The 67,919-nt window shown below is 41.5% G+C and overlaps 7 protein-coding genes, 1 long non-coding RNA gene and 1 other non-coding gene across 10 annotated transcripts in view; 4 read left to right on the forward strand and 5 right to left on the reverse strand.

Annotated features, from left to right (window-relative positions):
• Positions 1-3,247, reverse strand: part of LOC4333928 (uncharacterized) — a 7,222-nt gene extending 3,975 nt beyond the window's left edge. The window contains exons 1-2 of the mRNA XM_015774856.3: positions 1,570-3,247; positions 1-298 (exon numbers count right to left, since the gene is read on the reverse strand). The exon at positions 1-298 is cut by the window's left edge and continues 1,008 nt beyond it. Coding sequence (XP_015630342.1) covers positions 1-298; positions 1,570-2,611 — 1,340 coding nt within the window. The 5' untranslated portion in view covers positions 2,612-3,247. The remainder of the gene's footprint in view (positions 299-1,569) is intronic.
• A 2,033-nt stretch (positions 3,248-5,280) lies between these two features.
• Positions 5,281-6,564, forward strand: LOC4333929 (uncharacterized). Its single transcript, XR_003241211.2, has 2 exons — positions 5,281-5,407; positions 5,510-6,564. It is a non-coding gene; the product is annotated as an uncharacterized lncRNA (long non-coding RNA).
• On the reverse strand, positions 6,216-14,175 carry LOC4333930 (phytochrome A-like). 2 transcript variants are annotated; one of them, NM_001418596.1, is made up of 6 exons: positions 13,935-14,175; positions 9,229-11,347; positions 8,195-9,011; positions 7,617-7,913; positions 7,297-7,514; positions 6,216-6,573 (listed from the first exon to the last, which is right to left on the reverse strand). In NM_001418596.1, exons 2-5 carry the CDS (start codon positions 11,291-11,293, stop codon positions 7,307-7,309), a joined length of 3,387 nt encoding a protein of 1,128 aa, NP_001405525.1. In that variant the 5' UTR covers positions 11,294-11,347; positions 13,935-14,175; the 3' UTR covers positions 6,216-6,573; positions 7,297-7,306. The 2 variants fall into 2 exon arrangements, with proteins under 2 accessions (NP_001405525.1, NP_001405526.1); NM_001418597.1 differs by having other exon boundaries at positions 9,229-11,350.
• A 4,703-nt stretch (positions 14,176-18,878) lies between these two features.
• Positions 18,879-21,319, reverse strand: LOC112936004 (probable protein kinase At2g41970). Its single transcript, XM_026023732.2, has 7 exons — positions 21,115-21,319; positions 20,794-21,061; positions 20,513-20,639; positions 19,863-20,136; positions 19,395-19,527; positions 19,213-19,299; positions 18,879-19,080 (listed from the first exon to the last, which is right to left on the reverse strand). The coding sequence occupies exons 1-7, from the start codon at positions 21,204-21,206 to the stop codon at positions 18,967-18,969; spliced, it is 1,095 nt and encodes a 364-aa protein (XP_025879517.1). The 5' UTR covers positions 21,207-21,319; the 3' UTR covers positions 18,879-18,966.
• Positions 21,320-23,151: 1,832 nt separating this feature from the next.
• LOC9267831 (protein NRT1/ PTR FAMILY 8.3) lies at positions 23,152-26,877 on the reverse strand. The gene is made up of 5 exons (XM_026023730.2): positions 26,623-26,877; positions 25,779-25,884; positions 25,468-25,685; positions 24,516-25,072; positions 23,152-24,184 (listed from the first exon to the last, which is right to left on the reverse strand). Exons 1-5 carry the CDS (start codon positions 26,698-26,700, stop codon positions 23,362-23,364), a joined length of 1,782 nt encoding a protein of 593 aa, XP_025879515.1. The 5' UTR covers positions 26,701-26,877; the 3' UTR covers positions 23,152-23,361.
• Positions 26,878-29,058: 2,181 nt separating this feature from the next.
• LOC107276045 (pollen receptor-like kinase 3) lies at positions 29,059-29,981 on the reverse strand. The gene is made up of 2 exons (XM_015774152.3): positions 29,482-29,981; positions 29,059-29,387 (listed from the first exon to the last, which is right to left on the reverse strand). Exons 1-2 carry the CDS (start codon positions 29,723-29,725, stop codon positions 29,194-29,196), a joined length of 438 nt encoding a protein of 145 aa, XP_015629638.1. The 5' UTR covers positions 29,726-29,981; the 3' UTR covers positions 29,059-29,193.
• Positions 29,982-38,410: 8,429 nt separating this feature from the next.
• On the forward strand, positions 38,411-46,690 carry LOC4333932 (glutamate decarboxylase 1). Its single transcript, XM_015776237.3, has 7 exons — positions 38,411-38,660; positions 38,756-38,960; positions 44,501-44,701; positions 44,775-44,989; positions 45,139-45,392; positions 45,524-45,576; positions 45,946-46,690. Exons 1-7 carry the CDS (start codon positions 38,575-38,577, stop codon positions 46,408-46,410), a joined length of 1,479 nt encoding a protein of 492 aa, XP_015631723.1. The 5' UTR covers positions 38,411-38,574; the 3' UTR covers positions 46,411-46,690.
• Positions 46,691-47,994: 1,304 nt separating this feature from the next.
• On the forward strand, positions 47,995-50,132 carry LOC136351047 (putative F-box protein At5g55150). The gene is made up of 2 exons (XM_066308842.1): positions 47,995-48,290; positions 48,429-50,132. The coding sequence occupies exon 2, from the start codon at positions 48,593-48,595 to the stop codon at positions 49,997-49,999; it is 1,407 nt and encodes a 468-aa protein (XP_066164939.1). The 5' UTR covers positions 47,995-48,290; positions 48,429-48,592; the 3' UTR covers positions 50,000-50,132.
• Positions 50,133-51,764: 1,632 nt separating this feature from the next.
• Positions 51,765-54,339, forward strand: LOC107280460 (uncharacterized). Its single transcript, XR_010740217.1, has 5 exons — positions 51,765-52,500; positions 52,599-52,736; positions 52,817-52,914; positions 53,213-53,306; positions 53,832-54,339. It is a non-coding gene; the product is annotated as an uncharacterized protein (transcript).
• The last annotated feature ends 13,580 nt before the right edge of the window (positions 54,340-67,919 follow it).

A 67,919-nucleotide genomic window follows, 5' to 3' on the forward strand; every position in this document is an offset into this window, starting at 1 on the left:
TCATCATCATCCTTTGTGGGACGATCATGCCGATCAGGCCCACTTGTGTGACCAGTTGCCTTCTCATTGTCACTAGGATAGTCAATTTCATGTGCTAAAAACCAGGTTTCATCCTCAATTGGTTGCCGGGTGTACCCAACATCGTCATCATCATCGTATTCATCAGAATCCCAGTATTCATTTGGATATTCAAGTGAATCATCACCAATTGTTGCAAAGCCCGATACCAAGTCAGAAGTATCCTCTGCAATACCTTGACTGACAGAGAACCAGTTATTACTAATTGTGCGTCTTCCACCTGAATTTGTAAACATATAGTTCAAGGTCAAAAACTTATGTAGCATCAAACATCAGAGAGGCTAAGAATCATGGAAAACAATCTGATATAATTTCACTATTTAAAAGTTTGCATGTCTGTATTATAAAAAGACAAAATTATCAACTGAGAGTTAGAAAAAATCCCATAAAACATTAAAAAGCACATCAATTAGAAAAGGCATAAGCCAACGTCAAATATTCCTTTAGGAAAGCAAGGTCAAAAACACAAACAAAACACTGTGACATTATGCTAAATGTTTCACAGTACACAAGGAAGAACACATCCTGGAATCTACTCAGTGTCCGTGAAACTTCAGTAATGAAAAATCCCATATTTTGCTCACATGAAAATGGCCTCGCAATGCCTACTTCAGTGCCCGATAGAAGTCATCTAATTATGTATCATTCAAATGAAAAGTAATACATGCGCTTCTGCAACTACAGCTACTTGAGTAGAAATAACAAACTCATGATACCAATGCACCCATGATTTTGAAAGGTGAGAAAATATGCTCGCTTTTTTTCTTGATGCAAAACCTGCAACAGAAGGAATCCATAATGCGGACTGCTCGACTGTTGTCGCTATCACCTAATACATATGATGCAGATTACATGTAGATTTAGCCCATTTCAAGTTTTGTCCTACAGAACATATGTCAAAATTCTGGTCTAGAAAACAACCAGGTGACCAGGTCTAGGAGAGTTACCAACATGAAATACAGCTTATAGAAAATCGAATTACTAAAATACAATGGTGTTAGAACAATTATTTACCTAGGCAACAGAACATACAACATTTACAAGTATATTGAAATTCCAAAGAGATACTCAAGTCATGAGACATTTCCAATTCGTAGATTTTTTTTGGAATTTACGCAGAGAAAAAGAACAATTCAACTAGGTCTAAAGCCATTGTATTGTTCCATTTTACACAACAGAAGGAGAAAAAAAAATCATATTCAACACACTATAGCTGTATAGCAGGAGTCAGTACCGCTACTGTTTTTTCTTGCTTCATTCATGCATCCATAGTTCAATTCACTAATAATATGTCAGTTTCATGGGGCGGGTGCACAAGTATGCGGTAGGTTTTACAGATAATTTGATGTAAGATGAGCATGTAAATTCAAAGCAGACTACTGTGGAGCAATGTACCATGTTGCTTAAGGGGAAGGTAGAATATATTTCATCCACCTTGTGTTCTAAGTAAAATATTGTGTTTCCATGTGACCACTAAAAATGTTATCATACCTGATGGTGTTATTTCTTGTCCGATGGGAACATCAAGATAAGACCCAATCATAAAAGCATGGTCAGCACTGGGGTGCTTGGCTCCTGACCCGTTATGGTTGACCTTTTCCTCCCAATTCATATTAACTAGCTTGTCCTCAGACTTGAGCCTCACAGGAGGTAACTTTGGAAGCTCCTCACGTTGATTGTCTCCAATAAGCTGCAGATCGAAGCAACGGTCAGCAACCTGATCTGCGTTCTCCTGGGACTTCCCTGAGTAATACTGCCTGTTCCCCTCATCAAGCTGCCCCTTAGTTGCTTTTCCAACACAGTCCGCATCAATGCTTTTCTTAGCGTCTTTCCTCTCATTTCCATCATGGTGTGCTGTATGGTAACTGGATGATGGATTTTCTGCAGGGAATGGAAGCACTGTCTTAACTGTACATCCATTCAAGAGCTCCTCTTTTTCTGGAACAAGATTTTTATCCCTGGAATGGCCTGGTTCATTTATTTCATTTCTCCCTGTCCCTGCAACATCCACTTTCCCCTTTCCTCTTCCAAAAGAAACCTTTTGCTCAAGCACAGGACCAGGTTGCTCGGTCCCAACACCACGATCTCTCTTCTCAGCTACAACGGCGCCGCGCCGATGTCTTGGCACCTCCTCCGACACCAATAGCTCTGCCAGTTGCTCCATAGTGCTGTTTGCAATGCTAAAATTCCAAGGATACAGATCCCCTGTATTGTTCTCCTGAGCCAGGCCAATCCCCAACCCTTTCCTCCCATCAGACCCATTCGGCAGGCCTCCAACATCAATCTCCTTCACGATAAACTCCCTCGACGAGTCCGCGCTCCTCACCGATGCAGCACCTCTAGGCCCTGCATTGGAACCTGCCTCGGAGCCATCTTGCTCATCGTCCTCCTTGGGCTCCGCTACACGCCTCTGCACCGTCGGCCCGTTGCTCGCATCCCCTCGGCCATTTAGCTCCCCTCGGAGCGCGGCCTCGGCCTTGGCGAAGCGGTTCTTCTGCAGGAACTCCAGCACCAGATCGATGTTCTCCGCCATGGTTCCCTCCAATACCAGCTAACCCAGAGGCCGAACCCCACCGAAATGCTTACCCAAAACCGCCAGACGAGCTAAAAGGTGGCAAACCCCAGCCACGGGGTCAACCGAATCGAAGCTTCAGCAACCTCCCCCCAACTCAGGAGGCCCTCCCAATGCCGCGCCGCAGCCAGCCACAGATCGGCGGCGCGCGCGCGCGCGTATCCCCGCGAATCGAGCCCCGCAGCTCCTCCGAAGCACCACAGGAAGAACCAACCCAACCCCCTTAGCCGAGACGGCGGCGGCCCGGGGAGGCCGAGCAGGCACGGGCCCGACAACCCTCACCACCCGAATCGCGGAAACCCTAGCCGCGCGTCCCCCCAACCCCACGCCGGGGAACCCAGGGGGGGTGAGGGTGGGAAGGGAGGGAGGCCGCGGAGGGGATGAGGAACGGGGGCGCGCGTGGGGCGAGGTCAGCGGGAGGTGGGGCGGGGCAGATCGAGAGCGGGGCGCGGCCGAGCGGATCCGGCGGCGGCGGCGAGGGGGCGGCGGCGGAGGCGGAGGCGGAGGCGGGGAAGCATTTGGAGGCGCGGGGTGCGGGGGATCAGGGCGCGGCCGGCGTGGCTGGGGGCAGCATATTCGCGCAGCTGTGGTGGGGGCGTCGCGTCGCGGCGGTGGTGGTGGTGTGGTAAAACAAACGGAAAGGGTTGAGCCCCAAAAGAAAAAAAAAGTAAAGTAAATGGTTTTTTATTACAATCTGGGATTTTTCCTTTTCTTTCTTTTTTTTTTTCTCACACTATCGTTTGGGCTCGTTTGGTGTTTAGCGCTCGGGCGTCGTGGGGAGTGGGGGATGGATCGACAGTCAGATAAGCTAGGGTACGTTGCAATTGGTTGGGGCGTTCAAAATTTTTTTGGACCCGGTGGCCGTGGCTGAATTGGGTGCGGGGGAGCGACAACGGTCCATGAACCCCCATGCGGCGCGGCTGGCCAGGGGAGTGTGCTGGTGCTGGATGGATTGTTGTTTATCCGCTAATAAAAACATTGTTATAATCATATAGTATGGTTTTAGTTTTTGGTTCATGGATAAGGTTTTTTTTGGTTTTATACTGTTTTTTTTCTTTCACAACCTCAATTGGACTGATGGGTAGGGCATAGTTATCGTAACATGTCTATTCCTACAGCATTCTCTTATGTATACAAGTTTTTCTTTCGAATGTATTTTAGCTGTTAGTATACTTTAGTATATACCCCTCCGTCCCTAAAAAAGCCAACCTAGGACTTTGATGGGACATGATTTGGACAGGCAGTCAGTCCTAGGTTGGCTTTTTTTTTTTACGGAGGGAGTAAGTTATAGGCTCATATACATACAATAAGATAGTGCAAATATTACTTTCGGCTCTATAACAACTAAGATGTAAAAGCTAAGCCTCTACCGCAACTAAGATATAAAAGCCATGTTATAGGTTTGTATCAAACTTTATTGAAGTGGTAGTTTCATTGATACACGCCATCATGTCTTAAAAACCATTAGTTCTTTTTTTTGGAAAAAAAAGGAAATATGAGTTGCCCATGCCTTACCCATCCATTTCTATGGTGAATTCACATAAATGATTATGACATGTATAGTAGGATATAGTTCGCTAGAATGTGCATCTCCTGTCACCTAATTTATGTGGTATGGTGGGGGAATCAACATTCCATCGACCTTAGCAAGCTTATAAAAAATTCTTTACTATTTCATGTTAATAGAATAAGAGGTTTGTTTTAGCCGGGGTTTCAAATTTTGAAACTAGGGTTTCTGCCCGGGGGGAGGCGAAAGAACCGAAATTTCCGAATTTTTAGAAATTTTGGATTTTTTTCATACGTCATTTTTTGAAATTTTGACTGATTTTGAATGGATTTGAATAAAATTTTACCAAATTCGCAAAAAATTGTAAAAAACTGAAAGTTTCGGGGCGAGATATGAGCATTTCGGGAGGGCGGCGAAATTTCATGCCCTGGTTTCAGCACGTAGTGCTAACATCAGTGATAGGCATTTCAATTTAGAGAAAATACAACAAATACTACTGATAATGGCTCTATTCCAAAAAATATCATCGCACCAACAAACTTATCTTAGAAATGCCATCATCATCAGGGTTCCATCCATTTCACCATGTGTTTCCATGTAAGAATGTGATAGGGTTAACGTAGAAAAATAGATGGAAACCCGACAACAATGGTATTTCTTGGACAAACTAGCTCGTACGATGGCATTACAAAGTGAATGAGGCCTAAGATGCACTCACGGGCACCTTGCTTATTAGAGTTGTGTTTGAGAGGAGATGAATCATCAACACATGGTTAATTGAGTATGAATTATTTTTAATTTTAATAATGGATTAATATGTTTTTAAAACATTTTTTCTATAAATTTTTTAAAGACACCTTTTTTTTTCCTTCAAATGCACCCTAATAGTTTAAACACTCGATCATCCGTGAGTACTGCATAGCACCGGGCCGGGCCGCCTGGCACTCCTGCATGAACAGGCGCGGGCTAAGAAAAGCCCTGGCCCTCCTCGGGCCCAAAACGAGAGGGGCGTGGCGCGCTTGGCGCGAGGAGAGGGGTGTGGTGGTGCGGTTTGGCCAAGGAAGGAGCATCGGACGCGCCGCCTCTGCCTTTTCCTTTTCACATTTCCCCCTCCTTCCCTCCTGCCCTGCCTCCTCGGCCGGCGCGGCGCCCCATGTACGTGGCTCGACCGACGGCGATCGCCGGCCCTACCCCTACCGCCCGCGGCGCACGTCGCCTTCCGGCTCCGGGATTGTTAATTACCGTTTCGAGTGAGACACTTTTGCCCCGCGTCGCGTCGCGATTCTGCAGGGATTCATCTGTCCTGATCATCTATCCATTCATCTGTTCCCTTACCTAATTTCTCTGCACAGATCCAGCAGTTTGACAGCAAAGAGAAACAGAGGGATCATCGAGGAAAAAAAAAAGGGCTGGGCTACAAGCACATCCAGATCCAGGCTGGAGTAGGAGGCAGCTGAGCGAGTGTTGTTCCAGTGGTGCCTGCCAACGGAGGTGGCTGGCTCATGAACATTCACCCGTACAACCAGACAACCGTACAGCAAGTGCAGAAAAGAGGGACACCAAATTTCAATTTCAGGTACATCTGCTATTCTGCTTTGGGTCCTGTTTGTAAAGTTTAATATTCTGAGAAACAGCTGGAGAGAAGATAGGGAAGCTGAAAAACCCAGTTTCTAGCTTGTTTCTAGCTTTTAATTCATTTTTTGGATTCTGCAGCTACAGTTTCTCTCAAACTAAGTGAAAATTAGAACTGTTTTTTTTGGGAGGGGTGGGGGGAGAGCTTTTGGCAGTAGCTTCTTCTAGAAGAATCTTCAGCTGCCAGAAGCTCCCACAACCAGGCCCTTACTTCCTAGTTGCACTAGGCCTGTAAAGGTCCCATTTGAGTTACAGGCCCCATTTGAGTTCACTGAAGATTAGCGCATAATTAATAAAATTTTAATTATTTTAACTTAAAAGCAATCTCTATATAGATTTTTTTTTGTGCAAAAAACACGACGTTTAGCAGGTTTAGAAAACGTGCTAACGAAAACCAATGTGAAATCCGTACCTTAATCAAGAACAGGCCCTAAGTAAGAAAAGCTTTATTAGATTCTACTTTTCGAACTAGTGAGTAAAGTCAAACCATATTTTATTCATGTAGTAGTAACTTGAATGCTCTCAGCATCAAGATACAGCATATTACAGATTGGTGTTTTCACTTCCAATCTTAATGAGTTCAGGCGAGCAACAGCACGCATTTGCAACTTAGAAGATTACACATACTGACATTAGCATGGTGAAGAAGACGACAGTACATAACCAAATGTGCCATACGACCATTTATCTGTAAAGTCAACCATTTATCTGCAGCCAGTGAATCTTCAGTCTGCAAGTACGTCCAATCCTAAGCACAAGCCACCGTCGTGGCTATACGAACGAACTGCAGAAAACACAACTCTTTAGCAAAAGTATCACACTGGTACTTTGAAAAAGTGGAAGTTGTTCGCAAGAGAAATAAATATATGAAATCAATTGTTTGTAGTTTTATCTCTAAAATGGACAGCAATTTAGATAAATCATATTTGCTAGTCATCTGTACCAAGTGACAAAGTGTACAGATTAAGAGGATGTCATAAGCCAATGTATTTCAGAAATGGTAGAAAAATATGTTTGTAGCTAAAAAAAATCAGAATGGAAGAAGCGAAGCCTACAGGACATGGTGGTTCTATAGGCACTCTTGTAGCCGCTTAAATAGAGCACGAGTCAGGAAAAGACGCAGTTTCAGCAGTGGACTCGGGTTAACTTTAGTCCCTATATTTAGACACTAATTTAGAGTATTAAATATAGACTACTTACAAAACTAATTACATAAATGAAAGCTAATTCACGAGACAAATTTTTTAAGCCTAATTAATCCATAATTAGAGAATGTTTACTGTAGCATCACATAGGCTAATCATGGATTAATTAGGCTCAATAGATTCGTCTCGCGAATTAGTCCAAGATTATGGATGGGTTTTATTAATAGTCTACGTTTAATATTTATAATTAGTGTCCAAACATCCGATGTGATAGGGACTTGAAAGTTTTAGTCCCATCTAAACAGGGTCTCAAGCAAAACAAACTGAGCAGCCTAAACAGTCAATTAAGTAATTTCACATACCATTTCATGATTATTTTGCTGGAGCAGAAGCAAGTTCGACGCTGAGGATGAAGGTTGACATGCCAGCTTCCCTCATATGTCGGACATCGCCATTCATGAGCCTCAGCAGGTTTCTAGAAACCGCAAGACTCATGCCTTCATCCGACTGCTCCTTATTGTCATCCTCGTACATTTGTGACAGCAGATCTGCTGGGACTCCTTTGCCCTGGTGCTTGATCCTGAAAAACATTGATCCACAAGAGTTAATACACATCATTTTATACTTCAAGACTGTCTTAACAGAAAGAAGAGTAAGCGTGCAAATGTCATGACTAACATACCTAAGTTCTAGGTCTATGAGATGAAGGTTTTCCCCAATGCTGTTCTTGGTCAGGCTACAAGAGATCTCAACAGAACCCCCAACAGGAGAGAACTTCACTGAGACGAATAGGAAGTCAGAGAGAATCTGCTGTAGTCGAACACCATCCCCGTAGACTGTTTGCTTCATATATCTCTCCGGTAGGTTGCAAGAGACTCTAATCCCTTTTCCCTGGCAAGTTATGAGTACTTGACTTACAGCAGCCACAAACACATCTTGCAATACAAACTCAACCATCTCCAAATCCAAGCAACTAGACCTGTGAACACAGCAGCAGGAAATTAGTTTGAAGATAATAACTAATAATATATATATAAGGTTTGTACTGAGTAATGAGTAAAAAACCACTGGGACTTGGTGCAACAAATTCTTTCATTTTGAGAGAGCAAAATTGACCACTTGAAGATAATACAAACACATAAGACTATAAGAGCAACACCATCGACCTGTTAGGTCTGACAATTGATGAAGAACAAAGGTAGCTGAAAGTAAATACAAGAGCCTAAGAGAGTAACTTAGAATACTTGGTAAGAAAAGTACTTGTTCATGACGCTATCTTGATCCAAGTCAGAAAGTATTTTATTCAGCTGGCGGTGACAACTATCTGCAACATTGACCTCCTTCATCTGCTCTTCATTCAGACCTGTGTTCTTCAGTGCTTTCCTAGAGTAAAGCATACCTGAGAGAGGGTTGTTGATTGCATGTCTCATGTAGGAGTAAGCTTTCAACTTTGTTAGTGCATTCTGCTGTGAGGCTTGCTGCACATGTAGTGCATGTTGCAGCTCATGACTAGGAACTTGAATGAAACAAAATACTCCAGTGATGACACCATCTGCATTTACTTTTCTGTTAACAGAAAGAAGGCACTCGATATACTTCCCGTTCCGGTCGAAGAAGCTGAATGGAGCCTTTTCTGTTTCATCACCAGCTAATGCACTGTTGATAAGAATGCAGAGACTTACAAATGCATCTTTATTCTTCACAAGACAGGAGGCGTTGGTGCTATCAAACACCTCACCAAGAAGCATCTTATTGATCACCTCATCTCTATGCCACCCGGTCAATTTCGTCATGGCAGCATTCCACTCAGAGCACCATCCAAATTCGTCAGCACCAAATATGGGAGGAATAAGCGGGCTTGGATTGTGAATAATTGCTTTGTAGTCTCCCTCAACCCGAGTAAATTTGTCCATGACCAACTTATGAACAGTCATATCTTGTGCAACAAAGCACACACCAACAACATGGTCGTGAAGGTCCCGGCTGGCACAGGCATTCACAACCAAGATAACAGGGCCATCATCTCTCTTGGAGCCATGAGTTTTCACCTCAAATTTCACTTCCTTCTCTTCTTTGCCTGATCAATCAAAGAAATGTTTAGAAATCAATCAACCCACAACGCAGCTGAATGTCAAGTATTAATGTATGAGCATGACAATCAAATGTAGCATATCTAGGCATTGAACATTAGAAAGCAACCCCAAAGTTTTTTTGATAAATCGAATTGCCAAATAAGCAGAAACTTGAAAAATACTGGGGGAATAGACAAAAACCACTATAGCTAATTTACCCACCTTGCAAAGCTAAATACAGCATCCTCTGGACAACTGGTACAGAAGATTCCTCTACAACGGTAAGTATGTGTCTTCCAATAGCCTCATCTACTCTCAACCCTGTCAACTCAGCAACCTTCTGATTCCATCCATTGACCAATCCATTGCTATCTACAGCCAAGATTGGGACAGTTGCTGTTTCCATGAGACGAACCATTTCACTTGTAACTGCCTGCAATTCAGCAAGCCCATCAAGCTTGAGATCACCAACCTGATTATCTAAACTAGCGGCCCTTGTTGGCTTGATGTCATCATTCAGTGTCCCTCTAAGTATAAGTTGTAATGAGTGAATAGCATCCATCTCATAGTCATTCCAAGGCAAGCTCTTCATCTTGACAACCTCAAGGAATGCCTTGAAGGACAGCCTAGGGTGCATTCTTCTGCTGTCATCCTTGTCTGATGGATCATGTTTTGCACCTCCCCATCTGATTTCAGCAGCTGTATGTGACCTGAACCAGAACAGGATATCCTTGGAATTTATTTTAGCTACTGCCATTCCACAAATCATATCACCAAGAGCAGCAGCTCCTGGATATCCAGCATCATGTAGGCTATCAGTACTCAGGCCAGTGGAATCCCTGTGGACATCTGACAGCCAGAAGGCAATATCACGTATCTGAGACTCAGTTGGAGCATTCTGTAGCCGCCACACTTTTCCCCCATACAAAAGAGCAGCACCATCACATTTCACAAGGTCCATGATGTTGGGAGTCCCTGATACTATACTCAGAGGAGAGGATTCCCTGAGAAGCATGTCAGAGAGCATTGTTTGCATCCTCAATATGCTTTTCTCGCGTACTTGCCTCTCTAATTCAAACTCCTTGTTAACATGGACAGCAAACACTTGTGCTAAGAACTCACAGGCATACCGCAATGGGAAAGGAACATATCTGGGGCTCTCATGGTGGCAAACAAGGAGTCCCCATAGTTTCTTCCTCTTCTGCTGTTGTGCAGGTTGATCAGCCCCAACTTCATCATCATCCTCATTCTCATTAACCACAACAGCCATGACAAGGGATGCAATCGAGTTCATGTTCTCCATATACTGAAGATGACAACTGTGTGGTGCCCTCAGTGTTGAACCACATAAGCTAATATCCAAGTGGAGCGACTCATCTTCGATAATCTTGATAGATCTTGCACGGCAATCACAAATCATCCGGACTTTGTTCTTCATGAAAAGAAACCTGGCTGCCTGAGGGATATCAGTAGCTGGATAATGCAGGCCAAGATAAGGTTCAAGACCAGGCTTTGTGATCTCAGCAAAGACTTCACCATGGTCATCTTCATGGAACTTATAAGCCATAACTCTATCATATCCTGTGAGGTCAAAGAGTTCCTTGACCACCGTATTGCATAGCACCTCCATGCTTCCACCTGGCAGTGACTGGATCTTAGAGATTGCCTTGGCAGCAAGTTTGTAAGATTGCAAAGCCCCAGCGGCAGTTGCTGGAAATTCTGTAGGTTTCACAGGCTCAAAGTCTACCACCAAACAACCAGTTGCCCGATGAACAATGGCATAGAAAGGCTTGCCTGAGGTCTTGCATTGAACTAGGATAGGGTTCAGCAAGGAAACATCAGCAAATCCCAGTGCCTTCTGCAGTGCTGTGGCACCTGGGTCAGTGAAAAGAGACCATACATTGGTGCCAATGCGTAGCTTTGGGGGATCATCAACACTTGGCACTGCATGGCTGACAGTTGTAAGCATCTCTGGTGCATTCTCGCTGAGCGCTATAACATTGAAGGTCTTCTCATCAAGGGCCAACAAGCAACCAAATGGTTGGATTAGCTTTGCTCTCTGAATGTGATGCAAGTAAGCTATGACCTTCTCAGAACGAGCTTGCTGCTCAGGTCCAGTAGTTCTCTGTGCTTCAACCAATTTGGAGTAATCAAAGGAGTCGCCATATTCTTCATATTCAGCATTGAGTTCAGCATCAAGAGTTGTTTGTGCTAATATCCTTGCCCGGGAGCTTTGGCGGGTCCTGCTGGATGAACTGGAACATTGAGTAGGTCTTGAAGAAGACATCTTCTGCCTTGATTACCTGAATCACTCAAGAGTCTTATCTGCTGTATACCACTCCTGCTGAACAAGATAATATAAGTTGAAAACATCAATCAGTAAAACAAAAAAGTATAGCAATCCACTAATATCAATAGATGCCTCAATCTAGTGGATAAATGTGGACTATCAACTTTGATCAATGCCTAAAACCACATGATTAGACTTCCTTGTTGCCTGAGCAGTTCAGAAAAGAGAAATGTTTTTGTCTTTCAAGAGCTTGAGAAATATAAAAAGTTAGCCCTGCTAGAACTCGATGGATGAAGTAAGAACGGTTGACGAAGTAAAATAATACAATGTTAAAGATGCTATTGAAGAACGGTCAACAAATCTTAGAGCATTAGAGGACTAAAGTTTCTCCAAATACAACTGCAGGCACTTGTGTTAGCAAATAAGCATGACATCTCCTGTAAAGCCAAAACCTTTCTGAGGAATTTCCTTCACTAATCTGTGATAAGATATTCTCTACTTTGTATTTGTCATTCATCTGATTTTCATTGGCATTACATGGCCAGTCTTTAAGATTTTCAAAGGCATGAAATGCAGGAAATCTAGTTTACATTCTAAAAACAGTATAAAAGGAAAGCTTCCACATTCTATAAATTACTACGTTGATTGGAGGAACGCTAAAACATATCCATTATACTTATTGTGGTGGATCTAGATTATAGTGTGGGAGATTAATAGGATATATATTAGAGCTATTTCATAAGAAACACTGTTGCATATTAGTTTCGATACAAACATGTTATTAGTATCTAACTGCATAATTGCTTGGAAATTCTGCTAGTTTGATGTTTAGATTTACTCTTTTTCAGCCTAATATTCCCTCTGTTAACACATGTATGCCACTCTGACATGGGCATGGTAAATGGTAATCTAATACAACTTCGAGTCTTTCACCACTATACATAAAACTATTTAGATTGGCGCTGTAAAAACAGCAACAATAGATCTGTTAGGGAAAAAAAATTCTCCAAAGTAATATAATTTTTAAAGGGTTTCATTTAAAATAATAATTGAAATAAGCCGTCAAAGGTACCTTGGACTCACGGAGGCTGCACTTTCACTAGTCTCATGGACCAAAACCCCAACTAAATCTCATATGAAGGTACTATACTGGGCCACATACTGGGATCAGTTTTAGGACCAGTTGCAAAAGTGTGAGGACAAGGACAATATCCAGTTTGCATGGCGGACTTTTGAGACAATGATCATGCAAATCTTCGCCATGGATGGAGATTTAGAAATATGATTGATTCCTGATTCTTTTAATTAGTCCTTATGTCAATGTTTTCATATGGTTTTCTTGTCCTCTTGGTGTTTGTTACTTTCAGCCAGACGTGCTGCAAATTTTGTAATGGTGGGTTGTAATATCTGCTGATGCAAAGACCCGGATTTCCCATTATCTAAAAATCTCATGGAACTATATTTTTTACCAAAAAGAAACTACAAACCATATTCAGTTGTAGTTACTAATAAAAAGGTGAAATATCTTAGCTGAATGGAAGTTCACAGACATCACAGAAGACGGACTTGCTCTAAACAGCTGAACTTAGCATGTCCATGAAATTAGTATGATGGACTAATACGAATGATCAGCATCAAGTGCATTTTTATCATTTGGAAGGTTTTATAGAAAGCATAAAAGAGTCGCTTATCTAAAAAAAAACTGAAGCCGCTTATTATATTACTGAAACAGGTTTTATAAGTCTTTGCTGTGCATACAACAGTGGCTAAAAAAACAACTTGTGGCTTAACTTGTTTGCAAGTCCAAATTTGGAGCAAAACCCCTTAACAGGACGAGCAACATCGTTTGGAGTTTGGACTACTCGCTCCTCCAATAGTAGGCTCTTATGTAGCAACATTTTCAATTGAACTCATCATTTTGTTTTCTCTTTATCCCAACATATGGGGATTTTGAGTTATGGCTTTTCTGACAATAAAAAACAACAACTAAGCAAAGCCAGATTAAATCTTCTCAATATTTCTGCAACAGCACACTTCTCCAGGATCAGCAAGTTGTTCCTGCTGCTTTCCACTACCCCTCACCTTTGTTCCTATCCTCTTCCTGTACCAAGGCTTGGGGGTGAGTCAGTGGACACTGACGTGGCACATGGATAGAAGCACTGAAGCAGTACCCCCTCTACCAAGAACCACCCAGTGGCACCCAAAGTCCAAGAAATCCACCACTAAACAAATCCTAAAAAAACCCATCTCAACAGAGACAAGCACCGAATTTTATCCTCTTTGCTTGCCATCCATCACAAACCCCAGGAAAGGGGATTTCTGAATCATCAATCATCAGTTCATCACACTCGCATACAAGTTCAAGTTTTTTTGTTAATCTCAAAGATGCTAAGCCCTGATCACAAAAAATACGAACTAAACAAGAGCACCCTCCAGTCCCCAACTCCCAAACATCTCTCACCACATCTCTTGTCCCCCCCAAAATCATCAGAGAAAGAGAACACCACACTACAGGGCAGCACAGCCCGTTCCTCTCCAAGAAACGAACAAGCAGCAGATGATGCTAGCTAAGGCAGCATCCAACCATACAAGCGAAGAGCAGCAAAGATGGGGGAAGAGGAGGGATCGACCGGGGTACCTGCTCGGCTCAGCTCAGCTCTGCTCCAGTAGTGGCGGAGCTGTGGACTGTGCGGGAAGAAGAGGAGGAGGCAGACGAGACAAAGCCAAGGCAGCCGCACTCGGGTGGCAGTGGCGAGCTGAATAAATAAATAGCCTAGCCTGTGATGGTGTGGGGGCTCAGCTAGTCAGCTGTGCTGTGCTTAGGCCGGGGCTCGCGTCGCATCGCACGCACGCACCGGCCCCATCCTTCCCCCATCACCCCGATCACCGGCCGGCGCGGATGGGGTCGCCGTGGGGAGGTGAGGTGTCGCGGATTTACCTCGACGCCAACCTGGAGTTAATTACCGCCAATAATTAACCTAGGGAGATATATATATATATATATATATATATATATATATATATATATATATATATATATATATATATATATATATATATATTAAATTTGTTTGGTGCTCCATGGTGCCCGGGCACCATTGTTGAAATTGAGTATATACCTAATTCAAATGAGTATGAAACTTTTTCAATTACTTAGATATTAACATTAGCTACTTTACTAACTAGTTCAAAGCAAGTTTGAACTGAATTTGAACTTGTTTTTGTTAGATTTTGATTCTAGGTATATAGCATCCATACATATAATTAGTTAGGTATGTAATCATGGATTGTGAAATAAAGTTAAATTTGAGTTGTTTTGTTGATAGGTATAGGTATGAATCGAGTTATTATAATTAGGTATATACTCACAATTTGAAAATTTTGAAAAATTTGAGTGATTTTGTGTATTTGATATCATGGTGCCCGGGCACCATGGTGCCCCATATGAGTGTCCTATATATATATATATAAATAATACAAAGGGAAAATTTAGAAAACATGTAAAATAAACGTAGATCAACTGATTGAGTTTCTTGCAGTGGGATCTATTCACCTATGACTAAGGCAATGTTTGGCTAATGTGATAGGGAAATGATTTTCCACCCACCAAAAGACATATTTAAATCTTAATCATTCATTCTCCCTCTTTCATTTAATCCTAACCCTTCGTTCATTTACTAATCCCAATCCCACTCCCTATTTTTCATTATCCAAACACACCCTAATTACTTTTTTAAGTAGTAGATGACGTGTTCAATCTCAAAATATACTAATAAGTTTGTATTAGGAAAAATAAAATTCAGAAAATACCATTGCAAGATGGATACGTGAGGTGTAAAATACCATTTTACGTGATAATAAATGTATCAATAAGATGATTTTTTTTTACTTCGTGGATTTTTTAACAATAAGACCAAATAAATTGGCCGTTATATTTATGACCGTGTTTTTATTAAAGGACACCAAAATTTCTGTATATATTTACACTATGAATTATATGTAGTGTAATATAAATTTTAAATATTTATAGCCTGATTTTTAAATCTTACGAAACTTCAGTACTTGCTTATGTACTTAAAATCCTTGGAAAAATTGCTAGTGTAACTTCCACACATAAATAGAAAAGTTAATGAGAAAGAGATATGAAACATGGAGTACATACAAGAGAGAGTTAGGCTGAGTTCGGTAAACGGTATCTTTCTTCTTTTTTAATCACGTTTCCTGAACAATTAAATAGCGTATTTCATGTGATTTTTTAAAAAATAAATATATTTTTTCCAAGTTTATAATAATAATCGATTAATTATGCACTAATATGTTTTTTTCGCATGACGTCCAAAATCCTAGCTAACTCAACGGGTCTACCTTTCTCAGTCCTAGTAATAATCACTTAATAGTTCCTAAAAAAATGTAATCGCGTAATAAAAAAAGTGACTTAGCAAAACTGTTTAACCTGTCCTGCTTAACCCAATAGCCTGCGTAGTAAACTAGTACTCCTCCCTTCTTTAAGCACAATCCGTAAGCTGATTGGGACAGAAGAACGCATAGAAAAACTCCCAACAAACTTACAAATTTAGTAATAGTACGCAGCTGTACACCAGTGGCCATGATACTCTATTGGACGAACAGCTCGGGGTTAGTAGAGATTACTAGATTATAGATCGAGATTAGCGTTAGTGCCATCATTATCACCATCATCTAATTGGGGTTTAATTAAGTAGAGCGAGGGAGCAGTGGCCAAGAGTTGGAGTTGCACTTGCTCTTTGGGCTTTGGTTCTTTTTCGACTTCCTTTTTCGTTAACTGCAAAAGAATTTCTTACTACTTTTGGGTGACAGTGCACCCGTGGCCCTCCTAGGGGTTTGGTATTTGGGGCTTTCCACTTGCGGACATGGCCATGTGACCCGCACGTGAACGCCCATGCCCCCGCGTCTGGGGCTCTCGGATGCTTTCGGCTCGCAACGGGGTTTGGCTTTTCTTTTTTTTCTTTTCCGCTTTTGAAGACTGGGATCAGGCACAATTCATCGCGTGATCTGATCCTAGCTCCTGTGGGAATTCTGAGAGGAAGGTCATATGAATCTAGTAAAAAAAAATACAATGGAAACTAATCTTTTATTATGATATAATTTTTAAATAACTTTTGTAAAAAAAATCCCCAGATAGCATGAGTATCACAGAACACTAGGATTTATGGATGTTTCAATAAATAATGCATTTTTTAAGCAATTAGTAATCTAGTATCACAAAAACATAGTTCCATTAATTTTCGGTCACTTGACAGGTGAACTCCGTGTGTTAATCTCACGTGCCTTTTCTTCCCCTTTCTTAGTCTGGTGACTTGGTGAGAGCAAGTTTAATACTCCGTTTCGAAATGTTTGACGCCGTTGACTTTTTAGCACATGTTTGACCGTTCGTCTTATTCAAAAAATTTAGGTAATTATTAATTCTTTTCATATCATTTGATTCATTGTTAAATATATTTTCATGTAGGCATGCAATTTTACATATTTCACAAAAGTTTTTGAATAAGACGAACGGTCAAACATGTGCTAAAAAGTCAACGTTGTCAAACATTTCGAAACGGAGGGAGTAGTATAGCCAACTACTAGCTTCAAATCATCTATAGCTAATATAATAACACATTCATACAATAGTTAACTATAAAAATATACTCACTCTGTTCCACAATATAAGGGATTTTCAGTTTTTGCTTGCAACGTTTGACCACTCGTCTTATTCAAATTTTTTTGCAAATATAAAAAACGAAACGTTGTGCTTAAAGCACTGTAGATAATAAAGTAAGTCACAAATAAAATAAATAATAATTTCAAAATTTTTTGAATAAGACGAGTGGTCAAACGTTGCAAGCAAAAACTTAAAATCCCTTATAATATGGGACTGAGGGAGTACTACATTATTAATACCTGGTCCCACCTCTCATACACACATAACGTTTTGGAGTTCGTGTTGCAGCTGGCTACAAATCTACAGCCCGCCTTTTTCTCTCTCTTCTCTTTTCATCTCGATATGTGGTTATAGCTAGCTTATAGCTTGCCATTGTACATGCTTGAGGAGGAGTGGACCCTTAATGAGTAGGAACACGATGATGAAGTGAGCGCAGAAATGGAGATACATGCAGTCATGGATCAAGGTTCTAGAAGACAGTGGAGCAAGCAGGGGCTCACTCCTATTGGCAATGAAGGTATTAATACAATACCCTACGTATGTGCACATATCTTAGTTAGAAATATCGTATACCAAATTCTATTAAAAAACAAATTCTGGAATAGAGTCGTGAGAAGATAAGGAATGAGTGTTCTACTAGGTAAGAAAAGATAGGGCTTGTTTAGAAGAGATTTTGGCAGTTGCAGTTTCTATCAGAATTGAAAGCTCCTCAAACAGTCCAGTTTATGAGAAGTTGTAGTTATATAATCGAGAAAATAAACTAGAAGCTAAAAATTAGGGTTCCTAGCTTTTTTCAGATTTTTAGAAGCTGACTTACTACCAACTAATTATTTTTTCAGAATCTTTGAACTTTCCCAAATAGGACCATAGTCCGACTTGGAGCTATCTAGAACCGCCTGAGATAATATCCAAAATGAGCCCTCAAGTTCTTTGTGAACAAAGGATAGTTCTAAAGTATAAATTGACCTTCACAAAAGGGAGAGGGAATCCAGTATCGCCTATTTAATATTGAGTACACAAAGACACAGCAAGCTAATATCCTCGAGTCGTACAAGGAGTTTCTTGAAGGCAATCCGCCGACCGCATCACCAAGGCATTTCACCAAGATGGGAAAATGGTAGTGGATGACGTAAGATAAAGAGGTCATGGATACCACTACAATCACTCCCTCTGCTATACACTAAGATGCTATGCTAGGATGAGGTAGAGCTTAGTGCGAAAGATCCAATGGTAGGTGAGGGTAAATCCAACAACAAAGCTTGATGCAAATGATCCTGTGGTTGCTGGTAGAGTAAAAAGCTCAGAGTTGCATAGGCGGTACTCATTGATACTATGAGTGTTAGTAGCCGTGAAATTTGAAACTCGGCAAAGATGAACAATGTGACATACTGGATCGATGATTTGCTAGCTTATAGCTCAACTCCGAGTAACTTGGCCATTGTTGATAAAAGAAGGGAGATAAGAAGCAATGGCTAACAAACGTGGCCCACAAGTTAGTATGATAGAGTTAACAGAGCGGGGTTTATGTAACAAGTTACCTTAAAATCTTATGTTTATTGAAACAAACCCCAAAATCCAAGGTTTTGTGACAGGCATAACTCAAAACCTAATACTTTGTGAAATTTACTTAAAGTTTATTTGTCACACGTTGTTTCAAACAAAAATATAGTTAGAAAAGGAGCGAGCAGTGTTTGTACTTTTCTTTTTTGAAAGAGAATTATTCATGATTTTTACATTTGGCACTAGTCACTCGTATGTATGTTCTCTTACATAACATATATAGTGTAGGCCAAGTAGACCATAGACCACTCTAGTTACATACGAGTAGTTTCGATGAAAATGAGGGGAGACAAGGATGCATGACGAAGTACTGAACGGAGCTAATAATGCATCGAATAATGAATGATTAAATTATCATCACTAAATTAGCGACGAATTAAAACACTGAAAACAAAAAGAGAGAAGACATCAACATCTCTGAATCAAGCTAATGATCTCCTGGACGAGCACTGATGAGAGGCTGCAGAGCCTTGACGACGATCGTCATGTTGGGCCTGAAATCAGCCTCGTACTGGACGCACAGCGCCGCCACCGCCGCGAGCTGGGACACATGAACATTTTGATTCGTTCAGAAAATATACCAGATTATACACAGCAAGTTTGCTAAGCCGATCCTGACACAAACGACTTGCTGATCTGAAGAAAAAAAACAGTTCAGAATTCAGATAACTACCTTGGCCACTGCCTTTGGTGGGTACTCGTCGTTCAGCTTGGGATCCACGCACTGCTTAACCTTGTCCTCGCTTAACCTTGGAGTGGCCTAGAGATTTTTTTTTTGACACGGCTTATTAAGAGTCAGTTGAGTGAACAATGAGCACTGTATCTGATATCAAGGCTCGAAAATGGGAACCTTACCCAGGTAACCAAGCTCTGCTGCCCCTTGGGCATGGTGTGATCCACAGGCTTCCTCCCAGTCAAAAGCTCAAGAAGGACAACACCGAAGCTGTAAACATCGCTCTTCTGGGTCAATTGTCCCGTCATTGCATACCTGACATACATAGTGACATACATAGTGTAGTATATCGTTTAGTTAATTCGTTATGTTATAAGTTGTTCAAAACAGAAATGTATGAGGATCAAACCACAATATTGCAATTGATTACTATTTGTGGTTCTCCTCCTATATTCAATAAAATTGTCACACTCAAAATGCGGGTCCGTTAAAAGCAAAAGAGATTACTATTTGTGTTTGGTCTAGACCATCAAATATATTGAGAACAAATATGTTATACATCTCCAATTTTAATATCACAGTTAAACGATTTGCCACCGATTTCGATAGTCGAGTTCATATTGTCATCGTGGATTCGTGATCGAGCTTACTCTGGCGCGTGGTAGCCGAAGGTGCCGAGCACCTTGGTGGAGTGGAGGCGGGCGGCGGAGTCCGGCGACTGGTTGGTGAGGTTGAAGTCGCCGATCTTGGCGTCGTGGCCGTCGAAGACGAGCGCGTTGCTGGAGCGGATGTCGCGGTGGACGATCGGTGGCTGCGCGCGCTCGTGCAGGTACTCCAGTCCCCTCGCCGCGCCGTACGCGATCCGTGCTCGCTGGCTCCACGTCAACACCGGCCCGGGCTCCGCCCCCTTCACCCCCTTCTTCCCTGCAATAATAAAAATCATGAAAACCCCACAATGAGATGCAAAATACCATAAAATTCGGAAAATACTACAGCACGGTATCCGGTTCGAACAGAATAAAGTATTAACTGATACACCGTTTAAACGGAATGATACCTCTGAGGTATCACCTGATACTAGTAAGGTATCAGTTGATATCTAGGTATCAGACGATACCTCTGAGGTATCATCCTGTCCGAACAGGATATGGACCTGTAGTATTTCCCTAAAATTTATGCGTTTCAAACGGGGTTCCTTTAGAACAATTGGTGCAACGACACGTGAATGGTCGTCGTTGATGCACAGCATATGTTGTGATGAGTACTACTAGTAGTGAGTTTAATTTGGTTTTTTTTGTACCGTGGAGGATGTCGTAGAGGGAGCCTTTGGTGGCGAACTCGTAGAGCACGATGCGGTTGTTGAGCTCCAGGCAGTAGCCCAGCAGCTGGGTGAAGTGGTCGCACTTGAGCCTGGACACCACGGACAGCTGCGTGCAGTGCGTGCCGTGTCGTGACCGATAGAGGCAAGAACAAAACACGTACGCGAGTTAGTTTTTGGCGCTGATGAATACTCTTGGAGTAGCATTTGCACTTTTTTTTTTCTTGCTGAATTTGAACCGAATGTGCGGTTTTCTCGTTTACCTGCGCGCAGAAGTCGGCTTCTGACTGGCCGGAGCCGCCGTTGTTGTCGAACATCTTGACGGCGGCGGCCTCGCCGGTGCTCAGCGTGGCGCGGTACACGCGGCCATAGGATCCCTCCCCGACCAGCGACCTGTCGCCGAAGTTGCCGGTGAGACGGTTGAGCTCCGCCAGCGCCACGGCCGGGACGTCGATCGGCAGCACCTTCGCCGGCGCGCCGCCGGCTCTCGGCGCGTTCGGCCCTCTCGGCGGCCCTGCATTCCAAAGTGTCATCACGACGGCCGGCGGCGAACATTACGGACAAATTAATCAACTAGGACTGCGCAATTCGAACCTGGTGCTCGCGGTGGCGGCGCCGCCGGGTTGGCGGCCGGCGCGCCGTGGAGCTCCTCCTCGGCGCCGCTGCAACACCACATCGTGCGACGCAGATAGCTAGACAGACAGCTTAGCTAGCTAGCTGTGCAAGAACGATTAATTCAGCTAATAACTTAGCTTAATTAGCCGCTCCTCTCGCACGTTGAAGGATTCGGAGCTAGCTGGTTCAACGATACTACTACTATAGCATATATACATCGCGACGCGCCGAGTTTGCCGCGACAAACTCGCGCGAAATGCACGCACGCGGGAAGACAACGACAAGGCCGGTCTCGCGACGTGCGACCCTCGCATAGAATTTTTGATGCACCATTATATTTCGATTTTGCTATATATTTATCGATAAATTTTCTCTCAAAAATTTGACAGATGTAATTACAGTACAATCATAGTATAATTACACTGTAACTTGCATGTAATTACACTGTAACTATAGTGTAACTTGTATGTCACTTTCAAAAATCTCTACGTAATATGTTATTTCGGTAAAACAGAAGTTGTGGGAACAAATCCTTACACATATATGTGTGCTGTGATTTTATTTTTCTTCCTCACCAAAACAAATCTTGTAATAGATCTAAAGGTTTAAAATTACATGAAACTTATATACAAGTTACACTGTAGTTACGTGCAAGTTACAGTGTAATTACATATAAGAATTATACTACGATTGTACTATAATTATATCTGTCAAATTGTCGATAAATGTATAGGTGGTCCCTTATATTTTGCCCCCCTTTTTTTAGCCCAAATACGCACGAGAGTGGCGGATCCAGAAAATCGATTCGTTGATGCCATAACTTATTTATCATTGTCATAGTATACTAATTATATTTAAATCATGATGTTATAATATATGGATAAATAGTTTTGTTATATATTTTACTACAAGTCGTCGGTATCATCTGACACCGGTTCTTATACTGTTGGTCTGCTCCTGGTACAACCAAATAGCATACATGGTACTAGAGCAGATGCGGTTGGTGTCAAGCTCGTACGTGTATGTACATACCACGCATGTCGTGGACTACAACGAACCAATCATCGTGTGCTAAGCCCATGTGTGTACATAGTTTAGCTTCATGGAGCTAAAGATCGGTTAGTTTAATTATTATGCTGCTGTTAGTAATCGGTTGAGCAATGATTTATTTAGCTGGGTAGAGATTACTTAGTTTTAGTTCTCTAGATTTAATGCGAATACAATTCGGACTGCAGGCTGATCAACCACGTTTGCGCCGCGGTCCGCTCCGTTGATCGATCCGGCGTCGTGCTCCCATGCTGCCTTCACGTCGTCAGCAACAACGGCTTGGCCGGTTTAGAACAGAGCACCACATGTTTTCGAGTGAGCTAGTTGGTGATTTTCAGAATATCGACATGGACCCGGCGTGTGAAAGTTACACACACATTATATTATTGAAGTTATTACAATGTAATCATACTATATTTATATTTGATCGATAGATATATAGTAAATACGAAAACAATAATTATGGTATCGGATGATCAAATCACGGTGCTTTGCTGATATCACCTCTTCTACCGTCTGCTGCACCGTGAAACAAACGCCAGCTCAGAAGAAGCTCAACCTGCTTACCTGCAGTTCTTTGCCCCAGAGATCTCCGGTGTCTACCACCGGTCGTCGTGCTCGCCATGCGCAGCGAATTCAGGAGAGATGGGCGGTGCCATGGGATTTGTTTATGATTGATTGACTTTCTAGGCTTTTAAAGCCTTGCTGTTGCGCAACTTTGTTCAGGTTGAAGATGATACAGTTTTAAATTTTCATTGACCGGGTTTAAGATTAGTTGCGGATGCAGGCAAAATTGGTTCACCGGGAAATGTAAGGAGTGTTCCCATCCAGCTAGATGGACGCAAGGAATTGCTTGTTTCAGTTTCAAGCAATGCAAATAGTACTTTTGGTTTGGAGGGTACTGCACGTGTTAACAACAAAAAAGAAGTTAATCAGATATACCAGATTAAGTAGACGCATTGGAAGCAAAGCTACATTCCACAAGTAGCTTCAATAAATTAATATCTACAGAACAAAAAGTATAAAATGTATAGTAGCATCAAATACAGAGTACAGGATGGTTAAAGTTCTCTTGTTACGGTCGCTGCTTCAACATGTACTTTGTGCACATATATACAGAATTTTGAAGTGAAATTCCCATGACGACAGTCTTTTAACTCCTGATTAGCTCAAGCTGCTTTCTTGCTTTTGTATTTGTTTGCGCAGATGACATATATCACAAAGTTCAGAAAACTGAGCCCAGCAAGAAGCCAGAAGAAATAATCTAGGTGACCTTGATTCAAGTTATCAGGAATCCATCCAGGATTTCCTCCTCTTGTTGTGAAGTACGCAACCAATGTCAAAATGAATGCACTGAGATAATTCCCAAGAGCTGTTGTGACAAGCTGCAGTGCGCTGCAGAGGCTCCTCATGGCATCCGGTGATTGATCATAGAAGAACTCAAGTGACCCGACAAATGTGAAGACCTCTGAGGCACCAACCAAGAAATATTGAGGAATTTGCCAGCAGATGTTCAGTGGTACTGGAACATTTTGATCCACCAAATGTTCAGCCCTTGCAATGTCCAACCTTTTAATCTCAAGAACTGCAGCTGCCGCCATCGAAAAGATTGAGATTACCAAACCAATCCCCATCCTCTGTAACTCTGTAAAGCCCCTCGGGTTGCCAGTGAACCTCCTAGCTATTGGAACCAAGATACTATCATAGAGGGGGACCCATATAATGACACTTACCACATCAAAGGTAGATAGAGATGCTGGAGGAATCTTGAATGGACCTACTGATGTATCAAGCATCATCCCTTGCTCAACAAACATGGTGGACATCTGAGCATAGACAGCAGAAAACACAATAGTCGTTGCCCAGACAGGGAACATCCTTACCAATATCTTCAGTTCTTCCACCTGAGTCACAGTGCATATTCGCCATGGGTTTGTAAAGCTATCTGCTTTCACATCAAGATCAGTAATTGTAGCAGCTTTGTCCAGACATCTGAAATGAATATCATTGAGAGTATATATGTTAGGTCGTTAGTTTCTCGGCAAATATGGAAATAGAGGACGAGCAGATATCAAAAGTCAAACATAAATATTTAGCTATTTTTTCTAAAGCGCTAGGCCAAAAGGCCAGTATCTATAATATTTAAGTCGCAATTTATCAAAACTAAAATGTTAACCATCACAAAAAGAAGAAGAGAAACACTACACCTAATAACTTTCAGAAAATATATTTTCCTAGTTCTTCAAGGGCCAAGAGCTGCTAGGAATTGTGCACTGAGCTATGGTCTGCTGCTGCTGCAATTTTAGCTCAGAGAGGAACACACCTGAGTTCATCGGTGTGCTCCAATTGCCGACTCCCTTCAATTGCTGAAGCCCCATCAGGCAACTCATACAAGCGAGAGCTATCCTCTGGAACATGTACGTTCCACTTGCGAAAGGAGGCAACAACCACCTGGCATACTCGTGTAATAGGACTGCCGCCTGGCTTTTGGAATCTATAAAGTGATGTTCCAGAGAAGAAACTTATGATGGCCAGCCCCATGAAAATTGTTGGAATGCCAAAGCCTATTCCCCATCCTATATTGTCTTGCACCCAAACCAGAAAACTGCTTGATATGAGAGCACCAATGTTTATTGAGAAATAGAACCAGTTAAAGAAAGATCCCTTCTGGATTCGCTCAACTGGGTCTGTATCATCAAATTGATCTGCTCCAAAGGATGAGACACAGGGCTTAATACCACCAGTACCAAGAGCAATTAGGTAAAGTCCAAGAAAAAAGACAGTATACTGCAATGGATTTGCTGGTGGGCAAAAGGACCCTTCGCAAGGTGGAGGCATGAATGTAGGAACTGATGCTGAAAGAGTCAGTACAGCCATCCCCTACAATCAAAATATGATGTAAATATAACAATGTAACCCGGTCAAATTATAGAATCAGTTCGGTTCAGCAGTTCAAATACGGACAGCTATGAGCCTATGAAGAGAGCTTGTACACAAGAATTACAGGCCTATTCAGTAGACAGTAAAGAAACAGATCTACTCAGCTCTACCCTTCCTAGCAGTTCATTTAAGAATTGGGAAAGAGTACAGCAGGCCATCTTAAGTTTGAGAAGCTGCATCACATACTCACTAATCTGAGAGCGTATATATATATACCACATTCACAAACCATTTCTACATTCATAGCTAATAAATGTTTCTTCTTTCATTTTGAGGAGTCCATAAAAGAACTGATACATGGTACACCATAAAATATCAGGAGAAAGATGACTTACAATGAAGTATATCGTGGAGAATGTTGCAATAGTCCAATACCTTCCCCAGTATGCATCAGCCAGTATAGCTCCAATAAGGGGAGTTAAGTAGCAAGTTCCCTGCCATGCAGTCACATTGCTAGCAGCAGAAGCATTACCATCATGCAGTTTCTTTGTCAAGTATGTAACAAGGTTTGTGGAGATTCCATAATAGGCCAACCGCTCACAGCACTCATTACCTGTGGTCAGTGATGGTAGTTAATTATATATCATTGCAGATGCCGACATAATAATAGACCTTGATACCTTGTAGATTAGTGTTAGAAAATTACCTAAGATAAATGGGCATGCCCTCCATCTACCAGTTCTCTCCTTCACAACAGGATTCCCAGAAAAGTCGACAGATCCATCTCCAGTGTATGTAAGTTGGTTGGATTCCTGGAATAAAGATATTTACAGTGCCATCTCATCAAACAATTTTTGTTGGGCAATAACTGAACAGCTTATAATGACTATAGAGAACTTTTAACTCGGTAAGAAATCAATGTGCATTGACAGTCGTCACAGAGTAACTTAAGTTTAAATGTGCATTGCTGACTGAATAATGTATCAATTCAGTAAGACCACAAATCTAAACTGTATACTTGACTTCAACATTCAGAGTTCAGACGCAAAGGAAGCAGCTGTACTGCTGCAGCACTATGCTGGTTCCTAGGTAGTTGCGTTGGCATGCGGCAGCCAAAATTATCGTAAGTCCTTCCAGGACAAGGATGCCATTTTCCCATATTGCGCAGTACAGGAGTTGAATAATCCACAAGCCAGAATTTTTTTTTGCTTAAAAATTAAGAAAAATAGAACAAACAGATATTAGTTGTTTTTTTTTTAAAAAAAAAGCTATAAGTAGGGACGATTGTTCAGCAAAGTTAACTTCCACGAATCGATATCGAATACATAGAAGAGAAATATTTCCCTTCCAATTTTCCGCTCAGCCGAAGACTTAAGGTGGTGTACCTAAACAAACAACCCTAACATATTCCTCACTCCTCACTGAAATCGAAAACAGCGATTCACCTCCCAAAAAAAAGAACGAAAAAAAAATTCTCAACACGATTCACAAGCACGATCGCTGATTCACCGCCGGCGCGCCAAAGAAACAGAGGGCGGATTCAAACTCACCTCCGGGATGGCGAGGAGACCCTGCTCCAGGGTGGACTCCTCCTCGCGCTCCGCACGGACCACCGTCACCTCGGCCATGGCGGCGGGCGGGCGCCTCCCTCCTTCGGTGGATCAGTAACCTGCGGCAAGCAAGTCTGGGCCCTGGCCTTCGATGGTGGAATCGTATATAGGAAGCTAAAGGATCAGGAGGAAGGAGGAGGAGGAAGCTTGCAGATCTGGATATGTGGGGTCTCCGGGTCCAACAAGACAAACGGTGAAGCGCACGACAAGAACACCCACTGTCTTAAGGCGATTCGGGGTCGTCTTTTTCCCCTCCCCTCGCTACGATTGTTCTGTGATAGAAACGGGTTCTGACTGGTAGTTGGTGAGGGTATCAGAGTTTTTTTGTGGGAAAAATATGCAGTGTAAATCCTAAAGTGAGTATAACAAATTTGTGAGAAAAAAAATATGTAGTGTACATCTTAAAGCTGAGTATAACAAAGATGATGTAAATGACACATGAATGAGAGAAGAAATGAATAGATTCATAAGCTGTAATACGTACTCTAATAAACTACTATTATGTGAGAGGTGAGTAAGTTAGATATTAATGATGTAATATAGATCTATAATTGACTGTTGTGTGGGTGGGCTATTAGGTTGGTTATTATATATGATATTTTAATTTTTAAGCTAGTAGTAGAATTTAGAATAAATTTAGAATACCGTAAAATTAAAAATAAACTAATATAGATTTATCCATGTTATCATGAGTAAATTTGTTTCTCTCAATCAAAATTTTAGCTATGGTCGTATTTGGGAATAAATGCGTGACAAGTTATATCATAATAGTCTTTTGGAAAACACGTACTTCGTAAAAAAAACCGATTTTGGGTTTTGATTTATTTTTCTTTACGGAGGGAGTAGGTTAACCTATAGAAATAGATTTGTTTAGGCTGTGTTTAGTTCAGCGCAAAGTTTAGATTTTGGTTGAAATTGGAGATGATGTGACTGAAAAGTTATGTGTGTATGACAGGTTGATGTGATGGAAAAGGAGGATCCAAACTTTGGATCTAAACACAACCTTACTACAGTAGTAACCGAGCAGATCCCTACTTTCTGCAAGAGGCTTAATACGGAGTACTATAAAAGTAAAATGTTGGTCACTTTAGGTGGTGTTTGGTTGGAGGGACTAAAGTGGGGCTAAATTTTTTGTGAGAGGGACTAAAGTTTAGCTCCACTTTAGTCCCTCCAACCAAACACCACCTTATGCTTTTATGAGAGGGACTAAATTTAGTCCCTAGTTTCCAAACACCCTTTTACTGAGTACATATCAGTGTCATTTCATAACCATTTTTATATAGTACTAGTGGTGCAATATTTAAGAGGTATAGGAGTAGTATATGCAGTAGTAGAACGTTTGGTGATTGATTAGAACGCCAGCCAACACCAAAGTCTACGGTTCACAAAAAAATTATAATAGTCATTAGTAGAAACCAAAATATAGTAGTAGTAGGAGTAGTATTATCCAAGGAGGAAGCGTACCAGGAGTGGCAAACGGGCCGGGAAAGCAACGAACTCATCGGTCAGTCAAGTGCCCTGCCGCTGCACGTCACGTCAGATTCCTTCAGAAGAACACGAGCCGTTGTTGGTAGCGAAACCGTTTGTAGCACTCGAGGAATCGTGCACATAGAAGTGCCACGGATGCTTCGCACTCGAAGAATTGTCTGTCTCAGATGGGGAGATACATGCTTCGTCGTGTACAGAAGCTCCCTAATGTTAACAGTCCTGCACTCAAATTCTGAAGCCGTCTACTACCATCAACAATCGCGATTCGCGAAGGCAGATGCAAATGGAATTAATAGAGTGGTTTTCGGGCCAGACGAGTAACGCCAGAAACCAGGCCCATGAAACTGCTGCATACGTCAAGATGGGCTGCAAATGGGCTCTGTGTGAGGCATATGACGCCTCTAGGAATAAGTTCACTTATGGTCCCTCTATTTGTCGTCCAGTCCGATTTTCGTCCCTTAACCACAAAACCGGGTACAACCCGTCCCCCAACATACGAAAACCGGAAGTCCCTCGGGGGTTTTGATAGCGGTATTGGCTGACGTGGCGCCTAAGTGGCTAATTTGACCCGGTTTTCATCTGACATGGCACTGACGTGGTGCTTACGTGGCAATTCGATCCGAAAAAAAAATAAAGTCTATGGGACCCACATGTCACTTTCACATACAAAATAATAAAAAAATGGTGGGACCCACATGTCATACTCACCCCTCATCTTCTTCCTCCTCCCTCTCCATCTCCCCTCTCTCCATCTCTCTCCCCTCCTCTCTCTAGCCTCCAGGTGCCATGGCCCACGGAGTCACGGGGAGGTCCGGCGGTGGCGGCCAGCGACGCGACAGCCGCTCGCCCCGACGAGCTCCACCTACTCCCGCCCCCCCCCCCCCCCCTCGATCGGCATTGTTGTTGGGATGGAAGTTGCGCATGGCGGCCTTGTACGCCGAAGTCAGCCTTCCACTTGAGGAGCACGCCGTCCTCGATGCCGAGCTCGCCGGTGGGCAGCTCAATGTGGAGGCGGTGCAGACCTCAGACGGCGAGTAGTGTGAGATGTCCACGGCGGCAGGAGTGGATGGCGTCGAAGTCGGCGCCGTCCATGCTCACCAGCCTCATCGTCGGGATCCCCAGCTTCTCGTGGAGGTACGCCATGCCTCGCACCACGCCGACGGCGATCCTCATCCTCGCCGGCCAATCCAGCACCACCCTGTCCGGGCGCTGGTCACCTTAACCAACAAACAAACACATCGTAATTAGCAAACTATAATCGAGATTAGTAGTTGATTAAGAACTACTAGTATTTGCTGTCATTATTATTACCGTGGAGGACGTAGAGGAGGCTGCCACGTGGCATGAACTCGGAGACGATGAGCTTTTCTTCCCTGCGATAATGGTAGCCGACGGGGGAGAGGACGTTGGGGTGGCGGAGGTCACCGAGCATCTGGATGTGCTCCTCGAACTCGACGCGGTTCATGTCGCGCATCCGCTTCACGGCGACGGTGACGCCGTTGAGCATGGCGGCCTTGTACGCCGACCCGAGCTCCCCACCCTCGCGCCCTTCCATCCCAACAGCAACGCCGATTGCGGGGGAGGGGGGGGGTGTGGGGGCGAGTAGGTGGAGCTCGTCGGGGCGGGCAGCCGCCACCGCCAGACCTCCCTGTGAACCCGTGGGCTACGGCGCTTGGAGGCTGGAGAGAGGAGGGGAGACAGATGGAGAGGGAGGAAGAAGATGAGAGGGGAGGGGGGAGTAGGTGGAGCTCGTCGGGGCGGGCGGCCGCCACTGCCGGACCTCCCCGTAACCCCGTGGGCCACGGCGCTTGGAGGCTGGAGAGAGGAGGGGAGACAGATGGAGAGGGAGGAAGAAGATGAGGAGGTGAGTATGACATGTGGGGCCCACGTGGGTCCCACAATTTTTTATTATTTTGTCTGTGAAGATGACATGTGGGTCCCACGTGCTTTATTATTTTTCCAGATCGAATTGGCACGTAAGCGCCACGCCAGTGCCATGTCAGATGAAGACCGGGTCAAATTAGCCACGTAGGCGCCATGTCAGCCAAAACTGCTATTAAAACCGCCGAGAGATCTCGTTTGCCTGGTTTTCATAAGTTAGGGGACGGATCGTACCTGGTTTTGTGGTTAAGGGATGAAAATCGGACTGGGTGACAAATAGAGGGACTCAAAGTGAACTTATTCCGACGCCTCTACTAGATGAGTGAAACCAATTTAAAAGCGCTCCATCGGCCAAAGAGGAGCCGAGATGGTGGTCTTGGACGCTATCTAGACTGCACACAAGCTTATGAGCCCATCCTCCACAGCAAGCATGCTATGGCCATCGACCTTGAGGCCAACAACAGGGGAAGAAGCTGCCCGAGCAGAACGCTATTTTTGGGAGCGGCGGCTTGTGGCCAAATCATGCCATGTGGCCGTGAGCTAGCCAACGATGATGATGGCTAAGGGCGAGCCACTTCCATCTTGCCATAAACGAGACGACGACTCCCTCACCTCCTTCCTTTATGCCCCTCTCCCACCCATATGTCCTCCTCTCCTCTGTTGCTGTGGCCCCCTTCGTGCTAGCCACCCACCACGTTGTTAGCCTTCCCTTCCTATGGATGGGCTGGCGAGCTCAAGCTCATCAGGACAAATAGGCTCCCACTTGAGCGCCACCTTCGTGATCGCACAGTCTACGATTGATTCCAGTCTCGATACCCCTCAACCAAGATCCCTTCCGTTACTGTCGGTCACCGGCACACACTCCCTCATCGGCTCTATCCTGCCATGGAAGTTGAAAGGGAGAACAGGGTGAGAGTGAGGGAGAGAGTGGGGTAGAGAGGAAAAGAGTAAAGACAGAGAGAGAGAGCTGACTGATATATGGGCCTAATACTTTTTATTGTTTTTTCTAACTGGCATGTGGGACCTGTTAAGTTTTTTTGTTGTTTTATTTTTCTTCTAAAGCCATGTAGACATTACGTAGGATAAAACCACCATCTAAAATAGTCAAGGGACTCAAATTGCACTAAATTTAGAAGTTGAGGGTGCTATATATCTGATTACGGTTAAGGGCTGTGAAAAAACTCGATCTCTCTTGACGGGGTCTAAAGTGAACTTTTTTCCATTTTAATAACCTTTGCTTTGCCTCTCTGGGCTATGGCATCTGCTCCACTTCATCCAGGCCCACTTTAACTAAACGAGAAGAGGCCAAAGCTTAAAGCTGTACTTGCAGTATCACGAACAGTCATGAGCTATGATATCGTCCCGTATCATGGCGTCTGCCAAGTGCCAACCATGAACTGTCTGCCCTTTGGCACTACTGGGGGTTCAGCTTTCCATACGTGCCATCTGGCGGTGCCAAGTGTCCATCCACTGCCAAAGACCGTGACCCGGCGAAGTGGCGAACACCAAAAGCCACCGGATGATTACCCGCGCAGCTGTACGTCCACGCACGCGCACCGCGCACCATCCGCTAATTGCCGGTGATCAGCTCGCAGGCGGCGCGGCACGGCATGTGCGCGTGGTCGACTGCTCGGTTCACCGCAAAGCTAATCACGCACGCGTTAAGTTGCTGCGCCCAACTGAAGTCGCCGAGAGCGAGAGGTGACTGACGACGCGCGCGGGGCGCGAGAGATCGATCGAGGTGAAGCGTCGGGCGCGCGAGGTGCCGAGAGACAGTAGTCACCGGCCGATCGAGGTGAGGCGTCGGCGCGCGTCGGCAGCGCCTGCACGGGAAAACGAGCCGAAAACGGCACGGCGTACGTACGACGGTGCGCAGTCGTAGTACAGCGCAGCTGGCAGCCGACGGGAGGGGCGGTCATATGTCACGCGCTCGCGGCACTTGGTGAGTGGGACTGAAAAGCTCGCCGTTGTGTTATTCCGGAGGCCCATGCCTAATAGGTTGTTTTCTCCGGTGGAACGTAACTTTCTGCGTTGGACTTGTTCGTGGGTAGTTCTAATGGGCGATCGATCGCCCTACCGATCTGGTAGCGATCGGTAGCCCCCCTCCTCCCTTCACCTGGTTTTCTTTTTTGGCACTGCATTACTTTTCTATTTTAATAAATTTATACGCCTAAAGTTTATACGCCTCAAGTTTACACATTTAAAGTTTAGAGATCAACAATTTATAAGTCAAAAATTTATATATCTGATTCAAATTTGAATTTGAATTCAAATATTTTTTTATATATAGTATTTCTATACATCTAAAGTTTATACACCTAAAGTTTATAAGTCAAAAGTTTATATATCCGATTCAAATTTGAATTTGAATTCAAATTTTTTCATATATAGTATTTCTATACATCTAAAGTTTATACACCTAAAGTTTATAGACCTAAATTTTATATACCCGATTCAAATTTGAAGTCGGGTATATAAACTTTTGATTTATAAACTTTGGGTCTATAAACTTTAGGTGTATAAACTTTAGATGTATAGAAATACTATAAAAATATTTAAACTTGAATTTAAATTTGAATTGGATATATAAACTTTTGATTTATAAACTTTGGGTCTATAAACTTTAGACGTATAAACTTTAGGTGTATAAATTGACTAAAATAGGAAAGTAATGCGGTGCCAAAAAAGAAAACATGGAGGGAGGGAGGGGGGAGGGGTGGTGATCGCTACCCCCTCGCCCCTCGCGGTAGCGATTGATCGTGCATTAGTGTTTCCGCTTGTTCGTCCACAGCCTGAGGGGGAGAGGCAGCGACGGTCCGATGTGCACTCAATTGCATCTTTTCAAACCAATAAATATAAATGGATTATTCTGGCCGATTTTGCTCTTAGAGCAAGTTTAATAGTATAGCCCACTAATAGCTCCAATTCATCTATAGTCAATCTAATATCCAATTCATACAATAGTTGCTTACTATACTATTAGTATATGATCCTACCTGTCATACACACATTGTGTCTTGGAGTCCGTGCTGCAGCTGGCTACAGATCTGTAGCCCGCTGCTCTTCTCTCTCTTCCTTTATCTCTTTAAAATATGTTTATAGCTAGCTGGCTTATAGTCTGCTATTGTACCTGCTCTTAGATAACTTCACAATGTACACGGCTATGCGTTGGATTTTACACCCTCATTTCACATTATAAAATATTTTGATACCTTCATTTCTCATTAGATTTGCTAACATCGGTACAAATTTGATAAATATATGAAGGATATACATGGATACATGCATAAATCTATTGAAATCAAAACATCTTATATTATAAAATAGAGAAAATACTATAATGTTTACGGTAAAATATCTGTGCAATCACGATGTACAGCGACGTGATCCACTCATCGTAGAGTTATCAGGACGTGTACCGGTTGTGTGCTCAATTATCGTCTTTAAGGCTAATCATGTGCCATACTTCTGGAGTACAGTGCAATCCAGCATGCTCTGGTACCACCTCCACTAGGTCCCTTTGTATATCTTGGAATTTTTTGCATTCACAGCACGACTTAGGCCGAGTTTAGTTTTAAACTTTTTACTTTAAACTTTTAATTTTTTCATCACATCAAAACTTTCATACACATACAAACTTTCAACTTTTCCGCCACATCGTTCTAATTTTAACAAAACTTCTAATTTTAGCGTGAACTAAACACACCCCTAGTTGTGTTCCAATATATTGCATCACATTTGCTTGGTCATCGAACGGAAGCTTGCAGTGTACACTGCATTGCCATATGGCCACGCATGCTCACATGGATTAGAGGAAGAACTGGCGGTCAACTTGATTCCCACATGTTATTATTCATCACCGTTCTGAATCGACAACGATTAATTACCTGTTCACGTCGATCACAGACGGGAAACGAAGATATTTTTTTGGTATTCAAAGCTGCAATGATCACTCTAAATTAATGGAACCATGTGAAGAATTTGGATCAAGGATTTAAGGTGATGCTGAATATTTATGTACTATAGATATGAGACGAAAGACTCGAAATTTTCCAGATAAATAAAAAGACCTGGGTCGCTGTCCATTTTGGAATATCTCTCTGAATAAGACTCCTAGCTTAGATCCAGATCGAGAATGGTTTCATCCACACGTATGTGCCTTATCAAAGCTTTCAAACGTGCTTCAATACAAAGGGTATCCTTCACATCCACTACAGTAGCACGCACCTGTATGATTTATTGATTTGGATTTATTTGACCCACGGCCAACCAGATCAGATAACTTGGAAGCTCTTAGTCCATGGTGAATACACAGTATCCACTACAGATTCGATTTTCCCATGCGACCAAAATCGAATTTTGTAAGCGGGTGGGTGGCTAGCCCGCACCAAAGTGTCGTCTACGAAAATCAAATTTTTGTATGTGGATAGAGAAACCATATGTGAAAAATTTAATTTTCGCATGCGGGCGCTTAAGCCGTCCACGTGCGAAAAGGAAAAATCGCAAAAAAAAATTCCAAAAATCGAAAACCTACTTCGAAACCCTGACCCTAGAATCCTCTTATCGTCGTCGTCCTTGTCCTCTTGTCGCCGCCGTCGTTGTCCTCGTCCTCATCCTCCCGACCGTCACCGCCACCGTCGTCGCCATCCTCCTCGTCCTCCCATCACTGTCGCCGCCATTGTCATTGTCGTCCTTTTCCTCCTATCATCACCGTTGGCGGATCCGCACGGGCACGCCGGGAGGGGGGGGGGGAGGGGGAGCAGTGGCTGGATCCGCCCCTACCATCGTCGCCGCCGGTAGAATCCTTCTCGCCCTAGCCCGCTTATGTCGCCTTGCCCACCGCCGTTCTCACCCTCGCTCGAGCCCACCGCCACCACTGAAGCCCGAGAGCTCCGCTAAAGCCCAAGCCCGCCACTGTCGTGAGGGAGTGTGGATGGGAGAGAGTGGGGAGAGGAGTAAGAGAGTTGGAGAGGGAGGGTGAGGAGTGGTGAGAGAGAGGGAGTGTGAGGAGTGGACGAGAGAGGATTTAGTGGGAGAGGGAGAGGAGGGGAGGAAACAAGAGTGATGAGAAAAAAGAGGAGTATTTTCGCATACGGTCCTGTTAATATAAAATATGCTTATTTTCGCATGCGGTTCTTGAACTGTGCACGGAGATCGATTTTTGCTGACGGGATCAGTTTTATGATCCGCCTGCAATATAAAGGGGTTCTTATCCAGAAAAATCAATTATGTAGTAGTGATCCTCTGCATATAAAACTCAATTCTTAGGATCAACCACTGTAAACTACAAACACATGATCTGGAACCTTGGGCATCGAGAAAATGTAAGTTTTTCATCTAGTTGATAGTGTAAAACAGAGTATGGCCATCAGATCGCCTGGTAACGAGGGACTAGCTGCACAACCTACTATACCCGCTATGCCAACACTCGCAAGAAATTTCACATCACCTCATCATCGATTGCATATACACAAGAAGAATTTAGACTTTAGTAGCAGCAAGCGTCAGAGTTGTTCAACTGCGCCAGCATGGTCGAAACTAAAGAGCCATCATATACTTATCATCATTCTTTACTCGTACACCAGATAATTAACACCGGTGACTTTTTTAAAGAGAATATTTAACAGGGATGACTTTTCCTCAAAGCAACATTTGGAAAATGTTATACTCCAGTATAAATAAGAAGTCGCAAGTAAAACAATCAAAGTAATCATCATCATCATCATCATCTTGGAAACGCTCCAAGAAAACAAATCAAATAGATAAGCTTAAAAAACTACAAATATTCGGACACTCTTTTTTTATGTGCGGTCTGGGAATGGGCGTAGCGCCGTCCTTGAATTGCACAGCCCCAAATGGCCAGATCCACGCATGTTTTGTTCATCGATTAAACACGACCAAGTGGAAGGACACCGACGACCTGGGCTCACACGGCGTGTGGACGCATGATCTCTAATTCCCCATCTCCCAATCGTGATGCACGCCACTACAGTACCACACCTACGCTGACACAAATCGACATATCTTAATTAGCGATTAGTCTTCTACCACTAGCACTAATATAAGAGCAAGCTAACTACTAGCTCCAATGCATCTATAACCAATCTAATATCTCATTCATACAATAGTTACATACTACAGTATTAATATCTAGTCCCACCTATCATAAACACACTGCGTCTTGGAGTCCGTACTACAGCTAGCTATAAATCTGTAGCCCGCTGCTTTTCTCTCTCCTTATTTATCTCCTTAAAATATGTTTGCAGCTGACTTATAGCCTGCTATTGTACCTGCTCTAAGAGCTTCATCGTTTATTCATATTCTCTAATAAGAGCAAGTTTAATAGTATAGCTAACTACTAGCTCCAAATCATCTATAGCCAATGTAATAGCTAATTCATACAATAATTACTTATTATACTATTAATACATGGTCCTATCTGTCATACACACATTACGTCTTAGAGTCCGTGTTGCAGCTGGCTACAGATCTGTAGCCCGCTGCTCTTCTCTCTCTTTTTTTATCTCTTAAAAATATGTTTATAGCTGGCTTATAGCCTGCTATTGTACATGCTCTAAGTCCTTTTAACTCAGTAGGAAATAAAAATTAATTTATAAATAAAACTTTTATATATCGATTAGTTCGTAGCGACTTAAAAACTAAAGCTAAAAGGTTATGTTAAAAATATCTTAAAATTAACTTAAAAATTAAATTCTAAACTTTATATTTAATTTTTTGTTTTGGCTTATTAGACTAACCGATCGGGCTCTAAGGGTTTTTTTAAGTGTAATGCCATCTCAAAAGGGGAAGATGAAATACCCGATCGAGCAATCGCGCCTAGTTGTCCAATCGGCCTGCTTCTCCCGGCATCCTGGCAACCAAACCCTTAATTTAACAACTCGATAGCAAACCGGCGGAGTAACGACGTTGCCCCCGTGTACCAAACGCGTGTGTGGATTAGAACAGATTCTTTTTTAAGACCTATTATTAAGAGGATAGGTTAAGCACATCCCTGTCCCCGTGTACCAAACACGTGAGGGTACGTTCTCTTGTGCTGAATAGCTAAATGATTTACGATAGTTATGGGCGTACATACAAATTAACTAAATATTAAATATTGTAAAGTTGAAAGTTAGATTTAGAACAAAATTATATGTGCATTAATGTATAGAAAGTTTTTTTAAAAGAAAATCGTGCCGTTAAGTATTCTAATTCCATTCTATTCGGGAAAAAAGAACACATCATGGGACGATGTTGGTGATTGGTGAAGGCTTGAGCGGCATACACACATGAAGCTGTGATACTTTTTATGTTCACCCTTTCATAATCGTACTAACCTCTATAAAAAAACACTTTATTTCACGCTATTCACTTGGGCAAAAACTATTTATTTATTTATTTTTAAGACAGAGGTAGTATCATTTATTACAGGTGCATATGTAGTACTTAGCCAATTTTACCCTGGTGCATCGTATATCAACAAAAATTGCCTCTTGAACTCTACTATTTTTATATGTAGTTGACGTTGATCCATTGAGATAATGCGGTGATGTATGATCGTTAAGGGAGAATTCGGAAAAAAGAACATCAGGGCAATGCCTTATATGGGGAGGAAAGCATGGTGAAAATTTGCTAAATATTGTGAAAAGATGAATGAGAGGGTCTACACAACCGTTATTCTCAAATACCATCCTTTTTATATTATGTAGTTGGCATTGAAGTAATATTCATCTTATCATCATCTATCAACTTTGAGCGCTCACATCATTTTTTAATTATTTCTTTAAAAAATGTGATATCTTTCTAAAATGATACCATATTATCAAAGTGCGTTATATTCTAAATATAAGCATGAAACCTTCGTTTATATAAGCCTACGATTAAATGTAACGCATACATTGCTAGCTATGTTATTTATATATTTAATTCGATAAACTTAGAGGCTACTCCTTGATCTAATTAGCACGCACTACTATATCTCACCTATGCATGATTTGAGATCTAATCCTTGATCTGTCCTTCCTACGACCTTCTTCTTTGGAATAAAATATTTCTAGAAAAAAAATTTATCTGTCCTTCGACCTTCTTCTTTGGAATAAAATATTTCTAGAAAAAAAATTTATCTGTCCTTCTCCTATGGCCTTCTTATTTGGAATAAAATATTTCTAGAGAATTTCACAAAGGAAATTCAATAGAAGTTCTGCCAAATCCATATGGGTTTCAAAGGAGAGAGCCTTCCCGTCTCCTTTTTTTCCTTCCATCCAAAAAATTCCAAATGGAGTAGTAGTTCACATTTTTACACCGTCGTCTTCGCAAATTTAATACTACTATACGAAGGAGGAGGAAGCTCTCGCGCCGCGGTCGCTTTCCTTCCCCTAAATTAAATCCCGTGCGACGCGTAGAGACCTCCTCCTCCGCTTTCTCCTCCAAAGCCCAAGCTAATCCCCCTCCTCTTCCTCGTCGCCGGCGAGAGCTCTTCGTCTTCTCCAACTCGACCGGAAGCAAGCGCGCTTCCGATCCGCCATGGTGCTCTCCCACGGCGTGTCGGGCTCCGATGAGTCCGTCCACTCCACGTTCGCCTCCCGCTACGTCCGCACCTCCCTCCCCAGGCACGCACGCTCGCCTCTGTCTCGAGCGCCATTGGCGCCGATCGATTCGGTGATTGATTGGGAGTTTTAATTTTGGATCCGGGCGGGGCTTGCAGGTTCCGGATGCCGGAGCAGTCGATCCCCAAGGAGGCGGCGTACCAGATCATCAACGACGAGCTGATGCTGGACGGCAACCCGCGGCTGAACCTCGCGTCGTTCGTCACCACGTGGATGGAGCCCGAGTGCGACAAGCTCATCCAGGCCTCCGTCAACAAGAACTACGTCGACATGGACGAGTACCCCGTCACCACCGAACTCCAGGTACTCCTCCCCCCCACCTTGCTTTTCCGCCGCCGCGGCCGCCACCCCCCTCCCTCCTCATCCCGTTCGTCGTTTCGCGTTCGTTATTACGCCGCAAATTCAGGGATCACTGCGGTTATTAATCCCTCTCGTTTTACCGTGAGATTTATCCCAAAATTTTGATCCAAACTTATTTTTGGTTTGATTTGATTTGGGTTTGGGTGGCGGCGTAGGGTAGCTGCTGGGTTTTGATCAGCTCGTTCCAATGGGTGCAACCGGCCAACCCAGTTGGTGGCCGTCCGTTTCGACAAGTAGTCGCGGTGGATTTCTAATCCTCCCACTTGGCCGCTGATCTGGTCTAGAGATTAGAAAACTAGCTACTTAGAAAAATGGAGTACAAACAGCTCGATTGTCCGCGTGAGCCAAGGGCCATCAGCCCATCACATACTCACATGCGCCTTCGCCCATTGGCTCTCTCTTGACTACAATAATATGGATCCTTGTTTACCTTCTCTCAGACTGTACGTTTCTGCTTTTCCGTTTTTAAAACGAAAGTTGCCAAGAACTCGGGGAATCGTAACTCATATGCAGCCATTTTTCGCCAGTATTTAGGCTGTGTTCTTCCCATGAGTTTTCAACTCATGGAAACTCATCTCCCCGTTTGATACGGGTTTCAAAAAAGTTTATATAAGAAAATTGTTTTAAAAAATCATATTAATTAATTATTCAAGTTTTTTATTACTAATACTTAATTAATCACATGTTAATTTACCCCTCCAAAAGAACATGTACACAGCCTTAGCATGGATAGGTCGAGATGTTGAAGAATCCCTTTGTAATGCTTTTTTTTTACCAAGTTACACGAAAAATAAAATAACTTTAAATTTTAATAATCCTATAGAATTCCTGCATCCGGCACAACCAACATGTTCGTCATTAAGCAAACAGTTTCGTTTGCCTGTGTTTTATAAGGGTGAGCGATAAATTAAGCGATACACAGTAGACTTTTTGATTGCTTTGGAGTGTTTGTAACCGTAGTCGTAACGGCAAGAACAAGTAGGTCCCTTTGAAGCAACTATATATGACCCGATTGCCAGGGTCAAAAATGATGTGACAGAAATGAAAAACCCATTCCCAGCGTGTCTGTCACCTTGACGCGTACTCACTACTGACATAAAAACAACGATTAGTGTCTCTTTCAGTAGTTAATTAGGACAGAAATTGATTCACCGATTAAAGAAAAACAGTACTCGTACATGTTCGAGGATCCCTCGTTCCTAGGAGGAGAATCGAATTTGGTCGGTCCTGGACAAATGTCACGTGGTGACTCTTGGTTTCTGAGTGGATTGGAAACATAAAACATAAAACTCAGTTTCTAATTGGACTAATTAGATCTGACACTACCTTATATTTAGATTTGTAGTATTACTTGGTGTCTAATCATGTATTTGCTATATTTTGAGGTGAAATAAACACATTGCCAGTATTTTCATATGAGTTTTTGGTCATTTCAATCTGCTGACCTGTCAAGAAAAAAAATGTTTTTCTTCTAAATTTTATCCTTCAAAATGGAACATATTCTATGAATTTTCCGCCCTCCAAGTGAGAAGATAATAATTGTAGTAATTAAGCCAATGTCCGGTGATTACGTCTTATGTGTGGACAGATGCAAAATTTTCGCTGCCGACGTACTCTCTGTGTCCACCAATAATTCCTTGACAATATGTCCCCTGTCCTCTCATTTTCTTTGAGGCTAACGGGCGGGTGATCAACCCGCCCCTCCCTCTGTACTCCTCTCCCTTCTTTCCTATCATCGTAAAATAAAAAAAACCACAAAATTAGTAAAAAAATTAGAAAAAAAATCTAATACTCTTATACATGTGCATAAACTTTATACCGTAAACTTTGCACACATAAACTTACTTTATGTATAGAAATATTTTATATATACAAATATTTGAATCTGAATTTAAATTTAAATCGGGTATATAAACTTTTGACTTATAAACATTCGCTCTACAAACTTTAGGTGGATAAACTTTAGATGTGTAAACTTTAGGTGTATAAACTTTTGACTTATAAACATTCGCTTTACAAACTTTAGGTGGATAAACTATAGATATGTAAACTTTAGTTGTATAAACTTATTAGAAGAGAAAAAGAAAAAAAACGATGGCTGGCAGCGATTGATCGCTCATTAGGAAAACCGTGGGATATTGTCTATTGTCAAGGCCTAGTGGGATTTGCCTTTCTCTGTCCACTAAGCAGCCCCGTAGAAGAAGGGTAACGGAACGAGGCGGTCGTCGGTTTTCTGACGGAATTCATGTGCTAACGACCAACCAAATGTCAAGCCATAACAAGCTGTGGAATGGGGATGGAAACAATGAGTTCAAGTTGTATTCTGGGTCCATAATAATTGTCCTTTTGCGATATTGTGTCACGTAGCTGCTCTTAGCCATGTGAGGGGTTAGGTCGTGATGTATTCTGAAAATGTTTCTTTTCATGGTAAACCAGAAGAAAGTCGAGAACTAATTTCGTTACATGGTGGGGGTACATGATAAAGCTGTTATCTTGCGCTCCAATAATATACACACGCACGTAAGAGCCACGTAAACCATTCATGTCCTTTTCCCCTGTTTATTTTAGTCACAGATTTTCCGAGGATGAAAAAAGAAACTGTACTAGTTTCAGTTTTGTTGATTCAAGATCACTGTTTAACTTTCAAGTAACCGAAATCTCTTCAAATTTCAATGGTGGGGTTATAAGTTAAAACGGTCTGAGAGAGTGTGCTGAAGGACGGAACAACCTGGCCAGTGCTAATCACTTGGTCTGTAGTACTCCATCGGTTGGGATGAGCCCTCTAACAGATATTGCATCTGTTTTGTTATATGGTTCTATCGGATGACCGAGAGTTGATTATACCCCGTAACAGTTTATTACTACCTCCGTTTCACAATGTAAAACTTTCTAGCATTGCCCATATTCATTTAGATGTTAAATGAATCTAGACTTATGTATGTGTTTAGATTCATTAACATCTATATGTATGTCGGCAATGCTAGAAAGTCTTACATTGTGAAACGGAGGGAGTAGTAACTTAAAAATTAACTAGCTGGGTGGCCGGCGCAATTGCGCGGCTAGCACCCAAACAAAATCATATATATTTTTAGTATGATTTTACTTAAAATGTATTAAATAGCTATTTCATTGTCTTAAGACTTTGAAAGATCAAACCCTATCTCCTCGTGTTTCTAATTATATAGTTTTAAAAGTCACACCAATTACTATCCCTCATGTCATCTCTTTCTTTATTTGCTTGCTCAATCTACCACTATTTCTATTCATTCTTCTTGGAATATTTAAAAATTGGATTTTATAGTTTTTAAAGTTTATTGTCACGTTGGATTTCATTTTTATAATTTCTAGATATCCCGTCAAACGTTGCCATTATACTCCTCTACGGCCCGTCCACTGTCTCTTCTCTTTATTGTCATTGAGATTTTAAAAATCGAACATAATTATCGTTTGGTTTCATTTTTACTTTCTAGAAGTCCCGCCAAACCGTCAGTGGCTTTGCGATTGTACTCCTCTACGGCTCGCCCGCTGCCTCCCTTCTTTATTGTCATTGAGATTTTAAAATCGAACATGATTATCATTGTTTTTTTTACTTTTCAGAAGTTCCGATCCTTTAAAAATTGGACTTGTAGTTTCATTTTTAATAATTTTAAAAAGTCCCATCAAACGATGCCACTATGCCCCTCTATAGCCTGTCCGCCGCCTACTCTTTATTGTCATTGTGATTCTAAAAATCGAACATCATGATATCGTGGGAATTTATTTTTTATTTTTCATTTGGTGTTTTATTAACAATTTTTATACGTCGTATCAACCGCCACCACTCTACTCATTTATAGGTCTGTTACTTAATTTATCTCGTCATGTGTTTTAGATGATCTTTTCTTTCAATAATCTTTATTTTTTATCAAAAAATTTAGTCCTAATTGAAATATTATTTTTCTTTTTCTAATTTCAGATTTTTTTAAAAATTTTAGTTAATACCGTATTGTGTTCTTTTAATGTTTTTATTTTTTATTTTTAATTTCAGTTGTTTCAAAATTGTATTCCTACTTGAACTCTCTTTTATTTTTTCTAATTTTGGATATTATTTTATTTTTATTCTAAATTTTAATTAATCTCGTACTGCGTTCTTATATGGATTCTTCTTTCAGTATTGCTTATTTCTAATTCCGAATTTCAGCAAATTTTAAATTGTATTCCTACTTGAACTCTTCTTTTATTTTCTTTTGCTAATTTCGGATTTATTTATTTTTATTCCGAATTTTAATAATCTCGTATTGGGTTCTTATATAGACTCTTCTTTTAATATTCTTTTTTTTTAATTCCGAATTTCAGCTATTTTTAAATTGTATTCCTACTTGGACTCTCATTTCCTTTTCTAATTTTGGTTTTTATTTTGAAATTTTATTAATCTCGTATTGGGTTCTTATATGAAAACTTATTTCTATATTGCTTATTTTTAATTCCGAATTTCAGCTATTTTTAAATCGTATTTCTACTTGGGCTCTCCATTCCTTTTCTAATTTTGGGTTTTATTTTATTTTTATTTCAAATTTTAATTAATCTCGTATTGGGTTCTTATACGGAAACTTCTTTCAATATTGCTTATTTTTAATTCCGAATTTCAGCTATTTTTAAATTGTACTTCTACTTGGACTCTTCTTTTTTTTTTCTTTATCTCCGATTAATGTGGGAATTTCTAGCTCCCACAGCGAACGTGGTGCCTCCTTTCAAAGCTGTTTTAATAATATAACACATAGATAGATAGATAGATTGTGGGTAAAATCTTTTATATATGTGTGTCTAGTGTCCTAAGCAATTTATAAGCCAATGATAACAAAATTACGTTGTGAAAATAAATCAACTTTAAAATTAAGTTAGGAAATTTAAATGTTGGAGCATTCGCGTATATTGTTTGTCCACAGCTTTTCTAATTTTCACTACTCACTACGGTATAATAATGGAAATTAAGAATCCAAAACGTGCATATTACTATCCATTTTTTGTTATAAGGTGCCTTGATTTTTTTTCTAGTTAAATTTTGTTAGCGACTAGTGAAGTCAACTTGCACTATGTTGGAACATATCTTTTTTTGTAGCAATTTTATATATAGATTTTTCTCTAGACGTGGTTGGGAGCGCATATACGTCAAATATCATTCCACATTTCTTCAAGAGTGATCAAACTTCACAAAGATTGACAACAGCAATTTTAAGTCATAAAATAAAACAGAATGAAAACAATATTGAACATGGTTATGACAACAGTAACATTTCCTCTTATATGGCATCATTATGCTAGTTTCATTAACATCTTCTCCACATTTAGTCAAACTGTCAGAGTATTTATGGCTCAAAATTTGAATTTGAGTGAGTGAATTACGTTGTAGCAAAATGTGTTTATTGATGTAAATTCGTAAACCATTGCTATAACTGCATAGCTGGTGCTTCTTCTCAACTTTCAACTGAATTTGCTGTTTGCAGAACCGATGTGTGAACATGATTGCACACCTCTTCAATGCTCCTCTAGGGGACTCTGAAACGGCCGTCGGAGTCGGCACTGTCGGCTCGTCTGAGGCCATCATGCTCGCCGGTTTGGCCTTCAAGAGGAGGTGGCAGAACAAGATGAAGGCAGCCGGCAAGCCATGCGACAAGCCTAACATTGTCACCGGCGCCAATGTCCAAGTAAGCAGATGGCCATCTCCATTTACCACTCTTGTTAACGAGCACGCGTAATTAACCCACATTTGAAATGCAGGTTTGCTGGGAGAAGTTCGCGCGATACTTCGAGGTTGAGCTCAAGGAAGTGAAGCTGAGTGACGGCTACTACGTCATGGACCCAGCTAAGGCCGTGGATATGGTCGACGAGAACACCATCTGCGTCGCGGCGATCCTCGGGTCGACGCTGAACGGGGAGTTCGAGGACGTGAAGCTGCTCAACGATCTGCTCACCAAGAAGAACGCTGAAACAGGGTAACGAATCAAACAGTTCATTTCTTCCAATCCTCTGCACAAAGCCACAAAGTACTTATATGCCCCAATGCACATTGAAAACTGAAAAGTGTTTGCTGCATAGTAAAAAGCTAATGCAGAGTTGCTGCTGGATTGATTTGAATGTGCAGCTGGGACACGCCGATCCACGTGGACGCGGCGAGCGGCGGGTTCATCGCGCCGTTCCTGTACCCGGAGCTGGAGTGGGACTTCCGGCTGCCGCTGGTGAAGAGCATCAACGTGAGCGGGCACAAGTACGGCCTCGTCTACGCCGGGATCGGGTGGTGCATCTGGAGGAGCAAGGAGGATCTGCCTGAGGAGCTCATCTTCCACATCAACTACCTCGGCGCCGACCAGCCCACCTTCACCCTCAACTTCTCCAAGGGTAAAAATCTCCTCTCTTTGTTTTGACAGTTTTACGGTTTCTTGAATCTTGATGGCTATGTCAGTTCGGTTCATCTGGTTACATGCATGATGCACGCACACAATAACAGAATGGCACAATCTTTTTTCCAGGTTCCAGCCAGGTCATTGCACAGTATTACCAACTAATCCGCCTAGGCTTTGAGGTGAGAAAAATGCTATTTCTTAGTACTCTCTCTCCGTTTCAGGTTATAAGACGTTTTGCTTTTGGTCAAAGTCAAACTACTTTAAATTTAACTAAGTTTATAGACAAATAAAGTAATACTTATAATATCAAATTAGTTTCATTAAATCAATAATTGAATAAATTTTCATAATATATTTGTCTTGGTTAAAAATATCACCACTTTTTTTCTATAAAATTAGTTAAACTAAGATTAATTTGACTTTGACCAAAGTCACAACATCTTATAACCTAAAACGGAGGGAGTAGCTTTTATCACTCTTACACAATCACAATTAACTTGTACTCCTATGTGATTAATACATATAATTTGATCACGTGATATTTGCAGGGGTACAAGAACATCATGGAGAACTGCCAGGAGAACGCGATGGTGCTGAAGCAGGGGCTGGAGAAGACGGGGCGGTTCAACATCGTGTCCAAGGACAACGGCGTGCCGCTGGTGGCCTTCTCCCTCAAGGACAGCGCCCGGCACAACGAGTTCGAGATCTCCGACTTCCTCCGCCGCTTCGGCTGGATCGTGCCGGCCTACACCATGCCCCCCGACGCGCAGCACGTCACCGTGCTCCGCGTCGTCATCCGCGAGGACTTCAGCCGCACGCTCGCCGAGCGCCTCGTGCTCGACGTCGAGAAGGTGCTGCACGAGCTCGACGCGCTCCCCGCCCGCGTCGTCGCCAACGGCGGCGACGCCGCCGCCGCGTCGGCGAGCGAGAGGGAGATGGAGAAGCAGCGCGAGGTGATCTCCCTCTGGAAGAGGGCCGTGCTGGCCAAGAAGAAGACCAACGGCGTCTGCTAAAGCAAGTCAGCTGCGCAGCGGGGATCGTATACTATTATTATGGTCCACTTCGTAATTGCGACTTCTTAATTTTTACCGTGTCGATCGGTTTACCGTCTCAAGTCTGCTCTCATCCGATTTTCGGATTGATGCTGCTTAATTATGTACCAAGTTAATTAATTCTTAGAGGACGGAATAGTTCCGACTCAATACGAAGCATTGCCTGTATAAGTCGAACACGGGATCATGCATTTTACGTTGGGTGTGTAGCAGTGAATTGATCAGTGATGCTCCATCTCTACTCTGAACGTGCTACCTCCATTCCAAAAAAGAAAAAAAAAACTTTTATGAACGAATTTGTGTATGAAAATTACCATCTCCGTCTCGTAATATAATAAATTTTGGTTTTAGATTGCGTAAAGTAAATCTCTTATATGATGATGATGATATGAAGGTAGTACACATTTTTCTGAGACTGGACGGTAGACTGTCTGGTACTGGGAGAGAAGACACCAACAACCAAGGGAGAACGAGACGTTCCTGGCACGGCGTGGGTTCGCATTTGGACTGGAATTCTCTCATCGTAAGGCCCATCAGTCATCAGTAGTCCATCTTAGGCCCCCTGTAATTTTTCTGATTCATTTTTAGGAACAAATGCACCGGATTTACTTGAAAAAAAAAAACTGACCAAGTACACTCGACCGTCCAAAACTGATAGGACGGCTCAGATTGCTCACTACACCATACATACAACTCCCTGCAACCAACGTTGCGATGGTGTCAAAATCCTGGTGATGTTTCTTGATCATCTTCTTACGACAATCGCACAACCATGAAAAGAAAGAGTGTTCATTGAGCGGTAAGCATTGAGAATGCCCGCCGATAGCTCTGAGCGCAACCCACCACAGTTGTCGCGACTCCGGGCATGCGACCAAGAGATTATCAATCGTCTCTTCGCATTGATCCCAAAGAACACATCGATCCAGATATGACAAACCACGACTCTGAAGGCCGGTTCACTGTCTAGCAACGGTTAAGGGCGACCAACCAAAGGAAGTAGCGACAACGAGGGGGCGCCAAAGATTGCAAAATTGGCTTGTGCTGGAGATGAGTTCTTCAAAAAAAAAAAAAAAGAGAACACGATAAGCTGAGCGGGAAGAGTATTCTCCTGAGGTCTCCCACCGCCAAGATAGAGAGTCCGGTTCTTCGGAAAGCTGCACTGACCGAAGGCAATCCCAAAGCTTGAAATACTCCAGAATCGCTTGAATACCCAACACCGAACTGATGTCCCGGATCCATCTTCTGTCAGTCAATGCCTCGGCCACCGTGCGACGATTCCGAAGACGAGCAGGGACGGCTGCATAGACAGCCGGCGCCAGCGACTGAATTATTTTTTTAATCTTAATCTTTGCTAAATAATCTAGTTCAATAATTATATTGGGAAAATGAAGTAACTTATAAGAGTGGCAAATAGTAAAATTCCCCTATCATATGTTCCACTTGACATTTCGATTTTTTTTAAAATCTGAGATTTCGAAATAGATTATATCACTATGGAGTATGGAGTATGGGCATTTCATATTTTCATTTCGGAAGGGAGATTTCGAAAAAAGAAAAACACTACAGTGGCTGCGCACCCGCCGCATCCGAGCCTCTGCACGCCGCATCCTCTCCGCCGACGAGGACACCGGCCCGGAGCCCCACCTGGCCACCACCACTCGCCACCTTCGCCGCCTCAACTGCCGGCCGTCCAGTCCTCGGGGATGCGGCAGTGTGTGTGGCGGCCCGGTGGCTGTGCTATGGCGGCCAAAATCGAAATCAACCGCCGGATTTCCTGCGCTCCACCGCACGGCGGCCTGACGGTGGCTGCTCATCCTTCGCGCCGAGCTATTCCGCCGCCGGTGAGTTCTCCATGAAGCTTTGCTGACCTCTATTCGGAATACGAATCCGTGCGATCCAGTCTGATTCAGAGTGGATTCGCGCGCAGACACGAGTTTCCCGGGAACAAGTCTGATTCAGAGTCGGATTTCTCTTTTCAGGGCAACAAATTCCGGTGGTGTCCGTGTCCGTTTCAGTTTGCGTTGGCTAACTTCAGGTATATGAAGGTATACCTTGTGCCTCTCACTTCATCAAATGTTCCAACTCGGCAAGTTTTCAAGCAGACGACGAATTTCACCTTTCAAGTGGGGATCGATCTGTTCCAATGGCGGCCTGTAGCATAGCCAGGATTATAAACTTAGGGGATCTAGCAAAATGTCCCAAAAATTTGTGCTGCCTACTCTTCAGAGTTGTGTCCAAGTTCCTAGCCCTTTCTCCCAGTTTACTGAAGGAAGTGGAAAAAGATGATGGTGATCAGCCATCAATGACAGAGAGTGTCATGGCAAATTTACCAGAGCTGCATCAGGACATCTTAATGGAGATATTTGCCCTCCTGGAGATCCCTGACCTCGTGCGCGCAGGGTCGGTTTGTAACTCCTGGCGCTCCGCCTACAATGGAATGCGCAGCCTAGGTATCTATAAATTGTCCCAGACACCGTGCCTGCTCTACACCTCTGAATCTGCTGGCGATAGCGTCGTGTCTCTCTACAGTCTTGTCGAGAAGAGGGAGTACAAGATTACTCTACCAGAGCCACCCGTGCGTAGTAGGTTTCTGATCGGGTCCTCACTGGGCTGTCTGGTTACTGTTGATGACGTATCCGAGATGCACCTGGTCAATCCGATTACAGGGGAACAAATAGCTCTCCCTTCTGTTATCACAATCGAGCATGTGAATCCCATCTTCAATGAGTCCGGTGCTATCCACATGTATGAGTACTCATGGTACAGTGCATCGAGGGTTTATCATTCTGAGCCATCAATTTTCTCCCTTGACGAGCTGCGAGAATACCTTCTTGATAAGGCTTTTGTGTTTTCTGATACATCCACAGAAAATTACCTCGTGGTACTAATTCACAATCCGCATTCGCAACTTTCGTTTGCAAGGGTTGGGGATGATAAGTGGACCTGGCTTCCACCACACACTCACTATGCTGACTGCATCTACAAGGATGGCATATTGTATGCAGTGAATAAAGTGGGAGAAATCCATGCATTCGATCTCAGTGGCCCTGTGGTCACAATGAAGACGATAATTGAAATGGTGCCAGGATATGCTTGTGATAAGATGTACATTGTGCAAGCTCCATGGGGTGATCTTCTGCAAGTTTGGAGGTCATATGAGTACATTGAGGGGGATTACGAGGCTGACTTGCATGATGCTGACCCTGCAATATCTGTGGAGAATACTGCGGAAATTAAAATATTTGTTGTTGACACTGTGGAAAAAAAGCGTGTGGAGATCGAAAACCTGGATGGTCACGTGCTATTTCTTGGGCATAACCAATCACTTTGTCTCAGCACAGAACAATATCCACATCTCAAGGAAAATTATACATATTTTACTGATGACAACGATCTTTCGTTATTTGGACACAAGAATAATCGTCGTGATATTGGATTATTTGATTTGAAACATAACAGCAGGGAGGAACTTGTGTCTCCTCAGCTTTGGTCCAACTTTCCTGCTCCTGTATGGATTACACCTAGTTTCACAAAGTTGAACTTCGCCTAGAAGAAGCACCTTTAAGGCTAGTTTTTTATTTATGGATATTAGAGTTGTGTATGTTTCTTCTTGTTCTGTGCAATTTATATGTAAAATTATGATTGGAGAACTAAAGTGTGAATGTGAAGGTTAAGTTGCTTCATATTTGTTTTGTACCAACCTTTATTATGTTTATTTAAATTTCTGCTATGTGAAAGTCTAAACAACAGGTCTTGTGCGGTAGCCACTTGAGGGGAATTAGTGAAATATACAAGGCTAATGTGACCAATGTTATTTTGGAAAATGGTAAAGCTGTAAGTACTGAGTCTAAAATAACTTAACTCTGAGAGTCTTGAATGCAAAATTGGCAGGATGACCGGGCTAATTTTATTTTGAACTACGACTAATTACCCTTACAATGTTTGCAAGTATTATAAAGTGTTTATGTTCTTTCTTAACATGTCCATTAACCTCTTAGTTTTATTCTCTGCTATCTATGACTAATTATCCTGTCATGCAGCATGTCCATTAACAATGTATATTTTAATGGTAATCTGAAATAGTGGATAATGCTTTTTGTTCTTATTTATGTTTCTTCTTCCAATGATTTTGGACTTTTCTTTTTCTAGTAAATTGAATATATTTGGGGTCATGGATGCCACAAAGTAAAAATATAGAGTTCTCAGATTGCACATGTAACAAATATTTATTCATTTTTGTTCTGAGTTTTGACAATCTAAACTTACTACATTTTCCTGGAGGTATGATACAGAAGCCATGTACTTTGATGAGGATGTGAGAACCGCTAAACGTCAGCAGTTAGAATGTGAAATCCTAATGAGTCACTCATTTCCATGTTACTAATTCAAGTTATGACTAAGAGAAAGTAGTTTAACCAGCTGATGGTGTTTGGTTATTACGAAAATATGTTTGTTTTTTCTTAATATTCTTGCTTGTTCATGACATTTCAAATAATGGATTGCTAATATTCACACATACATTCCAACAAAGGTGCTGCAAAAATTTCAGGCACTCTAGGATAATTGCAGTGATAATTGCATATGGCTATTATAATATAGACATTTGTCTCTTCCTAATTAGAGAGGATGATATCTGTCAGAAAAATGTAAATGGACTGTTTTATTTGTCCTTATTTGATCAACTGGTCTCATAAATCTTGGGTTTTGCAGCACACATGTCCTGCTTTCAAGAAAATGTTAGAACACCTGCATCATGTGGTTCTCAACAAATTCAAAAGCGATCTAGACCAATCATTAAGGAGCGGCGGGGGATTTGCAGCATCAGCTCGTTATTGTGCGCAGTCATCAATGGTGAAATTAAATGCTAGATCAAGGTAAACAAACCACGGCCAAGATATATTGGGATTAAAATATTTTGCAATTTGTTAAACGTGACATGCATTCTGACCTGCTTTCTGCTGCTATTTTTTGTCCTGCAAATCCGATTCTGCAAAAGCCAAATCTCCAAAGTTTGGTGCTCATTTGATAGTTTTATTGACGATGAATGTCTAAACCGTATGTCGACTAGTATTATGGGCCTTTGCTTCTTGATCTTGTTTTAAGCCTCTTGTGCTTGCTCCTGCCAACCATACTGTGTAAATTTTTCAAATATTATATGCTTGTCGATAGTTTGTGCATTCAGATTATACTAGAAACACAACAGTATTCATTATAAGTAAATTCCTAGCAGTTTGAAGTAATGTGATTTGAAACTCATCATTCCTTAAATCTTTGGTCTACAATACATGACATCAACTCTCTGCATTGTCATGCAGATTCTTTGGTTAAGCATGCAGTGTGGGACACTACAGAAGTTAGGGGCAAACTGGAGCACCATATAGAAGCTCATGCAACATCTGTTCGGGGTACAAAACTGGCTGAACTGAAGGCTAATTATGAGGTTATTTTTCATACTCAGTGCACAGTATATTATTGCAATTTCAGCATGCTCCTAGAATTCCTCATTTCATGAGCTCTTACAGTTGTTTTTTTAAAAACCATCCTCATGCTTGGATCTTTTGTTGCCGCAATGTTCAGAAAAAACTCTTGGATGCGCTTGCTGGACCTGTATAGTCAACCTGGAAACTGGTGAAAAAAAACTCTTGGGCATGTATTAGAAGACTTTATAGGCATGCAACTGAAAATGCTATTTTGGCATTCTCAGCTTCCCTCTCTGAGTTTGAACTAGACCAGATAACTATCCATAAGATGGTCAAGGAATTAAGAGAACATGCAAGAAGTATAGTAGAAGAGAAAGCTAGAAAAGAAGCTGGGAATGTTCTGATGCGTATGAACGAAAGGTGGAATTTAGAGGGAAAAAATAGTCAAATCTCTCTTACATTTTCAATGATTTTCAGATTATACTAGCCATTTTTGCAATATTTATCTTATCCGTACCCATTTCATTGGACTGTAGATTTTCCACTGTTGAGCCGTGATAAGGACTCCATGCCTAGGACATGGAAAGGGAATGAAGACATAAGTGCAATCACTAGAGAAGCACGTTTAGCGGTATATCTTTTTTTTTCTTTTAATCAATATTGCACCATTTATTGGGTATCTGATCTATGGTGTAGAAACATGATCTGTTTATCATCTTTACACTGCAGGCAGCTAACCGTTTGGACAATAAACCAGATAAAATAGACCGGACTCTAACAACTGCTCTTTTAGATGGAAGACCGCTTTCACAGAAGAGGAGTATTGAATTCGCATCTGATCCTATTGTCTCAAGCACATGGGAAGAGGTGCTGGCACTTAGATTTAGAAAATTGTGATTTTCAAGGAAATGTGATGAATAAGTCGTAACATTTTCACATCTATACAGGTGTTAGAAAAAATACACTGATCACACCAGTGCAGTGTAAATCCATCTGGAGGAACGCAGAGACTGAGTATGCTGTTGCAGAAGCAATTTCTATGCAGGTATATTCCTTGGCCATTTCTGCTCAAGTGCTTATCCAATTGATTGCATAACACTGAACTATTTTGGTCAAATGGATAGGTAAAACATAATTGAATTTGTTGTTTTCTTATTATGAACCATGAAGCCTGGCCTGGTGATTTCAGAGGGTCCTCAATGCTCTTAAAAAAAACTGAACTTGATAAGCTTTTTCATGAAATATGTTCTTTTTGTCCATTATGTGGAAGTCCATTTATGATATTTCCATCTGATTGTTGGTGCTATGTGCTGACCAAATTCTTCCAAATTTTCTTCCAGCAGGAAGCACACAAACATAGCAATAATTGGCTGCCACTGCGTGGACTATTCTACTTCTTGCAATTTTAGGTTACAACGAATTTATGTTTCTTCTAAGGTAATCATCTCAATGAAGTAGCTTGCTTATCCTTGTAAAGGATAGGATTCTCTGTTGCATTAATGCATAAACTGAGAAATCCCAAACTTGACACTTAACATATATAACTGCTAACCATTTTTATGAACTCCTGGACACGAACCCTTTGTATCTTCTGGGGCTCTTCGTTGTCTTCGTGGTATCCTATGCTGCATGGTTGCAATATAACATCACAGCCTATTTTCGCCATGGTACAATAAGATTATACACATCTCGTTTCACATAAATTGTATCCCAGTGCATTGAACCAAAGTCGCTGTTGCTTAAGAGGAGTTAAGGCTGGATCACCTTAGCTTGTTTCATCATGCAGAATTCTTCTCTTAAATTTCTTTTTTTAAATAATGGATAGAAATTTGGCCTCTATATCCACAAGTGGATTTACGCAGCCAAACTCCTCTTAAATTTCTATCTAGTGCATTTCAGTTCAACTGAATTACTTGACACGTATTATTCGAACTAATCTCTGGGTTGTTCTTTCATATGCAGCTGTCAGGTCTTCTGACAATTACATCTGGTTTTCTCCCCACAATAATGGACATCATAACAGCAGTCATCAACATTAGTCACAACCAGAAGAGCTCCATTAATTCTCCATTGTGAACCCATTGTTCCATGTTCCTCAGTTTAAACAACACATCCTGATTATTCTCCTGTTCTCTGGACGAAAGTCATTTTTCACAGAAAGGAGTTAAGGATGGGCTATCTTAGCTTGTTCATTTTATGATGACATAAGTTACTACAGTGATTGATCAACCGGCAACTAATTTTATGATGACAGAAGAGCATCTCACACGTGTTATTTGTTACTACAGTGATCATTGAAGAGCTGAAGCTTTAAGGAACAAGTGTACATATCTGAGTTGTAACAATCTAGGCGAATATAGAGATTAAGACTACAACTCGAATGTGCAAACATATGTATATGTATAGATGATTAATGCACAAAAATTGGTCAATCCGTATCTAATTTGCTAATGTGATTATTGCACAAACATATGTATGCAGAGAAATGACTAAGAGTTATCTCCTCGAGATCTCAGCTTTATATGCTGGTGAACAAACGATGAAAGGAAATGATGAAGTCGAATCTGAATTTCTTGAGAAATGATCACTCTTCCCACCAACCAGCTGGCAATGTGTGACAAAAGTAGTTGTGCAACTGAAGATCACGAGCCGTAGTAACATAGATGCGGCAGTCCTCGGCCTCACATGGAACAAGAGGAAACTTGCTGTGCTTCATGTGGCAGTGAAGCAACATCTGCAAGTGCAAATTATAACCGTGTAAGTTGTTGTTAAGAAACACACAAAACAATAGAAGAAAATATTGATTGTAAGAACAGAGCATCACTGAATAGAAGAAAATATTGATTGTAAGAACAGAGCATCGCTGAATAGAAGAAAATATTGACTGTATAACACAAAAGAAGAACAGAGCATCACTGAACAACTGCAAGTACAAATCACAACATTAATTAATTGTTGTTAAGAAACACACAGCATAATAAAACAAAGCATGCATTGCTGACTATACAACACAACAGAAGACCAAAGCATGGACTACTGACCTGGCTGCCTGAAACCCTGTTGCTCCCAGTGAAGTTTTGTTCTTGAAAGAAGCAGATGTGACAGATAGTTTTATGAACAATGGTACGAGATTCTCTACAGTAATGAATATACTGGTCTTCCACCTCAAATGGAACCTCCTCCCCGTTCACCACTCGATGTTGGCGCTGCGCCTGAGGTTGAGGTGGAGCTTGTGGTGGAGCTGGAGGGGTATGCTTCTTTTGAGGAAGGTGAATCCAGGCTTGGTTGCCTGTTCGATTCGTTGTGGCGCCCTTGCCTCCGGCCTTGCCATGGGCTAAGCCTGTTCGACCCGTTGTGGTGCCCTTGCCATGGGCTGGTGTAGGTGCCACCTCTGACGAACGCCGGGCGTGGCCACCACCGAAGAAACTCATCATTCTCTCAACAGCTGTCGTGATCCAGCCCGAGTCAGTCGGTGGCGCGACCGTGGCCACCTCTGTCGACGGCGACGTCACGGCCGGCTGCGGTGCCTCCGGCGCGCACTCGCGGCGCTGGTCTGAGGCCGCGCGCTGCCGCCTCCTTCTACCCATAACTCCTCTCCGGTCGGCGAGTTGACGGCGGCGGTGGGCGGCGCTATTTCTTGTCTCGTCGCCCAGCGCACGCGTTCTTGGCTCGCCGACAACGGGAACACGGCTGGTGGTGGTGGCGACGGATTCTTGAAGCTGTGCAGAGGAGCTCCCGACGGTTCTTGGCGTGGCGGATTTCTTGGTGGCAGAGTCGGTGTCGTCTCTGGCGACGCAGGTGTTGCTCGCGGCGATGTGGTGGATTTCTTGGTGGCAGAAGCGGTGTCGTCTCTGGCGACGCAGGTGTTGCTCGCGGCGATGTGGCGGATTTCTTGGTGGCAGAGGCGGTGTCGTCCCTGGCGACGCAGGTGTTGCTCGCGGCGATGGTGGCGCACCGACCCACGTCCGCCGGCGTGTTCTTGTAGCCCGACGCAACGGTTCTTCGCGCGGCGGAGCTCCCCGCGGCACGGGTGGTGTCGTCCCCGGCGAAGCTCCCGGCGGCGCAGGCGTCAGCCCACGGGGATGGTTGGCGCACGCGCACCCGCGTTCGCCGGTGGGTTCTTGGTGCAGGGGAGCTCCCGGCGACAGAGGCGGCGTCTTCTCCGATGGTTCTTGGCACCGCGGACCTCCGAGTTGGCGCGCGTGGACCCTCGGTCGCCGGTTCGGGAGTTCTTGGGGGAGGAAGGTGATGAAGGAAGAAGATGGAAGATGACGGCGAGGTTCTTGGTGGCGAGGAAGCGGGATGGGAGGAGTTCTTGGCGAGAAGGTGGCGGAGGAAGGCGATGGATTTTGACGGCGATTTCTTGGTGACCACAAGGGGGAATTCTTGGCGAGAAGAAGATGGAGGAGGAAGATGGAAGTCGAGGCCGAATTGTTGGTGGAGGAAGAAGATGAGGGCAATGTTTAAGAGTTTATGGAGCGGGAAGGCGAGAGAGCCAGGGAGGGGGAGATGGAGTGCTATTTATCGTCCCAATCCCGAAAGAATGGTCGGCTTCCCCGGCGCCGTCAGGTGTTCGATTGCAACCTCTGCAAACTCAAAGCTCCTTGGAGCATTCTGGTTGCTGGAACGCAATACTTATTCGCCCATTGTTCCATTTTTTCTTCTTTTGAACTTGTCTAACATGCAACTGGACATCCGCAGCGATGTCATGTCTTCTTCCTTGTTGCCGGCGGCCATGCCCGTAGGCCGGAGCCAGTACAGGTAGTCCATCACCGTAGAGTTCATGTTGCCTCAGTGCCTCCTCGCCTGAGACGGAGGAAGGCGAGCGTGGCGCCGGCGCGCCGCCGGCTCCCGCGGTCACCAGCGGACGAGCGCCATGGCAGCTGAGTAGCTGTCGGCGCCGCGCCGGTGACCTCCTCTTACCAAAAGCAGAACGGGCCGGCGTGGACGATCGGTGTCGGTGATCTGTGGGCCGAGTGGACCGCACGTATGGGCTGTGGGCCGTTCGCTGCCAAATTCAAGGCCCAATACGGAGCAGCCACTGCGCTAGTGCGGTGTTTAGTCCCACCTCGCTTGCCAAACAATAGTCTTACTAACTTGACTGGATTTATAAATCGAAGTTTGGAGAGTGCTTGTTCTCGCACCGACTTCTAAGAGCATGAGCAGCTCCATAGCTCCATTGTATGTATAAACTGACAACTATTTTAGAGCCGAACTCCTTTTTTTAAGAAAAAGCCTATTTACGATCGACTTTAGAACTCTTTTTTTTTAAAAAAAACTATTTACGATCGTAAAAAAACTATTTACAGCCGAACTCTTTTTTTTAAGAAAAAATGTATAAACATTTTAGAGCCGAACTCTTTTTTTTAAGAAAAAGCCTATTTACGATCGACTTTAGAACTCTTTTTTTTAAAAAAAACTATTTATGATCGTAAAAAAACTATTTATAGCCGAACTCTTTTTTTTAAGAAAAAGCCTATTTACGATCGACTTTATAACTCTTTTTTTAAAAAAAAAACTATTTACGATCGTAAAAAAAACTATTTACGATCGACTTTAGAACCTTTTTTTTAAAAAAAAAACTATTTACGATCGACTTTACCACTGCAACTATTGAAATCTTTTTTTTTAAGAAAAAGCCTATTTACGATCGACTTTAGAACTCTTTTTTTAAAAAAAAACTATTTACGATCATAAAAAAACTATTTACGATCGACTTTAGAACTCTTTTTTTTTAAAAAAAACTATTTACGATCGACTTTACCATTGCAACTATTGGAATCTTTGATTCGTACTTTAGAGTCGAACTCTTTTTTTAAAAAATAAACTATTTATGATCGACTTTACCACTGCAACTATCGAAATCTTTGATTCGTTCGTCTCCCGTGGTAGGCATGAGTCGAACGGACAATGTGGATGCCCTAACGAAACAATAGCTGTCGAACTCTTTTTTTTTAAAAAAAAAAAACTGTTTACGATCGATTTTACCGTTGCAACTATCGAAATCTTTGATTCGTTCGTCTCCCATGGCAAGCATGAGTCGAACAGACAATGTGGATGCCCTAACGAAACAATAGCTCCATTGTCTCCTTTCTGCACGCTTTAATTACTTTATTTTTTGTTACGTCCAGTTTGTATAATTATATTTTTTTACAATTACAATGTTACGCCTATAATTAATTTTTTATAATGTTACGTCCAGTTTGTTTAATTAATATAGACCACCTATAATTATTTGTCATCCGTTCAGACCAATTAATTGTAGACGTAAACTTTTTTTTCACACTAATAAAAAATATATATCACTGGGCAAATCATATTTTCTCTTACTGCCATCAAATGAAGGCCGATGAAAATAAAGTATTTTCATAAGTGGGATCAGTCGTTTGCGAAAATATATTATTTCGGTGACGGGTATCTAAAGGGCATCGTCAGTGAGAATCAATCTTTCTAGGCCTTTCTATCTATCTGCACGCTTTTTATTATTTTCTCTACAAATTTACATTAGATTGTTTGGTATTAATATAGACCACTTATAATTATTTGTCATCCGTTCGGACCAATTAATTTTTTAAAAAATGTTACGTCCAGTTTGTTTAATTAATATAGACCACTTATAATTATTTGTCATACAGTGGACCACTTAAATTGTAGGCGCCAACTTTTTTTTTCACACTACTTAAAAAAAAAGCATATCACTGGGCCAAATCATATTTTCGCTGACACCTAGCCCTACTGCCATCAAATGAAGGCCAATGAAAATGAAAATAGAGTATTTTCATAAGTGGGATCAGTCGTTGGCGAAAATATATTATTTCACTGACGGATATCTAAAGGGCATCGTTAGTGAGAATCAATCTTTCTAGGTAGGACGCTCAAGCCACTCACCACGAAAAATACATTTTTTTCAGAATTCTTTTTTTTTAAATTTTTTAAATGTACATAATTTAAATAACAACTATGCACAAGTTTTTATAATTCTTTAAATGTACATAATTCTTTATCAAATAACAACGGTATATTTTTCACTCAGATCTAAATTCCTTACTTTCTTTTAACTTTTTGAGAATTCTTGTTTTTACAGGTTGGGGAGTGTAACGTCAAACATCTTCACTTGTTTCTCTTCCAATCGCCCAGGTGTTTGACACTGGCAATGTCATTCATTTCTCTCCTTCTCTACCAAGAGGTTAAAAAAATGGGTCCGATAGAAGCATCAGATTACCATACGTGAAAGAACTGTACCATTTCGCAACTGCACCAACGAATAATAAAAAAAAGCACAGAATAAAGTAAGCAAGGAGTTGATCCCATTATTAAAAATCATGTTATTATCTATTTAAACAAATTCCGAAACTCTAAACTACCTGTTATAAAAAAAATAGAATTCCTAATAACAGACCAAAATGCCTTATTTTTATTATTATTTTAGATTGTTTTTACAGGCTGAGTGTAACATCAAACCTCTTCACTTGTTCCTATTCTCATCGCCTAGTTGTTGCCACTGGCAGTGTCCCTTCACTCCTTTTTTACCATGTCTAAATATCTCCTCCTTTCTCTTTTCCTAGAAAAGAGCCCGTATGTTACACCGGAGAGAAAGAAACATATAAAATACAGGGAACAAAGGCATGAAAATTGAGAAGAGAGGGCATGGTTAGTACTGGTAGAAAGGTTATGTGAGATGGTGGTGTGGAAAGAGGGGGGTAGGCGTCTAACGGAAGAAGGAATTTAGCTGTAATCGGTGGACAGGAGGATCCTAGTGAAGTGAATCTCATGGTCTTATGTTGATCTGGAATTAGAGAAAGTTTAGGGCTTGTTTGGGTGCCCGAATGAAATCTGGCTAGCACGCGCTATCAGTGGGACTAGCTCCGATAGACATGGGAAACCGCGATCCGGGTTGAAGTAAGTCCTTGATGGGATGGGAGCAGACCAGCGGTGAGAGACATGTGTTGATTTTAGGATGTAAGATTTGATGATTTTGAGTCGTTGGATTTGACGATGAGAACTGTATAAGATCATAATTAGTGAACTATAGGGTAGATAATTATTTTTATCACTCTCCATTAATTCCTAATTAATGCCCCACCTTTTTAGATAAAAGTTTATTATGTAAAATGTTAAACACAACATTCTAGTACAAGGTTGGCTTTTTTTTAAGAGGGAATAACTTTAACCTGAAACACATTAATAACACGCATCACCTGTTTGTAGGATGGTTGGAATTGCAGCTGTGATCTGTGCTCTTTGCAAAGCCAGAAACGCAGCATATGTTTCCGAAATAAAAGAATCATGGACCCAGCTGAGCTAATACATGTTGTGTGCTATTGAAACGATACTTGGTCCGTCTTGCACATAATGGAGGAAAGGCGAAGAATGTTGCAACTGGGAGCGGTGCTGCTAAGCAGAGTGGCAGAAGAAGTATACAACTCGGCATATAGATGGAGGTTGAACTCAAGGCGTCTGATGTGAAGATGAAGTACCTGGGATCGTTTTTACTACCGTTTCAGCACCACCAGTTATGTGGGGGAGATGTAGGAAGGGCGGAGCCAGCCAAAAAGGACGTTGGGGTCAACTGTGAAATAGTATTTACAAAGGCTGTGTTTAGATCAGTTCAAAGTTTGAATTTTGGTTGAAATTAAAGATGATGTGACTGAAAAGTTATGTGTGTACGACATGTTGATGTGATAGAAAAAATTAGAAGTTTTGGATCTAAACACAGCCAAAATACCAATAAAAAAAACCATGAAAACCGCTTGGTTTTGTCAATTCGCTAGTTTTAGAATGTTTTTCATTACAGAGTTGATGAAAAAAAAATCATCGATAGTTTATTAGTTTTAATTATTTTTTTACGATGTTACGTGAAAATCATCGATTTTTACTAGCCAGCAAACCGTATGAATCGGACACGGGCCAAATTTTACCAAGAAAAGATAACATAAACCCTATAAATCCCTATATCTTAACACTCACATGTACTCTCTCCATCAAGAAAATATAAAAGATTTTGGTTGGATGAGATATGTGCTAGCATTGAATCTGGACAGAGGAGGGAGGGAGTAGCATCTAATAATGTATATATAAAATATTGAGAAGAAAGTATGGCTCCGTTATAAGTTTGCTTCCTGCCAATTTAGTAGAAACGGAAAAGTTAAAACATATGGAGTACTACTGAAGAAGATATTCATATAAGCTGTGAACAACAAATATTGGTTTCTAATTTCGTTACTTGAAGTTGTGCTGAAAGAAACATCAGACCTTACAAGCTGCATATACTTTTAGTAAATCGTAATAAAATCGCCCTTTTATCTGTTGGCTTGTGGGCCTTGTGTAGTTCACGTGGGCAATCATACCAATGATGGGCTTGCAAACCAGCCAGCTAATCACAGAGATTTTAATCAGTGGCTGTGCTCATACAAGAAAACCAGATGGGTTGAGGTCAGATCAACAATTTTACCGGGTTCACATTCAACTACACCCTATTTATCAAGTGGAATTTAGCTCCGGTCGTCGGTGTCCTAGGACCCTGATCCAACAACGGTAGCTCCGCCCATTAGGATCCCTGCTTGTTTTGATATGATTGTCTTGTGTCGTACCCATGGGAACTGATGGTGCTTTTGTTTATGATGGTGCTTTTGTTTATGTGGAAATGTTGTCGGAAAGATGTAACAGACTTGGTAATTTTACATTTCCTTAATGAAATGGGAGAGCTTAGCTCTCTTAAAAAAAACTTGTGTCTTGCTAGCATCAAATGTTCCAACTCTGCAAGTATTGAAGCAAACCATGAATTTCACCTTCCATGAGGGGATCGATCTATACTCCTATGGCGGCCTGTAGCATAGCCAGAATTATGAACTTTGGGGGAACTAGCAAAATGTTCCAAAAAAAGTATGCAACCTGCTCTTAAGAATTGTGTCCATATCCTAGCCCTTTCTCCCAGTTTACTGAAGGAAGTGGAAAAAGATGATGGAGATCAGCCATCAATGACAGAGAGTGTTGTGACAAATTTACGAGAGCTGCCTCAGGACATCTTAATGGACCCAAGATTGCCTGAATTAAGATTGGACCCAATGCCAAGCCAAGCGGGCTTCATCATTTTTCTACAAATAAGTCTACTTTGTTTCCCTTGTTTTTATATCGGAATTAAATTGCATATAAACTGTAAGATAAGGGTTAAAAAAAAATTATTGTGGTTTTGAGAGATATTTAAACTACGAAAGTGGACATGTCTTATACCTTTTGCTGCCGCGTCCGTCGTGTCGGCGGTGACCCATGAACGTGCCCCAGTACTTGAATTAGAAATCCTTCGGGGCACATGGGTGATGTTTGAATGTTCTGAATATGAAGATGAAGTGTTTCACGCAAAACGTGGTTGTAATAACATGTGATTAATTAAGTTTTAATTATTCTAAACTTAAAAAATAGATTAATATGATATTTTAGAGCAACTTTCATATAGAAAGTTTTCACACGAAACGCACCGTTTAGTAGTTTAAAAAACGTGCCACAAGTATCTAAAATTTAATTCAATTTTAGTTGGAGAAAAGAACATGGCCATATAAATCCCAGATTTTCACAGCAATCAATTGTATATGACTTTCAACAAACTCCATTATTTGTCTTGACCTTGTGTTTAATTTGATGATGTTTACCTTTTCTTCCTGCTGATTTTTTTTCTTTATCTTCTCCCAATTTTCCTCTTCTTCCCTAGTTTTAGAACATTGTTTCGTCATCTTTTTCTTGCTCCAAAGGAGTACGGCAAGAATATAACAAAATGAGTACGGAGAGACAAGGAGCTAGGTGACCCGGTACGGCGTTACCTCGAGCCGAGCAAGCGGCTGCTGAACTCAACAAAGCAATAGAAAAAAATACAGGATTCTAATAGAAAATTAAATTAAGTATAAAATGAAGAGTTGCAAAAAAAAAAAACACAAGAATGATCGTTGATTAGACAGCAGGACAAACACAGAAATCGGATCAAAGAGATAGTCTCGAAGGAATTTTTTTAAGAGGTTGAACCTCTTACTAAATTTTCTCAAAACTTACATTTAATGAGCCATTCCATTGAAATTTTATATGATTTGAAAAATTCCAATTTTTTGAATCAAAGGATTATATAGAAAATTTTCCTATATGATTTTAATCCTATAAAATTTCTCTGTAAAATTCTTTGATTCAAATGGCCCACAGTATACAGCGCTTCCAGATTTTTTTTTCACGAGAGAACCTGTCTACACAGGAGCAATAAACTTTGACCGCTTCATGATGCAAAGACTGCGAAACGAGATGCGTCATCATACTTTGGACTAAGCTCCACGTCTCACCTTTCCTGTACATAGAAACGGTCGAAACATATCGTTATTACCTGCATTTACTGTCCATTTGTCCTCGTCAACACTGACACTTGTCACCTGTACACTCCCAATCAAAAGCGCACTACTCCCCGTAGAACATACTACTACATCACTTTGCCCCCGCTGCCTTTGCCGGTTACACCGACAGCGCCGGTAGTCCGGTACACACTACACAAAGAAGTCGTTAGGGCCAAACCATCTGAATTCTCTGATAATCCAATGGGCCGGCCAATCCGAGGTCGCCATGCTTGTTGACTCTAGATCGATCGATCGATCGATGGATCGACCGCGACGGCAGCGAAAGATGAGACGACACGAGACGAGACTTGCCGATCACAACTCCGCCGATGGTCGCTGTCACGCACGCAAGCACCGGATTGCCGGAACATACGAGCCGATCGAGAAGCGGTCGAAGCGGATCGGAGTTACAGTAGCTAGCCCCACCCGTAGCCGGTGTATCATCCCGTTCTCCTTTAATTTTCCGATTTGTTTGTTATCCGAGGGATGCGATGCGAGCCTGCACTTGCGCGCGCGGCACGCGTCGCCGTCTTAGATTTTCTCCCCAACTGATGGGCAATGGCTACGGTATTCGCCCCATGTGGCGGGCGCGCCACAGGAGGGTCTCGCTCTCGCTTCCGTTCTACGTAACGGCCCGCGCGCGCGGTGGACCGGTGCATGCGCGCGCGGGGGTGGGGTGCGGCGCAGGGAGTGGTGTGGTGGTGCGCCGGGACGTCATCAGGCGTCCACCATCATCGCCCACGTCCACTAGGGCGGATTGGCTCCGGGTTTCGGATCCCAATCGCGCGCGGTGGTAGCTGGCTCTCCGACTCCACTCTATACATGCACTCCGCCCCTGCCGGTGAATTTGTTCTTTTGATTATTTGTTAGCCGAATGTTTCTTCTAGACCTGGAGATTTAACTGATCGCCCCCACTCTTTACTACAGATATGTTTAAATTACTTTGCATATAACTTATAACTAGCATAGTGACCCGCGCAGATTGCGCGGCTAGCATCACTATATTTTCTCTCATATAATATCATATATGTTTTCTCAAAATATATTAAAATGACACCATAATTTTAAATTTTGTACTAACTTTATGAAACTACTGATATGTAATATTTATATTATATTTTTTATATATGTGTTAGTTATTAACTATTTTTAATATCAAATTTTAGTTATTTCTAAATTATATTCCTATATGGACTCTAGACTCATCTTTCAATATTTCTTATTTTTTAATTCCGAATTTTCATTATCTGTAAATTGTATTTCTATATAGACTCTAGGCTCTTCTTCTAATATTATTTATTTTTAATTCTAAATTTTTATTATTTCTATTTGTATTTCTATGTGGACTCTAAACTTATCTTTCAATATTCTTTAATTTTTAATTTCGAATTTTAGTTACTTCCTATATTGACTTTAGACTCTTCTTTCCATTTTTTTAATTTTGAATTTTAGTTATTTGTAAATTGTATTTTTTTTATACGGACTCTAAACTCTACTTTTAATTTTATTATGCATATTCCAAATTTTAGTTAGTTTTAAATTCCTATATGAACTCTATACTCTACTTCTACTTCTAGTATTCCTTATTTTTAATTCCGAATTTCTATTATTTCTTAATTGTATTTCTATATGGACTCTATACTCTTCTTCTAATATTCTTTATTTTTTTAATTCTGAATTTTAGTTATTTTTAAATTGTATTTCTATATAGACTCTGGTCTCCTCTTCCAATTTTTCTTATTTTTTAATTCTGAATTTAAATTATTTCTAAATTGTATTTCTATATGGACTCTGTTTTTCTTTTTCTCTGGTTAATATGAGAATTTCTATGCCGTGAAAGCGAACGTGGAGGTTTCTTTTTCTATTATTTTAATAAGTTAATAGATTTTATTTGGATGTGTGATAGGATGAGCTCACATTTTGTGGGTATGAGTGGAGCGTGCATGTGTGCTTTCGACTTGTATTAAAAAATTGAGGAAAATGATGTTTCCTAAGAAATTAATATGGGTTTGTAATTAGAAGTGTACCTTTTGGGTTCGGGTTTTCTATGATAAACTATTGAGAACCTGGAAAACAATATAAAGGCTACCTACATAAAGAATGTATTTTTTTACATATGAGATATGCGCACGTGTATATATTATATATTTATATATAGCGGTCAATTTAGAAAGCACACATATTAGTCAGAGGCAAAACCCGCAAGGGAGGAGGCATGAGGGTTATATGGGCTATGGAATATCCACAAATCCACAAGTATGTTTTTTTTAGTAGAAGAAAAGAAAAGGTGTTCTTCCACATTTCCATTCTACAAAAGTCGTTACAAGAGGGGATAGTTAATTTCCTCTTGTCTATAGGTGTTGCTTTCTACAAGATATCAGTTAGTTTTCAGTGATCACCTTTACTTAATTGACTTCTGCTAACAACTCACCGGCACTTAGAAGCTAACTAGCTGGGCCAAATTATACACACTAGCATGATGCCCTTATATTTTGCTATTTAACCATGGCCATGCTTTCTTTAATTCTTCATTATTTGCGAGTGGTGACGACGACCATTAATTAGGAAATTGGATGCTTATCAACTACTTCAGGGAGCGTTTCAGTAACCGAAAAATCAATATACACATTTGGGAGGGGCATGGCGCCTCATGTCAGTTATCAGTTGGATCAGAGGGGACATCAACTTTTTCCACTTGCCAAGTGACAGCGATCGAGTGGCTGGATTAGAGGGAAAGGAAATGTAAACGTCTTCACGGTCCTAATTAAGCACCACATTGCTAGAGGTGTTAGATCCCATCAGGCTAGGTACAGTATGATCATCCTAAGCATGCATGTGTATATATATCTCTTTCTGCCGGGTGCAGATACCAGTCATTTTTCTCACACCTACTGGCAATTTGATTAAAGCAATTGGGATTATATAATACCAAAGGTTAAATAATACACGGCACTTTGGAGTTTCTGATTTTTTTTTAAAAAAAAAGATGAATTTCAGCATATAACCATAACGAATCAATCAAAGTTTTTATTTGTAGGTTGCAAAAGTTGTAACTTGCAAAAAATTTCTTTATTATTACTATAAAATGTATTACCTAGCAACTAGCCTTGAATTGAAATAGCGCAAATCACACGTAACCGGTACCAATATTGTGTTCTAGAAATCTCACAAAGCCCTATCGTAAAAAAGGAAACCTCACAAGACTGATAACTAGTGAAAGTGAATTGATATGTATTTATTTAAATGGAGGGTTTTAATTAATTTGATTTCTTCTTTTGACGCCCCACCTTGAGTTGAGGTAGTTAGGAACGAAAAGGAGTGAAAGGTGTACAACATATATGTACTATACACACAAAGCAGCTAGCTAGCTAGCCTGATATGCCCCAATCGATGTACTCCCAAAAGCTAACAAGATTCCTGCAGACCCTATTCATTTTCACATCTAATTGGGCAATTGGCTCTCATGCTTACCACCAAAGTTAACTTGTGAAGAAGCGAAAGCTAGCCGCAAAAGCGTCACATGTACAGGTGCATATATACTTAACCGCATTTTGCATGCTTGCATACTCCACACATATGTGTGCAGTGGTTAGGTTATCAAGTTAGGTACTTGCACCCCCATAATTTGTGGAAGAATTTAATAGTACACTTCCTCCGCCAAATTTTGTAGACGATAAGGGCAAGAATTTTTCAAAATTCAAGATTCTAAAGTTTGCTAGAGCTCAGCAATTAGCAAACTAAATAAGATGGAAGTGGATTTTTATCTCTCGAGGTGTCCCCTCGTTTTGTGCACTCGTTTTGTGCATATAGCATACATATCTAGTTTATTTTCACTGTACTGTCATAGTGATATATTTCCTCCGTTCAAACGAAACATACTGTTTTCGGTATCGACATGGTTTTTAATATGCAAATTTTGAACACTAAATTTCTGCTGTTAAACATTTTAAAATTAAAACCCAATAAAACTATAATATGGCATATGGACATAGTTTTCGATGTGCTAAACTACGTATGATTTTCATGCATCTAATCTAAATATTTAAAAATGTATTATATCAATATTCAAATTGATTATTGAAACTTTGAAACATGTAGATATTTTTTGAGAAAATAACATGCGCATGCCCAAAATAATACGTTTTTTTGTGACCAGAGAGATCGAGTAAATTGTAAGAAATTAAATCTAAGTTTAATGTAAAAGACAGTGCCAAGTCAAATCACACCTCGTCAAAATGAAGTTGGCTTCGCCTGATCGATCGCTTTTCTGGTATGGTTGAAAACTTGAAAAATATCTTACAGTTCCAGCAAGAAATTGACAGGCGTACGTATAGCCGATCAGATGATACGTCTAATTAACTAGCTTATAATTAAGCCGTTACCAAAATTTATTTCTTTTAAATTTAACTTTGAAGCTGATTTTGTTGTTTTATCATAGTTAATTTCTTTTTTCACATTAATTTTTAAATCACTAAAAACACGTATATAAAATGTTTTACCCACAAATACAATTAATATTATGTCAACCGATGATGGTAGTTTGTCTGATTCAAATTAATCCAAACTTTTGAATGCAGAATACCGATTAATTATTTACTTCCTTCGTCTTAAAATACGTAACTTTAGTACTAAGTTGCTTTATTATTTTGGATGAACATAGTAGTTAATTAATTGATGGGAATGG

Source organism: Oryza sativa, chromosome 3 (assembly GCF_034140825.1).
Source record: "Oryza sativa Japonica Group chromosome 3, ASM3414082v1".
NCBI lineage: Eukaryota > Viridiplantae > Streptophyta > Magnoliopsida > Poales > Poaceae > Oryza > Oryza sativa.

What these genes read in the sequence shown, in the direction of transcription:
- LOC4333930 (NM_001418596.1), bottom strand. Translation starts at nt 11,293, where the DNA reads ATGTCTTCTTCAAGACCTACTCAATGTTCCAGTTCATCCAGCAGGACC. An exon ending in CAAGATAGCGTCATGAACAA is followed by an intron (nt 7,914 to 8,194) that starts GTACTTTTCTTA and finishes CTGTGTTCACAG; the next exon opens with GTCTAGTTGCTTGGATTTGG. An exon ending in CTCATAGACCTAGAACTTAG is followed by an intron (nt 7,515 to 7,616) that starts GTATGTTAGTCA and finishes AATGTTTTTCAG; the next exon opens with GATCAAGCACCAGGGCAAAG.
- LOC112936004 (XM_026023732.2), bottom strand. Translation starts at nt 21,206, where the DNA reads ATGTGGTGTTGCAGCGGCGCCGAGGAGGAGCTCCACGGCGCGCCGGCC. An exon ending in TTCGGCTACCACGCGCCAGA is followed by an intron (nt 19,528 to 19,862) that starts GTAAGCTCGATC and finishes TATGTATGTCAG; the next exon opens with GTATGCAATGACGGGACAAT. An exon ending in AGCAGAGCTTGGTTACCTGG is followed by an intron (nt 19,300 to 19,394) that starts GTAAGGTTCCCA and finishes AAAAATCTCTAG; the next exon opens with GCCACTCCAAGGTTAAGCGA.
- LOC4333932 (XM_015776237.3), top strand. Translation starts at nt 38,575, where the DNA reads ATGGTGCTCTCCCACGGCGTGTCGGGCTCCGATGAGTCCGTCCACTCC. An exon ending in CCGTCACCACCGAACTCCAG is followed by an intron (nt 38,961 to 44,500) that starts GTACTCCTCCCC and finishes TGCTGTTTGCAG; the next exon opens with AACCGATGTGTGAACATGAT. An exon ending in CACCCTCAACTTCTCCAAGG is followed by an intron (nt 45,393 to 45,523) that starts GTAAAAATCTCC and finishes TCTTTTTTCCAG; the next exon opens with GTTCCAGCCAGGTCATTGCA.
- LOC136351047 (XM_066308842.1), top strand. Translation starts at nt 48,593, where the DNA reads ATGGCGGCCTGTAGCATAGCCAGGATTATAAACTTAGGGGATCTAGCA.
- LOC107276045 (XM_015774152.3), bottom strand. Translation starts at nt 29,725, where the DNA reads ATGGAAGGGCGCGAGGGTGGGGAGCTCGGGTCGGCGTACAAGGCCGCC. An exon ending in CCTCCTCTACGTCCTCCACG is followed by an intron (nt 29,388 to 29,481) that starts GTAATAATAATG and finishes TTGTTGGTTAAG; the next exon opens with GTGACCAGCGCCCGGACAGG.
- LOC9267831 (XM_026023730.2), bottom strand. Translation starts at nt 26,700, where the DNA reads ATGGCCGAGGTGACGGTGGTCCGTGCGGAGCGCGAGGAGGAGTCCACC. An exon ending in GTCTCCTCGCCATCCCGGAG is followed by an intron (nt 25,885 to 26,622) that starts GTGAGTTTGAAT and finishes TCTTTATTCCAG; the next exon opens with GAATCCAACCAACTTACATA. An exon ending in GAGCACACCGATGAACTCAG is followed by an intron (nt 24,185 to 24,515) that starts GTGTGTTCCTCT and finishes TATTCATTTCAG; the next exon opens with ATGTCTGGACAAAGCTGCTA.